Source organism: Hoplias malabaricus, chromosome 8, assembly GCF_029633855.1.
Source record: "Hoplias malabaricus isolate fHopMal1 chromosome 8, fHopMal1.hap1, whole genome shotgun sequence".
Classification (NCBI taxonomy): Eukaryota; Metazoa; Chordata; class Actinopteri; order Characiformes; family Erythrinidae; genus Hoplias; species Hoplias malabaricus.
Genome location: NC_089807.1, coordinates 5,208,060 through 5,280,148, shown reverse-complemented (window position 1 = coordinate 5,280,148; position 72,089 = coordinate 5,208,060). Strand labels below are relative to the sequence as shown.

Sequence of the window (72,089 nt, the reverse complement as noted above, 5' to 3'; positions counted from 1 at the left end):
CTGGCCTAAATACATGTAAAGTAACAGTGAAGTAACTCTCAAAAATGTTATAAACTATATATATATATATATATATATATATATATATATATATATATATATATATATGGGCGGCACGGTGGCGCAGGCTGCTCCAGGGACCTGGAGGTTGTGGGTTTGAGTCCCACTCCGGGTGACTGTCTGTGAGGAGTGTGGTGTGTTCTCCCTCTGTCTGTGTGGGTTTTCTCCGGGTGACTGTCTGTGAGGAGTGTGGTGTGTTCTCCCTGTGTCTGCGTGGGTTTCCTCCGGGTGACTGTCTGTGAGGAGTGTGGTGTGTTCTCCCTGTGTCTGCGTGGGTTTCCTCCGGGTGACTGTCTGTGAGGAGTGTTGTGAGTTCTCCCTGTGTCTGCTTGGGTTTTCTCCGGGTGACTGTCTGTGAGGAGTGTGCTGTGTTCTCCCTGTGTCTGCGTGGGTTTCCTCTGGGTGCTCCAGTTTCCAAAAACACATATTGGTAGGTGGATTGGAGACTCAAATGTGTGGGTGTTGCCCTGTGAAGGACTGGCGCCCCCTCCAGGGTGTATTCCTGCCTTGTGCCCAATGATTCCAGGTAGGCTCTGGACCCCCCACAACCCTGAACTGGATAAGGGTTACAGATAATGAATGAATGAATATATATATTTTTTACTTTAATAACTTTTAGGTATGTGTGTGTGTGTTTGAAATATCTTCTCTGGTATACATATTAATATTTGGTGATTTGTGGATGTTGTATCACTAATGTCACGTAATTCAATTTAAATATATATATATATATATATATATATATATATATATATATATATATATATATATATATATATATATATATATATATATATATATATATATACAGATTTTATTTAAAGCAATTTCAGGCCATTTATATGAGTCTTATAATACTGGCCATATAACACTGACAATTCATCAGTTTCAAATGAGGTTTAAAAGATTTATCCTGACACCAGCAACATGCCCATTTGTTTTCAAAAGCTTTATGTCCTCAAACCTGACAGTAAATTTGTTAAAGGTGGTTAGTGAAGCAAAGCCAAAAAGTTATTTGTTTCTGCCTGATTTAATCCGGGTTTAAAAGCCTGAGCCCCCCAAAAATCTCTTCTCTTTCTGCTTTTGTTCACAGCAGTGTTTGTATTCATTCTGTCTTCTATTCATGACCGTTCACAATTCATTGGCAGCTGCTTTTGCTGCAGCCCTCCTTCTCCCATCGCTTCTGTCTTCAAAAGGATCATCATATTCTGAGTGATTGCACTTGTCTGGGCTTAGGAAGGATTTAGATACGGAGCGAATTACCTCTCTGTGGGTCTCTTTGACAGAAAAAAAAAAAAAAAAAAAAAAAAAAAATATATATATATATATATATATATATATAATTTAAATTATTTTAAGCCTGAATGCATCATTTTCATTGGAGAGTGTCTTTTTTCCATTTGTCTCTCTTCAGATAACACACTTAATCTCTCTGTGACTTTATTCTGTTATTTACGCTACTTTCTTTGGGCAAAGTCAGATAAACAAACATGAATATAAAGATTATAGCTGATTTTTGATAATAGAATGTAAAAAAAAAAAAAAAAATATATATATATATATATATATATATATATATATATATATATATATATATATATATATATATATTTAAATGCTCATATTCTATGAAGATAAAAAGCAAAAACGTATATGTCATTTAACTGATATTGCAACGAAAATAATGAAATTGTGCATCCACGTTTAACACATCCATGCTAGTGAACACTCACACACCATTAGCCGAATTGACCCATAAAATATAAAGATTTACATATTGTGGGACCAAATATTGGGCATTGTGTGTTCTCCTTGTGTCTTCGGCTGCTATTGTTTCAGCCCATATTCCAAACACACGTGTTGGTAGGCAGTCTGGCTATTTGAAGTTGTCCACTGTCTGTGAGTTCCTGCATTGGGCTGGCACCCTGTTCAAGGTGTGTTCCTTCCGTGCACCCAGTAAATCCAGGTAGGCTCTGGGCCCACTATGGCCCTGATCAAGATGAAGTGCTTACAGATGATGACTGAATGGCTGAATTGAATTGAATTGAACAGAATTATCCAAGTTTAGACCATTACTGAGTGGCTACAAAAACAGAAAAATCAGAAAAGATACAAAAATTTTATCCAAATGACGAGGTTGAAATGTGGACAGAGGGAACAGCATTTAACAAATAGAAACTACTTTTTTTCGGCTTTTAAAGCACTATTCTGGTTATTTAAATAATTGTAAAGCTTTCTGAATTGCTTAATTACAAAATTGATCCAATTTCATCAAATACTGGTGGCAGCTCTAGAGAAGTGTTTAGGAAACGGATCAGGCAGAAAAGAGGGACGGAAGCTCTCTCCACTTAAGTGCCTTTCAAGCCCCTTTCTGTGTTGAGTGTGTGTCAATATAAGAGCTATGTTTTCATAAAAACACACCTGCCATAGAGAGAGGGTGTGTGTGTGTTGGAGGGTGGGGGGGTAAAAAGAGCTGCGGAAAAGAGAGAAGGAGAGGTGAGAAGAAAGAAAGAGAGAGAGAGAGAGAAAGAGAGAGAGAGAGAGAGAGAGAGAAGGAAAAGAGAGAGTTATAAAGAAAACTGGTGTAATTGAGTGGAGAATGTGGGCCTTATGTGTGTGGATACAGCAGCAGTGAAGCATTCTAATGTTGGTCAAATGTAGCAGATGGTGACTGCCCAGACATACTTTATCAAAGAACAAATTATTTATTCATTTTATGTTTTTGGAAGAGTCTTTTTTTCTCCTTTTTCATGTCGTGATGTCTTTAAATGTAGTCAATGGTGTTTGTTTGTTTGTTTGTTTGTTTAATACATATATGTTAGTCTTGGTGGTCATGTAGTTACATTTAAATGACCTGAAGTGACAAAACCTTAGAGCAAAACTAATTTTACAAAAAGTTTGTAATCACTTTTGTGATTTAAAGGTTTGTAAATATTTTAAACAAACTTTGCTTCAAATTCATCCAGAAAAGTTTCTAATTTGCCATTGCTGCCTAGTTTGAACATGAATTTCTACTTATTTCACTTAAAGAAAGACCTGTTTCCCTGGATTCAAAAATGTGTATGAAATATATAATACCAATATGTATCTAAGGACTGTATTATTTCAAGCTTTTAATCTTGTAGATGTGTTGTGAGCAAGGATTCTCCTTCATTGTATGGATTTGTTAAATCAAGTATTTAGTAAACAGTAAAAAATTTTGTTCAGAATGTAAGGCTTACTAAAATTGAATACATTTTTTGTGCTGTTTCTAGGAGTGACTCTGTCTCATACACCGCTGAACAGAAAAACAGTCGCTCAGCTCTTCGTCTCTCAGCTCGTAGAACTCCGCCCATCCCCAGGGGACGCTTGAATCCTATTGGAGGAACGAGAGATTCTGGTCCGGCCTATCAGCACCTGCAGGAAACTGATGGATCAGAGAGAGAGGCGGAGCCAGGAAGAGTGTGAGTGATTTATGAAACTTAAAGATGGAAAGAGTTTTGAGTTCAGGAGACTTCACGGGTCAAAAGCATGGTTCACTTCACTGACCTCACCAACACTATGAACACTTTACCTGACATCTTTGCTTTCATCAGGGTTTGAACCGAGAAGCTTCTGACCTTGAAAGAGGTCATTATCCCCATTGAGGAAACCATAAGTTTTTGCTTGCCACCAGAGGGAATTAATGAGCAGTCTCCTGGGGAATCAATAGCAGCTGGCACCAGCGGATCTGAGCTCTATAAAAGCAGACCTGTCCCTTGGTTCAGATCTAGTTTGGAGTCTGTTGTGTCTTTTATTAAGATAGTATCTTGAGTAAATGCCTTTTTGGACCTCAAGGTAAATCTACAATCTTAATGACTCCTGCTGCTATTTAAACAAAAGGAAAATAGTAGAATAAAGTATTCTTTCTTTCCTAGCATTTACTTCTGTGTTAGGATGTTGGGTATACAGTGATCCCTCATTTTTGTTTGCTGGGGATGCGTTCCAAGACCACGGGCAAAAAAACAAATTTTCGCGAAGTAGAGGAAAGATATATTTTAAATGTATTTAATGAGTATTTGGACTTTTAAAACCCTCCCTGTGCTGTTAACAACCCACTCTTTGCATTCAACAGTCATTCTATAATGTTTTTCAGCTGGAACTACATGTGATATCCCACCAGTTTCTTTAATAGAGTAATTCCTAAGCTGTGATTTAGCGTAAGTAAATTTCACTTGGATGTGGACATGAACAATACATGTCCTGTACGTAAGAAATACTTGTAAATGATATATTTTGTCACCTACAGGCCTAGTCTAATACAGGTAAATAATTTAAAAAATTATTTTGGCTATTCATCTTTCACGGTTTTCCTAGATTTTCCCACAATATCCACTATATAGCGACCATAAGCCTCCTTGAATAAAACCGCAAAGTGGCGAATCCGCGAAAGAAGAACCACGAAGTAGCGAGGGATTACTGTATTCATATTTTTGTACTATTTTTTATCAACAAGGTAAAAAAAATCAACCCCTTGATATATATGTTATCACCCTGTAAAGTATTTAGAGCGTAGCTCAGGTGTTTACTTGGACCTACGCCCCTAGCTGGTGGCTTTACCTCATAAATCTTTACCTACCAACCTTGGAAAGCAGGGTTCAGTCCCACTCGAGGTGGTCAATCTATTGGCATGACCTTCAGCTGCTGACTGGTGGATATTATTAGTTTGAGAACTTAGAAAACTTAAAAGTCAAGTCCTTGTAAAACTAGGCTGAGACCTTGCCCTCCAGCTGGAGAGGTCAGCAGCCCCGGATGCTCTCTCATCACTACACTGACCATCCTTCGGCTGTGCCCTTGCTTCACCTCAGTAATGGTAATAGCTTGGGTCCCGGTTGTAAATATGTTTTGGTTTGGTACTTTCTGCTATTTGTGCTTCTTTAAGTCACAGGCAGATTGTTGCTCTCTTGTGTGCCATAAAGCAAAGCTGAAACATCAGGTGTGGGGTATGAGCACCACTTTGATTATGAAAGCTTTACAGTTCTGAACATTTCTGTACATATACTTAGTATACTGAGTTTCTGGGATTGTGGGAACATGTAGTTTTAATAGAGAACTGGACTGAAGCATGATTCATATTAATAGAACTTAACGGATGAAGCACTCCCATAGTCATTAAATGTCACTGATTTATTTTATTGATGTTATATTTAAAAAATAATATGTGGTCCAGCATGCAAGGGTTGTGCATTTCACAATCACCAGGCAGTCCATCCATCCATTCTCACAATAATTAATATGGTATCACTAATTAAGAATGAGACCTGTCCTTCCATCAATGTTTTTACTGAAAGATCTGTTATTTTCACAATCCTACTGTAAATTAATACATTTCTGAGAAAGTCTGTATTAAACACTCCTGCAGAGCCACTTTCAGTTTGCTGAAGGACAGTGTTTAATGGTCAGTTTTTTAGGGAGCCATTCCTGTCAATGACATTTGTCATTGTGAAGAACATTTTATAGATATGAAGACATTAGAGCAAAACAATATTCCATATCTATTATAGGCTAAAACAGTAGATCCTTGAGTTCTCTAGCCCTATACATTTTAGGAAAACTATATGTTTTGTCTGTTTATTTATCCTAATTGCTTGCAGAATGCTGGTTATCCAAAACTAGATTAGCCCCTACAAGTGCCCCTTTGCTGAAGTAACAATTTCTACTCTTCAGATTTGGGCACATTGCAATAAAGATCTGAATATATTCTGCATCATAAATATTGATGAAGTCAAATACTGATATTCAGGGTCCCCAACAGGGAAAGAACTTCCAGTGCTTCTCAGTACCATACCCTCTAGCCAACACCAGATAGTGAACAGGGTTGCTTTAACATCATGTGCCCTGGTTTCAGAACATGTCAACAATGGTAACGATGGCTAAATAAAATAAAGTATGTCTACACACATTTGCTTGTATTCTGTATACTGGAGAGTGATACCTTAGTATCAGGTATATAAAAAATAAAGCTGTGAAATGTTTATTACCTGAAGGAGTGGAATACCTGTCCAACTTCATCCAGCCTAGTGCAGACCTCATTGTTGGGAGGTCATTGTTCTCAGGTTATTGTGTGTGGCTGCTGTGTGTGGCCCCCTGATCACACTGAGGAGAACTACAGGGTTTCGGCACTGACCTATTTCTGTGTTTAGTCCCACAGCCTGCACAAGTGTATCCCTTAGGCTGAGAAAGATCTTGTTGTCATGGAGACAGGCTGGGATTGTGTGTGAGAGAGAGAGAGAGAGGGAGTGGGGATACTGCTGGTAACACTTACAGTGTAATCTATATTTACTAGGTTTAGTAAATACAAACACGTGCATATAATGTTTAGTATATATGGCTGCTGGTGTTGGTGGTGCCAACAGGGGGCACACTCCCTGTGGTCTCTGTGACACCCAGTGCCTGACTGTGTTGACGGGAATACTGTACTTAATAAACACCTTCATAAAACCTGAGGTCCTGACTCTCTGAGCTCATAAAAGGTCTCTGGGCATTTCCTGGAAACTATTTTGCATAAAATGTGAGTGGACTGGGCACTGCATTATTGTTGCTGGTACTTGTAGATAAAGGTGCCTGTCAGACCGGCTTCTCTCCCTTTCTTCAAGTTCAGGGATTTAAAGTACACAGCCATTATTCAAATATGCTAATTCTCTTCTGGTGCCTGAGCCACCCAGTCACGTAAAACGCATTGGAGTGAGCCTTTAATAACATCCATCAGAGTCTCGCACTTGCAGCCGCTCTGCCTTACGAGGTTACCTTTAATTAATCCATGGAACAAGAGGACTCTGTTGGAAAAGAAGGTACTACACCGCCCCTGTGGGAGTACCCTCTTATCGGTATAGGATGGTACCCCCCACATCCATGGGGTGGCACTACTCACATCACTGTGATCGTGCCTCTGATATCACTCGAGCCAATTAATTTGATGCACTGATACCTTGGCATTACTGTAGTCGTATTCCTTACATCACCGGGGTGCTAGCCTCACATCACTAGGGTTGTGTCCCTCTATCACTGGGTTGGTGCACCTTAAAACTAGGGTTGCACCAACACTGGCACTTACACAAAGTATCAGAACTGGCTATAGTGAGCACAGATACTATGAAGCAGGTAGTCCTGTGCATTGTGGCAATCAGAATTAGTTGATATGTGAATGTTCTCATCACACAGTCCATAATACAGACTCTGATATTCCAGAACTAATCCAACTACCTACATACTGGTTTTCAGCCATATACACTCAACCATACTAAAACCAAACACGTCCCACTCTGTTTACCCTTGCATCACACTGCCCCACAGAATCCCAGACACCTTGATGTGTACTTTTCAAATGTTTACAGGTTGTAACAATATATTTTTAGATCAATGTGAGAGAAGTGTAAATAATGACAGGCATGTTTCACACTGTGAGTCAGAGCTCAAACTGTGATGGACCATCCATTAATGTTCAGCCATTCACATCACAACAGTAATGCAACAGCATTAAAAAAAAGTTGCATTGGTGAATCCCTACTTACAAATCTGGGTTGGTATCCCTCACATCACTGATGATTTACCCCTGATATTCACTAGGCTGATACCCTTAATATCACTGTGGGAGGGCCATCCAACCCTACCAGTGTGAGAGAGGCCCATCTTAATCTTTACAACTCTAGTTACAGAAACAGACCCTGGACAGGGCTCCAGTCCCTCAATAGAATAATTAACCATTTTAAACTGTCATCGCAAATCTCATTACTATAAAATATTCAGCATCGGTGTTGTCAGTTATTGCAATTTTTTGCAGACTATGTTGCTGTTCACAGCTTTGTAGGGACAGCAGGGTTTGGGTGGTTGCCAACAGAGTCCCATTACAACACAATAGCATACCAACGAATAAAGCTAACCACCATTAGTTTGGAGCAGAACACAAGCCGAGCTGTTAATCCGTGCTAGCCAAGCTGCTGCCTTCAAAACAAGCATCCCGCTACACCCGTGTCTGCCAATTAACTTGCGGCTGGGTGCCAGCTTCTTGGTGCTTGTCGCATCTATTAAAATACAGATTAGCTCCTATGCTAGGCCGGCTACGCAGCTTAAGATGACTGACTTGCTTCAGTCATTTACAAGCCAGAGTCCTCCTAATTCTTCCCTCTGCAGGAGAGACAGATAGATAGTGTCTGGAGCCACTGCGGAAGAGGAGATTACAGGTAGGGCATCATTAAAAAGAGATAAATCTCCACTCGTCCCCTTCTCTCTGAATGACTTTAATCTCCGATCTGATCAAAAAATGCAGTCCTCTTAATCACAAACCCACAGCTCTCTTCTCCACAACAGCACGCCTGGTCTGAGTCCTGACTGAAGAGACTGTAAATTGACCCTGTGTTTTAATTCACTGCTCTAAAGTGGCGTGGGAGGGTGCTTCCTTCAGCAGTTTCCCGGAATATTTTAGGTGTTGGCAAAATGGGTTTTTGGTCTGAAGAGGTGGACTATGAATGAATCTGTAATTAAGAATTGTTGTAAATGGTCAAAATGGTCAGGCTAAATGAGGGATAGTGTTATCATGACCTATTCCTGGACAGAGAGTTTGAAATACATGGTCTATTCCTATTTGATTTTCATAGAATTTTCAAATAAACTGCACCTAATTCATTAATGAAGCTCTGAGGAATGAGGGACTGGTCACTGGTGGTTGTCTGCTATCAAAAATGGGTCACCCTGAAAACTTTCCTGACAATGAGATATTCATATTTGCAAACAAATGCAGCTACTAATGGCCAATATGCAAAGCAGGCCTGAGGATATGTTGAGAATGAAATAATGTTGGAAAAATATAGGGCTTCTTTGTGTAATCAGACAGAAGTGCACCAGTCATGTCTGTAAAGTTCAATGTAGTTAGCAACTGATTCACCATAATGACCATAACATTTGGCATAATGAGCACAATTTGACATATTTGGAGACACCCCGTGCTGAATGTCCCCTTATGGATTAAATAAATATTACACAGGATCCGAGTAATTTCTTCAGTACATCTATTTGAAAATGCAGTATACAAGCTAAGAAGTGATGTAACCCCTTATAGTAACATGAGGTCATATTGTAATATTGAGGGTTTTTATCCTGGGGCTTGCCCTAGTGTAATTCATATTTTTCAGCACGTACGGAAATCAGTACAGTGTGTGTGGGGGTGGGGGGGGGCTGAATTGCAATGACAGAGAGTCTATTCTCACTATTACAGCTCAGTGAAGCATTGCAATGCAAGGATGGTTCCTAATGATTTAAAGATTTAAAAAAACAATGTTTTGTTAGTTGGAGTGATCTGAATGTTTAACAAAAAAACAAGAGGGATATTTAACTTCTGATCCAAGTCAACAGCTTCCGTTTGGAGCTATGGGCTGTCTGGTTGATCCTATGACCTGGTGTAAGGACCATTTCCGGGCATCCAAAAATGATCATTATACGGCAATGAACTGAGCAGATTCCTCTATAAAAATGGGTCTAATCACCCAAAGGATTAGCCAGATGAACCACTTCTCTGTCCTTCAAACAGATATCTGAACTGATTGTCAAAAATCAACATGGTCTTAAGCCTGTTTGCAGTGATGGGACGTAGAATAAGTTTGTTCTTATAATCCCAAGCACTAAGCACTTTGTTGTTTACTGATTATCAAAGCCCAGCCTTGCTAAAACTTCCTCTTTCTTGGTGTCTTTTTTCTAATGGACAGTGGGGAGATGGTTGGACCCTTCCTTGACAGAGGCTTAACTCTGATTAGGGTATTACAAGTGATTGAGACACTAGGTTAAATATTGACGGAGTGAGTTGTCTCAGATTATGATTTATTACAAAAAGATAAGAAGCAAGAGACACAATCCGGTGCTAGTCTCCTAGCTCTAGACATTAGTGTTGAAGGTCTTTTTGCTTGAACCTCTCCTTCTATTAACCACAGAAGTGTTCTACAGTCAACCCCCACCACCCCAAAGATCCATCTGTGAGCTCTGAGTCACATCTTGTCATCCTTCAGTGAGTGTGAACAAGGGGCTGTCTTCTGGGCACTGAGCAAACGGAATGAATGTCATAATTAATAGCGAGAGTTGCAAAGCAGCCTCTCGTTCTTTCGAAGGCCTCAGCAGTCCTCATTTCATCTGTCCTTGCTTCGGTTTGCAAGATGAATAATGTAGCCTTCAATATGGAGCTTGTGTTTGTTGACACATTGTTGGGGGTACAGTTTCAGACCCTCAGCTGAGCTAATGAGAGGAAGTGTTTCAGATATTGTTTGGTGCCTCTTTTGCTTTTTTTCAATCATCTGGAAGGACAGTAGCCTCAATAGAGGAACATGAGCGGTGACATGAGATCAGTGGACACTCTAATAATGTGTGTTAATAATCTGCAATTATTTGTCATTGTACAACATACAACAAAATTTGTCTTCTGCATTAAACCTATCTGTGGCAGTGACCACACGCACACACACACTAGTGCACTACAGGCTGTGAAAATACACCCAGAGCAGCAGGCAACCATCCCCAGCACCCAGGGAGCATTTTGGGGTTTGGTGCCTTACTCAAGGGCACTGTTTCTGCCGGTACTGGGGATCAAATGGGCAACCTTCCGGTACCAAGTCCGGTCCTCTAACAATTAGGCCAAGGCTGCCTCTAGACCTGATAGTTGTCTTATAATACAGATCACTGGATTAGCAACACCTACCTTGTATCTGCACTCAATGTTCATCTCTACTGATCATAAGGGAGCACTTTGTACTTCTAAGATTACAGACTGTAAATTTAGGTAGTAGATAATTCTCAGCCCTGCAGTGACACTGATGTGGTGGTGGTGTGTTAGTGTGTGTCGTTCTGGCACAAGTGGATCAGACTCAGCAGCACTGCTGGAGTTTTTAAACACTCTGTCCATTCACCATCTGTTAGACACCCCTACCTTTTTGGTTCACCTTGTAGATGTAAACTCTGACACAGTAGCTCAAAGGTACCAGTCACAAGTTTGCTATTTTGGCAGGACCTGTAGTAGGAGGTAGACAGCCTATCATTGCTACTGGCAGAATTCTAGTTACTTACAAAATAGTGTACAGAACAAATGCAACAAATGTTTAAGAAACAAAAGTACATGGCCATGGCCAAGTAATAGCAGGCAGCAAGCTGCTAAGCAGCGCTGAGTAACAAGCTTTGGAAACAAGCTCCCTCAGTCTGCATGTAAAGCAGATAGCAGCAGTGATAGCAGGCAGCTAGCCACCAAGCAGCGGTGAAAACTGGCTCCCTTAGTTGGCCGGCATTGCTAATAGTAGCAGTGATTACAGGCAGCTAGGTGCCGAATAGTGGCAGAGAAGTCCCAGAGTCCACAGACACTGCAGATAGTAGCAGTGATAGCAGGCAGCTAGCCAAAGGGTAGAAACTATTAGTGGTGTTGAAGGCAGGCTCCCTTAGTGGGCATGGTGATTATAGGCAGCTTGCCCTTGAGCAGTGCCAAATGGTGGTTGCTAGTGCTCCCTGCAAGGTTGCTGAAAACTGAAGCTACATGAATAAGCACAAGGGGTGTTCAAGAATTAAAAAAAAAGAATGTGCCATAAATAACCTATTTACACAGAAGGGTACATCATTCTACTGAAATATCTACCTATGTTAGAAAAAGTAAAGAAACAATAAAGCTGCTACCATTTTTCTTGTATTTGACTTTCCATTTCCTCCTTAAATGGCTCGCTTGACAAGATTAATGTTATATTCCTTATCAAATATTACCTCAGTATCATTTTACAAGGCAAATATTTGCCACTTATTCACAATTTTCGTATTCAAACATTAAGCTTCAAACGCATTGTCAATATTTCCTCTTGTTTTCCTTTGACTCTCGTCATGGAGCTTTTTAGAAGGATGCTGAGACTTTTTATGTCCAGTAGAATGTATTGTTATATCTGTTCATTAGGTTGTTTCCATGGCCGAAGCACACTTTTGTTGCAACCCGGGGTATGGAAACATTACAGGGATTGGGCATCACAGGCCAAATCCCCAATAGATTTTTGCTCTGGAATGGACACCCCATTTAGTGTGTTTAGAATGGACACTGGTTGCAGCAGAGCTGTCATAAATGCCAGTGCTTCAAATTAGCTTGTTTCCTTGATGTATGATGATACATCTTGGTCATTTTATGATTTAGTGTAGCTCCACATACCCCCATATGTTTTCTTTGGCAAAGCAGACCATTTTCAAATTTTCTAATTCCTTATTTTTCCCCTCTAAACTGTCTTTCCATCTCCAGCATTTTCCATTGTGCTGATATTTACACATTTTTATTCTCTTCATAAATCACTTTTTAAAAGGTGCTATATCATAAGAAAGCAGACTTACACTTAGAACTGAGGCGATTGACCGACTTGGCTGGTCTGAGACCACCTACAGGACACATTTCCTTATTTGAGATCTTTCTGTTCATGAGCTGCAGGCATCTAGTTAATTGCACTATTATTTATTATTGCTGGTAAACGTTAGATTTAGATGTTTTGACAGTCATGTTCTGCTATTGGTTGCATTAATAATTTCTGTACCAAACTCAGCTCAGTGTCAAACACTGATTGAAGTTAACTTCTTATTCAAACTCTCCTTTCCACATTAAAAGGTACAACACTGACACCGATGGCCTAGAGAACATTCAATTCTAACTTAAAGTTGGCATTCACGATTGTGATCAAGAAACACTCTTTTGTAAAAGTCTGAGGAATTTTCCTCATCATTTGTCAATCTCCAATCTGTGTGTGTGCTCAAAACATGTTTTATGAATTTCTGGTGTCTGTAAATGGATAAAAATAAACTGCCTCTGTCTGAAAACGGCATCTGCGTTTTTCATTTGATTTTTAAAAAACTTAACCACATACAAACAAGAAGTTGTTTTCTTTCTCAAATGCACCATTCCACATTAAAATATATAGAGCTTCTAAATGTTAACAAACCAGAGCAATATTTCCCCACAATCGTAAACATTCCCTTTAAACTATGAATTAAATACCTCAGTGAATTATAAATTATGATAATGTTTTCTTGACTTTGTCTATCTCTCTCGCTGCAGAAACACCATGAAGTCTAATGGCAACCTGCACCAGGATTCCTTCCACAATATGCAAGCCTCCCATTCTTCTTGCTCATGGGGAGGTCAACTGGACCAGGGTTCTTCTGGAAACCTGAGCTCTGGCATCCCAGGAAGGAGTTCCCTAGCTCCGTATCGGCCATGCTCCATTCCCATCATCCCCTCTGTCCACTCGCCCCAAGATGAGGCTTGCATGCAAACGGCCACCACAGGCGGAAGTGGACAGATGTCTGTGTCCTTAGAGAAGCCTGCTGAGAAACAGAAGGAAGCGGCACATCTTCTGGAGGAAGCCCAGGAGACACTCCGAGCGTTGGCTCATGCCAACAGGAAGGAGGACGTCACAGTTCCTGTTCGTCAAGGGGCCAGAGAGACAGTCTGCATTCTTCTTGCCAATGGTGGAGCGAATGGAGGTGTGGCCCCCAGTGGCCCCACAGAGACTCAGTTAGTGGAAGCCAGAGTTACACAGAAAGACTTGAATCAATGAGGGGATCATACAAGGAGCAGTCGCCAAACAAGCCTTGCATCTTCACAGCAAGGCCACAGAATGTTCGGTCCGAACAAATGAGTGAATGAATTGAGAGATGAATGGGGGAATGGATGGAATTCTATGGAACACTTCAAAGGGGATACAAAACTCTCAGTGGGAGTGACAGTCTCGGAAATTCAGAAATCAAAAGATTATTATTTATATGCATTTATTAAATGAGAAGATTCTACTTAGAAAAAAAAAAGAAAAGAAACCAAATAGTCTGTCATCTCTATGGTGTTTTTAATTGTATAAAATATACATAGATCTATATAAATGGCTATAAATATATCTGAATTTAAAAAATGGTGACCAGGGGATGAAAACATTAAAGGAAAAATGGGAATGATACAGAACTTTTTTCATTTTCCAACTGATGTCTTGCAGGCTCGGACCGTTTATTACTTACTCATCTCTTTTGCACCTCCATCTGGGGAAACTAAGATAAGCTCCTACGACAAAGTTTACTGGCACTTGTTATCCACTATCCTTGCCAAGGATCCTGTTTCAATTCTGCCTTGGAATAAAGCACCACTTTCACATACAGACATGGGATATGACAGAACTACAATCTAAACGAAGCAAACAACACAACAAACATTCAATCAGAGAGTGGAGCACTGCCTCAAGACTTCAGGGGGGAATGGACGAATCTGTCGCTCGTCTTTTTTTTTTGGAGTAGTATGCTGTCCAGGTTCTGTTTTTCTTTCATGATTTCTGTTTTTATTTTTTGTATTGGAGTGTGTTTTCTCCTCTGGAGCCATGGACCCTAAGAACCGGGACAAGTCTATCCATCTTGAGCTTGGACTTCTGATGGATGGAAACTGAAGTGGCCAGCCCCCGAAATTAAGGGAGCGCCCTCTATCCCTCAATGGAAGAGGAAGGAAGAGAATGAGCTTATGTGTTTTCTTTTAGTTTCTGGTGAATGATCTGCTGCTTTCCAAGGGGGCTTGGGTTGGGGTGGGTGGGATAACGGGAAGGAACAGTGGCAAACAAACAAAAGAAAAAAAAAAAGAGAGAGAGAAACAACCAGATACAGAAGAATAGTTTGTGTGGTAATTTCCAATTGGGATGAACAGTTTTCATTTGAATTTCCAATTTGAATGTGAGAATTAAAAAAAAGAAAAAAAAAAAAAAAAGATAAAATAACTAAGGAGGAATCTTTTTTGGTGACACTACTTCTCTTCATTTCTTTACTATGGTTCTTGGCCCCAGTTCTTCACAGAAAATTGTGCATGTTGATGAATATTGGTTTATTTATTTATTTATTTTATTTTATTTTTTTGCGAATTCACCCCACGGGGGTCTACACTTCTTGGGTTTTGCTCACAGAGCTCAGAGTCACAAATGGGAATCAAAGCCACATGTCCAGCAGTAGTGTGCAAAAGTTTTGACTCCCATTGGTCAAAGTAGAAGGTGAGATAAGTGAAAATGTCTTATACAAGGTAGTGATTTGTATGGGAAAACATTTGGAACTCAAGAGACTTGGATATCTTCAGTTCCACAATTAAGCTCTAGTTATGAAGGCAAGTAGAGCATGTATACAATCAGCATGACAAGTCTTTTGACCAGGAGTGACAAAACTTTTGTGTACAAATGCAGTGCTTGGCTGACAGAAATACAAAGCAGAGACAAAGATGTTAAAGGACAAAAATGTGTGGTGACAGGATTCAGCACAATAGTAAGGTTACATTGCAGCCCCCATAGCACTCACTGTGTATATCATTTGAGATAACTACCTTTAGTCACAGTGCTAAAGTAAATTAAAAGGTGCTAGAAGCCACTCCAACCATTGATTTGTTTGAAAAACAGCTAACAGACATGCATTTTTTTTCTCTCTCTCTCACTGACAGATGGCAGTGGGAAATGTCAAACAATCCAACAAATGCTGAACTTTCCAAAGTTCAGGGGTTTGTTTTAGTCAGAGAAGGATTTAAACTGCAAGGGTGGACAGTGACTGCATCATAATTTTGTTTGAGTACTTTTTAGTAATATTTGTTTGTTTATTTTAAAATGCAAATCATGTTTATGGTCAATTTAGGGCAGCGAAACAATTGCTGTACTTAAAACTTTCCCACAACAATGGAAAGTGTAGAGTATTAAACTTTTGATTGTTTTGTGGTTCCTTACAGGATACTTACAACCTACAGGTTCTCGATGAAATAAATAAACATCTAAAGTAAATGGCCAATCAGGATGTAGAAGTTGGGAAATTTATTTGGGATTATTTTGGTAAAATCCTAAGGTCAATCATTTCCTTAACCTGATATTAGCAGCAAACTCAAACTCTAAACCATTGTTACTTCACCTCATACATGATGTGTTTTCTTATACATTGTTAGAAAGACATTTCTTCATTCACTAACAATTTCAAAGTAACAGAAATGAGTTTTTAGAAACAACAACATTCAGTGAGTTTTAGAAACAATGTCCCAGACCAAGGAAGATTGAAGAAGAAATATTAATTATGTCCCTTTTTGTTACTGAGCAAAATTTCACAGGTGTTGCATAATGTAGAATGAATACAAAATGCCGGTAATGCAGTGCCCATTCATATATTTGTTTGTGGTTATTTGTTTTATGATTGTCTTATTACACACCAGAAATGGTCGAGATAATATGTTTTACAAAATGCACACTAGTGTTAAAAGTGATAGTGAGTGAGAAAACATATTGTGGTAAGACTTCACACAAACTTCACGGATTGGACAACAGATGGGATGCCACCTTACTGGCCAGGTAGTTTTTCCTCAAACATGACAGGTGCTGTAGTGGGATGCAGATAATTAATGGTTAATACGTAACTTCAGGCAGAGAAGAAAGAACCAGGAAATGCTGCTAAACATTGGTGTCAGAATTCTTTTTCATTTTGATGGGGAACATTCTTACTCAGTCTAAGTCTTGTGAACTGTGTATTCATAACGCTTTAGAAATGAATTCATGGACATGCTTTGTGTGTGTATATTCCACATAGTATACAATACTGTGAATGCCATATGATGTCTGATTAATGCATATAGCTTTGTGAATACATGTTTCATAAGAGGTTTTACCAGAATATTTCATCCTAAATGAAAGTTTGCCCTTTCCCCTTGTGTGGGATAAAGTCTTGCAATTTCAGGGAGTAACAGATTGAGCCTTTAAGGGCAAAGAGGTAAGATTTTGTTATTTGATCTTCTCTGACCTTTCCCTGGCTGAGCTCATCTGAGAGAAGCTGCACAGATGCCCATCAGAGCTAGCTGTCTGCTAGTATTCTGCCATATTCTCTCCTAAAAATCAGTATTTGACGTTGTCAAAAAAATGTTTTTCATTAAAACAGAGTAGGAGAACCTGAAGAACCAGGCCAATGGAGCCAAACGTTGTATTAAATATATATTAACTATGCAGTTACATATTAATACCACATGTAAAAACAAAGTAACAACTGGAGATATATGTTGTTAACCTGTTACACATGGATTACATGAAGTATGCACATTATTACATATGTGACTACTGAAGACAATACATGTGTAAATGCTAAAGATGCATATTGTTGTTATATTATTAATGTGTAACTCCACAGTTGTTAAATACAGCAGGTCCTCCCTGTCCCCTTTTTATTTGGCAGAGTGTACCAAGCTATAAACAATTCTGACCCTTCTTTAAGAAAAGATGCTGCTGATGTAGTTTATTTTTATTTCTATGTTTCAGGTCTTAAAGTTGCTCAACGTTCCCCCATCAACTTCTAAAGGTATACCTTGTATAGACATGGTAATGTGTAATGGAATGGAACCCAGATTATGTCACTTGCATAATTCTCAACACCTGAAAAGGAGGTTCATGACATATGCATATGCATTTAATAACATATCTTTCTGAATTGATATTTTCTATCATCTCATGTAAATGCTCACAATATGACACAAAGTAAAGGGCAGTATGTTGATATAGAAGCATTACAACCAAAATAAATATTTGTCACATTTATAGCACTGTTAATAAATCATTATTACCATGTAATATATTACCCTAAAATATATTAAAGCTCTCATATTTGATTTCCACTATCACTTAAGTTTGTAGGGGGTTTTAACATTAATTAGGCTTTATTACAAGAATATGATGGTTTATAACAATAAATGGACCTTATATGTGACCTTATATATATATAGCCTTATTAAATGCTTACACATATGTAATGAAGTTCCACTGAAGGTAGCTTTCTAACAAAGTGACTTTTTCTTTATGTTGCTTCATTGTTGTGCTTCCTTATTCCACTGAACATCAAAATGTACTAACAATTTGTGAGAAGTACTTCAACCAGTAGAGGGCACTCTCACATTCCAAGAAGAACCAGTTGAATCAATATTACTAGTGCTTTCTTATTAAATCTGAGACTTGTCCTAATTCATACAAGCTTTTATATAGCAATGGCAGTCCTGTCCTACTTTGCTACCACCCAAATTCAAGATTAACTTCTCTTGGTCATAATACAGATTTCCTGTTTGCTTTCTGATTTAATGATCATTTTCCTGTAGACCATCTGGGCTTTGTATGTGAAGGTGGGACAGTTTGATCACGGTGTCTCTAATAAATCAAAGCTGTTAGAGTTTAACTGAAAACCAGATAGTTGCTAAGGTATAAAAAGAGATTTCCTGTATTGCAACCATATGTTTTGCAAAAGCACGTGTCTCAGCAGGTTGTGGAGTTCAATGTTGACTGGCAACACATGTTGCTGTCATTTAAATTAAATGTATGTGACACTATTCCAGACATTTCCTACATGCAACTTGCTTATGAAATCAAAATAAATCATTTCAGAATGACAGTGAAAGTGACAAGGTTCTGTGCCTAAATCCCAAGTGACTCAAACTGAAGCAAAACCTCAGTTCTGGGAAACCTCAGAAATGTATTCCTAGAAATGTTTCATGGCATAATTCAAATTGGAATTCAATAATAAAATGCTCTTTTTTTGTTTTGTTTTGTTTTTGTTTTGTTTTGTTTTGGTTCACTGACATTTCATGAAAATCCCTCCAAATGAAATAGTGGACTTATCCTTACCTTTTATTTTTTAAACTCCTTTGTTTTTTCAATAAAGACGGATCTTCAGTGTTGAACAGCACTCGTCTTGCTTTCTTGATTTAGCTTCATCAAAGAATGACAAGCTGTATATGAAGCTTGTTGTGATTTAATGTGTTAAAATAAGGAGTCCAAGGACAGTATCAGGCATGAGGCAGATCAAAAGTTTAAATAGCAGATGAAGACACTATTTAAAGCATTTTGTAAATATCTATAATAACTTCAGGTACCCATTAATGGCACAAGAAACAATTTGTATTTGATTACAGTAGTTAAGCTTTTTTATTGATGTTTGTCAAATTCCATGTCATTAAATTAAACATTAATGAGAAATGGATGAAAAGAAATGCCTTGAAATTGCTCATAAATAAGTCTTAACATTGACTTATGAGCTTTGATGCTTATGTTATTAAATTCACGCATTCATGAACTTAATAATTTATTGATGAATTGATTAATATTATGTAGTCACTATCAAAATACACTTGTGCTATTACAAAAGTAAATCTGATATTTATACATATATCTAGGACTTGGCTAGAACTAGTTTCCACCATTGACTACACAATGATATGTCATAAGAATATATTACATTATAGTTTTTGTTGTAAATATGTATACAGTTATGAGTGATTTTTCATGTTGAGTATGTCTCTGAAATTGGCCTGTAGATCCACAACCTACAAATTATGTTTCACATCAACATAGGCCATCATCTTTAAGTCCAAAATTATTCTAAACAATCTACAGCCAGGCTGTTTATCTTGGAGAACTCTAGTGACCTTGAAATTCTGACACTGAGGTCAACATTAAAACCATTCACTTGAAACTCTATAGTAGACTTTATAGATCATTCCATTTACGCATGCATATATTTATTACAAAATATAAAACAGGTTCTTGTGTTATTGTAGCAGTAGTTTAGTTTAAGTTAATTAAAGTGTTGTTGAGCAGATGGCAGATACTTTTATGAGGCTCTTCATTTTGAAGGTCAGTGAGTTCACTCTGAATGATGATTGCCTGAGATTTTATGAGGCTCTGAACTACTACTTCTCATTTGTGAATTCTGATCTCCTAAACTTGGAAACATCTGCTAGGCTTCTTACAGTTGAGGTGCAAGCTGAAATGTGCACCACACACAGCAGAGACATTAATTTTCTGTAGTCAGACAGCTTTGATGTAGGACCTCTTTAATTAACAATGATGGTGAAGCTGGAAGCCAATCAAACTTTAGTCCAGAGATATCCTTAAAAATACTGGTCCCTATACATTTCTGGGCTTAGACGTATTTTTCAAACTTTTAATTGGTGTCGAACCTTTTTCATAACGGAGAAGTTCTTGAGATAACTTCATTTCGACATCTCATTTATAGCAATGGCTTTATAAAAGAAAATAAAAAAATGACCCGCCAAAGGTGGGTCTTCTGTGCCAAATGAAGACATCGCAAAACATCCAAATTATTTATTTACTTACAAACATATTTTGTTTAAAATCAATTGCGTAAGTATTATTATAGAATATGCATAAATAAATAATAAACCAGTGAGAAATAATTAATAACGGATTACGACACATTTTGTAGATTTATTAAAAGGACAGTCCTTTTTTTACCAAGAACAACATTCAGCTGGTGCTCTTTCTATAAAATAACCATTGACTATAGAACCTTTATAAACCCCTGTCACTTTTAAAAATGTAAATTCTCTACAGACTGAAGGTGTTTCCATTATATTGTCAAATTTGAATGACTGTTTCTTGAAGCACTAGGCACATTTTAATGGAATATGCCTAATAAATAAACCTCACTGCAAATGGTGTCTTAAGTTCTGAAAGATAAGGCCAAGGTGCAAAAACAAACTCAACACACTGAACTGTAACTCATGATAAAAATCAATAATAATATTCTTCTGCCAGGTCTTCTAATGGCTTTAGAAACCCATCAGCAGTAAGAGCTCAGTGCGCCACACTATCACTTAATCACACGTCCTATGGATTTATCACTCATCCTATGAACATATATATATCTATAGTCTATTGCTTGTTTTTCTTTATTTTCAGTGTATTGCTCACTTGGTTAATCCCAGAGCCCTGGCAGATAGATTTTTTTATTTGTGTCTGATTCCACAAACACAACTTACATATTGTGTATTGGTTTATATACATATCTGTAATTACTATGCAACTAACTACAGAGTATAGACTGTATAGAAAAATCAAACAAGGCAAGGTTGACAAGTCACTAGCTCCCTACGTTGTGTTGGTCTTGAGAAAAAGATGCGATCTTAATTAACCAGAGCTCTGAGACAATCATCAGGAGTTGATGATTTAGAAAGTTTAGATTATCTTTTAAATTTATCTTTAAATCTTAATTTGATTTGAGTAAAGTGGTAATTGGAGCACCAGGGAGAAACCCAAGTAGACACAAGGAGAACACACCAAACTCCTCACAGAATGAGAGCAATGTTGGGGAAGAATCTCAGACGCAAGGCCCTGTGCTGTGTGACACTGGGCCACCATACCACACCATTTTATCTGTTGAGAAACTTTACATTACTGATAATCTCTTAATTTTCCTGGCAGAGATAATTATTTACACTGATTATTTAAAGCCAATTTAAGATTTGAATTGCACTTAAAAGCACATGCTTCAATCAGCAGTTATAATCTTTATAAAATGAAGAATCATGCCTGATTGACGTATCGGGTTTCTGGTGTTGCTGGGAATATCTGGTTTTGTGAGAAATGGTGGGAATGTGTTGTGAATCCTGATTCCTCTTTCCCTATTGTCTTTCAGAATGGTAATCAAGATAAAGGAAGACTCCAGAACTGGAACGAAGGAGCCATTACTGCCCATCAAATATGTTTATAAGCGGATAATTGAGAAAAATGAAGATGGCTGTTGCCTTTTGTGTTGATTTTGAGTGAGCATTGTTGTGTGTGTGTGTGTGTGTGAGAGAGAGAGAGAGAGAGAGAGAGAGAGAGAGTGAGAGTGAGAGAGAGAAAGAGAGAGAGAGTTGCTGATTATTACGTGCACTGTTGTAATTTTTCTTTCTTATTTTGCCTCATGCTGTAGGATCATTATTGCTGGAACATTACTCAGTCAGAGCAGCTGATGGAGGAAGCAGACATCCAGACATTACCCTGACAGTGTTTCAAAACAAGAGCTCCATTTGGAAGAAACATGAACAATCTTCCAAGTGGCGAAGGTGGGAACGTAGTTGAGCATCTGTCAACACTCCGGATCAAGTGATCAAAAAACCTTTCCAGAAAAATGAACTGAGACTGTTTTTATTAAATCTCTCTTTACAATGGAAAAATATGTATTTTAAGCAAATTAAAAGTAAGGAATGAAAATGTGAAACTAGTAAATATGTTTTAAGCTATTGGCAGACAATTAAATTAAAAGAAAAAGTATGTAAATAACTGTTTTAAAAATATGAGTAAATAAAAATGAGCAGAAATGTGTGAGACTAATTTGCTGTATGTAAACATTTAATTTTTTTTTGTGACATCACAATATAAGAGGCAATTTGTCATATGTTTTGACAAGATCTCCAAGCATTAGTGAATATATTACTAAAGGTTTACTCCAGATATTCATGATATGATTATATATGATTATGACATATTACAATTCATGGTATTATACATTCACTAAGTAAGCTGCCGTCCAGTAGAGTCACTGTTTAATTAAATACACTCAAATGTTTGCTATGGAACTGAATCAGAGCTACAGGCTGAATCTTCATGCTGAGTTCCCAGAAATGCAGGTGACCATCCACAAACTTTAATAGTAACAGTTTACAAGTATCAATTTTATTTCATATACATTCTATGAAAATTGTCTAAAATGTGTCATATAGTGAAATATGTACAAATCCACACTGAGCCCAAGATGATTTTGAAACTTTAATGCTTAACCCCACTGTAATTTCAATAAAACGTAACAAAAACGTGATGTAGATATACATCCTATGCTAGTTTGATTATTAATATCTGTTGTCAATATGTGTTTTCTAAGTAATGAATGATAGTTGCATCTTTTTTATTGGACAGTGATGATATGTATCAATTTTTGTGATTTTTTTTTGTTTAATACATCATTTGAATTCAGCAGCTTGGGACATTAGGGATTCACCTCGTCTACCACCACCATGCAGCATCCACCTAGATAAGGCAACAGCAGTCAATCCTCAGCCGTACACTCACAATACACTAGCTATTAGGTACACTGTGAAATATGTACAACTCAAAAATGTGAGTTGCCTTAAAAGCTGCATTAAAATATTAAGTTTAAGAATTAGTAATTATTTTAACTCATGACTTAAGTCAAGTTTGGCTTTGAATTATTTTTTTCAAGTTGATCTGACTTTAAATGGCTTGTTGTTTCAACTTAACTACACATGTTGAAAGTACATATGACCTCATTCTAACGTAAGTATTTAAGTTAAAAGTATTGACATTATGTTTTTAAATTTAATTTGTGATGATCAGTGTCAAGTAGAACTCAGAGAATAAGAACAAGTAACAGGCAGCATTTGGGCGTGGCTTGTAAAGAGCCTCAAACGGAACCTCACCAAAGATGCAGTGTTTCACTCTGAGGAAAGACCTAATAGGTCCAAACACCAATAAACAACCTAAAACAACTTATATATCACTCCCACCCTCACAGCACACAACAATGAAAATTAAACCCCAAAAAAGTGAAAAAGCTGGGCCTGCGGTGCATTCTGGGAGCTCTCTCTGAGCAAACCAAAGCTCTGCCCATAGCCATAACTCACAGTTTCAAGTTCATTCCACTCCTTCAAATTTCCTCTTCATTGAAGTAATTTAAAACTTGAGTTTAAAGGCTGAAAAAGCATAAAATCCAGTTGAAATCCCAAATCTTAATTTGATAAGTTAAGGTAAATCACAAAAATATGTTGTCATGACTTATTGCTTAACAATTATTTTTACAGTGTAGGGAGGGTAGATAATGGGGATGATTGGAGACCATGAATGACCAGTGATGGATGGCCATTTTTATTAATTAATTAATTAATTCATTCATTCACTCACCTTTGTAGACACTTCATTCTGTTCAGGGTTACTCTGGGTCTGGTGCCTACCTGGAGTCATTGGTTAAAAAAAAAAAAAAAAAAGCAGGAACACACATAGCATTCATTATTATCATTTTTTTTCCAACAGGTATATGACCGGGAAAGTTCACCATCCCAAAATGCCTTCTAATGCCTTCTCAGTAAGCGTATTAAATACACAGTAAATACAAAAAATAATAATATAAAACAAATAAGAAATATACGTTTTTTTTTCTATAAAGTAGTAGGTGTGAGTGAGTTTGAAGAACAACATTTTATTCAGATTCTCCTTGATTTGCATACATTTATTAAATCAACAGCACATTATTTTAAATCCTTCTTTATTAACCGTTAAACTAGGTGTTCGATGATAACCTCAAAAACCACGAGGAGAGATTTGGACAAAATTAAACCAATACATTCACACACAGAGTATCACACTGGAATAATGTTATTTGGTTTTATTCCGATGTTGGGCATTATTTGTTGTTTGTTTGTTTTTAGCAAATAAACACTTCTCAGATAGATAGCTTTATAAATCTCAATCTCTGGTGCTTAAAACTTTTGCACAGTACTGTATGTGATTGGTTAATATTTGCACAGATGGCACATTGTTAATGACCAAACCACAACGTCCACAGACTTTGTATGCCTTTTTTTGGGTTTATGGTCACGTTAAGGATTTTTAGCTTTGGGCTTATGCTTCCACTGAGTGAGGAGCTTTATCCTTGCTCCCAAAAGAAATAGAGAGTGGGGTTGATTTTTTTTATTTTGTAATAATAATAATAATAATAATAATAATAATAATAATAATAATATTTAAATAGCTTTTTTTTTTACTTCTTATACAGAGTGCTGTGAGGTTATTCCTTCAATGAGTACATCCACACAATTAAGTTTCTTCATCCACCTCAGAAACACAGTTGCTCAGATTAGAAGTGTTGCCACGGCCAGCTTTGCGTTACATGCTGCAGATACTGCAGAGAGCTTTGTCTGCATCAGGTTTTGAAAACTGTAACCGCACCTGAGACTGCTTTGTACTCTCCATTGCCCTGATTCTCTTTTGCATCATATTTCACATAACTTATTCCTGCACACCTCACTTTGACACTATTTGTCAGCAGATATGACTGGTTGGTTAGACTGGACTCTCGAATGGACACACCATTTTTTTTTTTTTTTCTTTTCATTTAAATATTTAAATAAAAAGAGATATCTAAGTAGGGCGGTACGGTGGCACAGCAGGTAGTGTCGCAATCACACAGCTCCAGGGACCTGGAGGTTGTGGGTTCGATTCCCGCTCCGGGTGACTGTGAGTGTGGTGTGTTCTCCCTGTTTTTGTGTGGGTTTCCTCCGGGTGCTCCGATTTCCTCCCACAGTCCAAAAACACACGTTGGTAGGTGGATTGGTGACTCAAAAATGTCCGTAGGCGTGAGTGTGTGAGTGAATGTGTGTGTGTCTGTGTTGCCCTTTGAAGGACTGGTGCCCCCTCCAGGGTGTATTCCCGCTTTGCGCCCAATGATTCCAGGTAGGCTCTGGACCCACCGCGACCCTGAACTGGATAAGGGTTACAGATAATGAATCTAAGTAAAACTAAGTAACTTAGATAATGATATCTAAGTAAAATGTTTAAGGAACATGGAGTTCTCAAGTTCACACGTTTGTTGGTACAAGTGTTGTAGTTTGTTAAACCCCTTCTACTATGTTATAACTCACAGAACACTTAACAAATAACCCGAGACATTATAAGAACTGTCGTTCTGAAGCAAGCCCCACAATTCAAAATGCACTTTAAAGTCTCTATTAACTGACATGAGTTTACATAGAGAACATGCACGTTCTAGCGGAAAAAAAAAAAAAAAAACCTGTGAAAACACTGGGGGCTGAACTTAACAAGCTCTGATTAGACTGGCTGATAAACAATTGATGTATAGCTCGTTTTAATCTGCTTTTAGCCAATGCAAAATGTGACTGATGGCCAATACCAATTTTTCAGTGGCAGATGCAAAAGACGACAGGTTCCACCCCAAGAACCTGCCCCCATTTTAGGCTCCGATCTGCAGCATTCGCCTTCTCTTAAAACCAGCTGCACTGGTCAGTACTGTGGTCTGTACTTCACACTTTTGTTCCTCAACTGAAATTTCTGTTGTAATCCTCATGTTGTGTAACAACAGTAATAGCCTCAAAGAGTAAAAAGCAAGGACTGTCATTAAATTCCAGTTTGAGCCTAACGCAGACATTATAAATTCCAATAAATGCTCCTAAGCTCAAGTGACTGATAAGCAGCAGCTTTAAACACAATTATGCAAATGCTTTTTGACATCTTAAAATGAAGTGGCGATGAAGGGAACGTGCTAAAAATGGACCAACCACCAGCCCAGGGAGTGTGGGGACAGGCTTGGTCTTCCTCCTGAACACATGCTAGTGAATTAATAGTTTAAATGGGGATATAATCTGTAACTATTTCACAAGCGAATATGAAAAATCTGTGACATGCTTTGGTCAGAATACCACAAAGATCACCACAAAATACTCGGAAGCATTGTCCCTAATCATAACTACGGTGCTCAGAATGAGCAGTTTCAGAGCATATTCATTCAACCAATGAGCCACTCGCTGTTCACCCCGACTCCAAGCACACAGCAGTGAGGAGCAAAGAGCAAAAGCTCTGGTTTTTACTCATTTTCTCTCGGTTCTCTTTCTTATCCATTCTCATTTTCTCAGTTTTTTACTCAATGTTCCTTTCCACTTGCTGGGTTTGTTGTGCTCTGTTTAACGTTGTCTTTGGGCTCTCGCATAAAAGACTGTTTCAGCCTTATGATTGGAGAAACCCGGACCAGGAGGCGTGATCATTTTAAAGTGCCTACACTCTATAACAGAAGCAGCAAAAAATCAGAACAGCTTGTTTTATCGATGTTTTATGACAAACAAAACAAAACAAAACAAAAAAACAGTGGTCTTGTTTCACAGGGTGTGGGCTGGAAGACTCCAGATCCTAAAATGAATGGGCACATGCACTGAAAATGTTCACTGTAAAAAAAAAAAAAAAAAATCCGTAAAATTTACGGTAAAAAAACTGGCAGCTGTGGTTGCCAGAATTTCACCGTAAAATTTACAATCACATTTTTGGCAAACATACATTTTTGTTTACAGTACGTTTGTGTTAAAAACACAGATATACACTGCAAAAAGGCATAGTATTTACATAAAAATAACAAAGAAACATTGTTTTTCATGTAAATTGTGTGACAAATGAGAGAATGGAGACTGAGATATAGCCAAACTGCATCCTAAATTCAGCCCTTTTGCTGCAAAGACCAAATAAATGTGTGGTATCTGGGTGCCACACTCCAGCACTCGGAACACAGGCTAATGGTGAACTTGACCAGCACACATCTCGTCATAACATGCACAGAAATACACACACACACACACACACACACACACACACAAATACACAAAATAGCCACCCCAATGCAACACAAAATCAAAAAGTCTCAAAGACAGAAAAAAATTAAGAAACTCTGAAAATCAAAGAAAATATGGAGAAGCAAGGCATGCTGGGAGCTTCCTAAGGAGTCTCAGCTCCTCCCAGTACTTGGACACTTGTACTGCCCCTAATGGTTTGTGCTTTTAACCGTGAAATAATGTATTTTTTACAGTACAGAGATGTAAAAAATTGTATTTTGGCTGATAAAAGTATTTATGATATTTCACTTTTACAGAAACTGTGTTCAACCTTTTTAGAGTTTACAGTCATTTACTGTCATGGTTTTACAGTTTTCCACCATAAAATTCACAGACATATTTATGCAGTGTTCCTTCTAATAATAACGATTTCATGTATTACTCTTGTTAAACATATTAACCTGAAAATGTAGTAAATGACCAAGTGTTATCCTGTTGTATTCTAACCATCTGAGTTCAGGAAGTGTGAATCGGTGAGAACAGAGCAGATCAGTGTCCATGCTGTGCTCTCATCCCAAACGGCTGGTTTCATCAACTCTCTGTTTCTCGTCTCCTAGCAACCTAGAGATATTGGCTCGCCAGCCTTGTTAAAGTGCTGCCCCAACAGACGAGGAGACGAGTGGAGGAAGCTCCAGTGTCCTTCAGATCTCTCCTCTAGTGTGTGTGTGTGTGTGTGTGGAGTTGGGGGGGTGGTAGGAGGGAAGAGGGGTGGTGAAGGGTAGTTCAGCTTGTCCTTTATGGAGGAGAATTACATCACCGAGTGACACCTACGTATGTTGTTACCACACGAGAACCTCAGTCCTTTCTTGAGTATTCCTCCAAACTTTCCACTGAAATGTAGATAATAATAGGATGTCTGTCCCATTTTTGTTGCAGTTAAAGCCTCTATTCTTCTGGAAAGGCTTTAGAATAGAGATTGGAACATAGCTGTGAAGATTTGATGGCATTCAACCATAAAAGCATTAGTGAAGTCAGGTACTGATATTAGATCATACACACTATATTCATCCCAAGAGCACTGTTGCAAAGCCCAGTGCTGGGAGATTGCACCCTTCTTGCCAAAAGAGCTAGATGTTCTTAGGCCCATGTGCAGCTGCTCCAGAGTGGCTCATTTCAAGTCATACTTATCTATGGAATGCTATAACTTAACATTTGTGTTAACGGGTGGGCGTTTGTGTAGATATAATCACTCATTATCAGAGTAACCTTTGGACACAGTATGTATGAGCACAAACTGAGCTGAATCTATATCAAAGGAAGTGTTTTCCCAGCTGTACACTCCTCTTCATCTCTTCTCTCATTTTGCTACTGAACTTTAACCTCAATTCAGATAGCCATAAGTCTGACTGAAGCTCTTGTCAATCAGCCAAACAGCAGCATTAGCCTTCAGCAGCGGGGGTCCTTCTGCATGTACTCACTGGGGTGGGCGTTTCGGAAATATAAATCAGGCCTACGCTCTCTCAGAACGCTGCTATTTGTGTGATGCAAATGAGCTTGTTGATTCATAAGCTGCAGAGTTTACCGTAAATATCAAAGCGGCAAAACAAATCCACGGAATTCAATTGCGGACATATCATCATCCACTGTGGGCTTGCCTGTGTCAAGCTGTGAGCAATTTGATTTTGAATAGGAGCCTGTATCATGGATTATTTTAAAGCAGGAGCTCCACTGGAACATATCACAGTTGCATATGCAGTCAAGGATACTCTTCATATTCCTTATGGGATTTTCTTTTCTTTTTTAAATGAAGACAGAGAAACAAAAACATCCACCAATCAGCACCTTATCTCCATTTGTTTGGATTATTAACCTTTAGAAGTCATTAATGTCATGCTGATGACTTATTGCAATATAATTTCTGTTACAGGATTATTACATATTGGTTACATAATGTAACTCGGTTACATATTGGTTACATAAGGAATTACTTTCACAAGCTAAAGTGAACTCAAGCTTAATAGAACAGTTTGTGAATGTAATTCCTTATGTAACCAATATGTAATAATCCTTTGGAATTTACAATTTCATTAATCATTCATGTTTAATGTGATTATCCAATTTTCATCATTAATTCCTGGCAAACAGCTCAAGTAAATAATTCAGAATCAACACAATTTCAGATGCTATCTGAGGTCTTTGTGTGTGCTGAAAAAGCAGATGAAACCACCTTGTAAATAAAACCTGAAATATGTCTTGTGTTTTTTTTGTTGTTGTTGTTGTTTTTCCAGTGAATCATCACAGTGAATGCTGATATGTTTCAACACGTCTACACAGCCCTTCCAGCTGTTATTGTTTTACTGCAGATTTTCCTGTTTTTGATTGTCTCAGTGATGCTAATATCCCATTGTCCTTTACGTGTTAAAACTTCCCAAAGACAATGCTGCACTTTCTTCCTGATTTCCAAATTTCTTTTGATAGGTTTATCTGACCCAGTTAACTGAGTTTGAAAAACATACCTATTCAAAATAATTACACTTATGTGACACTGGCAAAGGAGTTACATCCCCTCTGGCTAAAACACAGCTAGAAACAGAAATGTAAGAAATGATACCTAGAAAGGGAGAGGGAGACAAACACTTGGCACCATTATCTCCAAGAATAACAATATATATCACTAAACACAACACTCCAGAGACTACTAACATTTGTATGTTTTGATTCATTATAATTCCTAGTTATTTTACGTTCACAGTTAATGTAAGTTTCAAAGCTGATTTTTTCACACTGGGTTCCCAGTAATATTTGTATGAACCTCCTGGAATATACACATTGTAAGAATCTCTGGAATAATCTTTTAGTACAATATGTACAAACTCACCTTGAAGCCAAGCTGAAATAGGACATAGCATTATTTCAGGACCATAGCCAGCTCTGAAATCTACAACCACTAAACAGATTTAAGACTGACATAAAAGAAGTACAGAAATGTTAGAAAACAGTTAATGTAATCATATGGGTCTTCATTTTACGTAGAGAGTGTTTTTTTTTAATCCCACTCCCGCTAGAGATCAGCAGCATTTGTCCCACAGAATCAAAGAGCATGGCGTCATGATCTTGATGCTGACTGTCCACATGAAAATAGCTGTGGGAGTCGGGTCTCCCGTTAATCTTTGTTAAAAAAGGGAACATATGTGATGAACCCAAGCGAGTGGCTGATAAAGCCCAATTATTTTTGGGACGCTTTCATCTTTTAATCCTCATTATTTTTAACTTGCTCCAGTATGTAGTGGAAGTTCGAAGAATATGGGAAATGAGGGATAAGCCTGGAGGGGACCAGGAGTTTCTTGGAGTTAAATATATCTCAGTACATCACAATACCACAAGTTCTCCAGGAGGCAGAGTGAAGTGGGTGGAGTCAGTGATGCTATAAAGTTTGTCTTTATGCAAATTAAGATAAAAGAAATGTGGCTTTAAGCAATTTATTCTTCTGGGTTGGCATAGGCAATGCATCAATACGAACCCTACAGCATAGCCCATGTCCTAGCCTGACGAGCACGGACACAGAACGCAATGACTGTGACTGCTCAGTGGTCGGACGGACATTGTTTAAGTTGAACCGAAGAAGCCGACTGCGCCCCCTCTAGGGCGTGTTCCTGCCTTGTGCCCAGTGATTCTGGGTAGGCTCCTTGTCCACTGTGACCTTGAACTGGAAAACAGTTACAGACAATGAATGAGTAATACTACTACACCACTACATTGTGTACTACATAGTGAGAACTCTTCAATTGTTCCATCTGGAGATATCGCAAACCTGACTCAGTCATGCAGTACAACATCTGGCGGATCCGACCCTTTGTTTCTCAGGAGGCTGCCCCGGTGTCCAGTCTCTAGTCATTTCAAGGCTTGACTACTGCAACCCTTGACGGGTCTTCCTCTGCAGGCCATCAGGCCCCTTCAGCTGATCCAGAATGCAGCTGCACAGCTTGTCTTCAATCTTCCAAAATTCACCCAAGTCACTCAGACTTAAGATCCATCTCTTTGTCACCCACTTAGGTGAGCACCGTAACAGACTGTTTTTGCTATTCTACTGCATCCAACTCCTTTAATTCTAGATATGAGCACTGACTAGTTTCTCCTTCTATGTTTGAGCACTGGTGAGATAGTAAGTGCAACACACAATACAATGTTTTTTTGTTTTTTTTTCTGTATCAGCACTGGCCCTTGTTCTGACAAGTGTCTGAGCTCAAAGGGAATTTGGACCCTAACCTATTTGTTTTAGCTAGGATACAAATTCTGTTTGTGAGTCGTTCTGCTTAAAAGTGTCTGCTAAATGCTGTATATGTAAATAATGTAGAGGAAGATGTTTGATATTCAGCCCTAGTGGTGTGGTGGTGTAACTGCAGAGTGACCAGGCTCCAATGCAAAAATAAAAATGCTCACAGCAGCGTACAGCTTTTGTGTAGCCTACGGTGAAGGCTCTGCATCGAGTCAACACAGAAGTATCAATCAGCCCCTGCCATAGAGAAACAGTGCAACAGAGTTACAAGTGCAGTTGCCTTCTGATTGCACCGACTGTGATGTCTACATATGGATTGACTTTATAGACAAGGGATTTCCATTCAAAACTTTTATCTTCAAAGAGAAGACATCTGGCTGGGAATCTGGAATCATTGTGGAAACTGAACTCAATGAAGCTGGAATAATGACGACTCATGATTTTATTCTATAGGAACTCTGTAGCATCTAGAGCCAGTAATGTATGGTGATTTGTGTATTTGTTTTTTTTTTACATGAGTGAAGCCATGGCACCTCAGTCACCACAAGCTTAGAAACACCCACAAATGACAAAAAGAAGTGGAAAAAAAAAATCACTGCTAGCATAAATGTAGAGTGAGCTCTTGTACACTGTTGGTGCCATCTCACTAATATCCACAACAACAGAAAATCGTTTCTACATTTTTGAAGCTTAGAATTAGGTTTAGTGTTAGGATTACAATGAATGCTGATATCCCATGCTGGTTAAGTGTCAGAAATTCACCTTTTGCACCATATTATTTATCTATTGCTTATGAACAATGTCTTAAAATGCTGTTTCTTTAATTAATAATTATTAACAACCATTTTAAACCACACATATTTTTATAAGACAACATTTTTTGACTGGTATGTATATTGACATGTGAAATTCACATGGTCAAATTGGTCATTCTAATTATGGGTGTCTGACATTTCTAATAATAAGAACCTCCGCATACATTCTCAAAATTGAAGGTTCACAACATGAAGGCATATAAGTTTCTTCCAAGAACCTTTAACAAAGCAATAAAAGGTTGCAGAAGTCACCTTTAAGGGCTCTGTTTATGTGGCCATTTTTACAGCCCCTAAAGGATATTTTAGATACTATTTGCTTTTAGTGTGACCCAACTTTCTTAAAAAGGCACCTTGTATTGATAGTTATTTACAGATCCAAAACTGCTGTTATTTTGCAGATAACCTTTTGTGGCTCTTCATTTTGGCCTCCAATCTCTATAAATAGCTTTTCACTGGAGATTTAAAGAAGCCACAATGTTATTTTTCTTAGTCCAAGTGGTCACTCAAAAGTATCAAAGTCCCCACCTAATAACGCTGAATTTGGGGTTTAAGTACTTATCTAACTGGGACCATTTCACTAGGAGCGGCAGATTGCCGTAAGGGTGGCAGGACAGCACTTTTGCCAGGCGGCTGATGGATTTGGCAGAAACATATTTCTCCCTCTGAGGATTATCGATTTCTTTGCTAACTTCCCTTTGCTTCAGTATTGATTGAGCGGTTTAGCTTGAGGGCATCTCAATAGGAACTTTATGGCCCAGCCTTTCTCCAGAGAATGCCTTATTTAGACATAGTCTCAAACAATACACATAAATGCAGCCTAAGAGCCTTGATGGCTTTTCTAATGCACCCAGGAGATCAATATCTGAAATTATTTGGGAAGAGATGATACTCGTTTTCCAGGCACCCATAGAAACAGAACTATGAAGCATCATAACTTGGTGTTACGACTTAGATGCTGTCATAAAGTCAACGTGGAGAATCTAGAGAACTTTTTTTTTACCACTTTCTATGACTTACTAGGCAATGCAATTGTGTGGGTTTGAGATTCATTGCATTTCTTTGGGTTTTAATAAGCCATATTTCTTCTCAAGCACTCTAAAACGTTCTTGGGACTTAAAATGTCTCTGATGTATGGCTTACACATCACTTTACACTCAGGTTTTATTTGTTTTTTGAAGTAGAAGAGCCATCTTTTTTGGGGTAAAATTGAGAAACAGGAACAGAGGGGGGAGGAAAAGGGCAGTAGCCCTTTTTTTTTTTTTTTTTTTTTAATATAATATAGTGTCGCTTTCCCATAAAAAATATGCATCTCAATTTTTGTACATTTTTAGATTACTACATCATTTGAAAACAGCAGCTGTCGTTTACATCATGCCAAAATGTCATGATAAATGAACCGATAGAAATTATCCAAAATGTCTTGGAATTAAATCTTTTTACTTTCACTTCCACTGAAATTACAAAGCAAATATACTCTGTGGACATCTTAGAAGAGTTGAGGGATGGCTACCTAAAGGCTATGGCCTGAATGTGGAGTCCAGAAAACCCAGTACAGTATGGTCACTCTGAATGTGCTGAAAATATCCTCCAGGGGAAAAAAAAAACCTGACTTGGCTGTTTTGAGGCACCCTTTGACAGCACCTGTGCTTCCCCCCGATGGTGAGACTAAGCCCCTGCTAGAAAACCTTATGCTGCGCAGAGCGGTGACATGATGCTGTGTGACAGCGTGTGTGGTCCAGCCTGAACTCAGGTCACCACATAGGTGTGGATGCATCTGTGGATCACCTGATAGCTGGTTTATTTATTTATTGCTAGATTGATTGATTGTTGCTTAGATTTGTTCCGTAACAGCTCAGCGATACATGCCTTAGAAATTCAGTCAGCTCCATTAACTTTGGGTACCCTTGGGTAAGAGGGGGATATGGCTTGGACTCATAAAACAAATGTGAGATTGTTGTAATAGGTTAAGTCTTGCAATCAGTCCTTTGTGAATATATATTTTTAATAGATCCACATCAATATGGTTTAATGTCTGTGATATATATCACACAAATTAGCTATTAATGATATTTAAAACAATATAAAATAATTATGAGAAACATTTTACTATGATAATACCATATTATTTGTCATTTGTTGCCAGTTCTTAAAATGCCATGTTTTTGGCCATTGTGCCCTATGTAGAATATCTCATACACAGTCATGTTACTCAGGCATGTTAAGCCTTCCTACGATTGATATGGGTACTGGTGCCAATGCTGCCCCCTGGCAGCATTCTTGTTCAGTCTGTACGTGACTAAACCTTTGAGTCCTTGAAGTTCTTGGGAGAAAGCAAAAGAGTACAAGGAGCTTGTGCCATAGGCGACTCTTCGGTTATTAGAATGCAAGACCAATGAGGAAAGTGTCATAAGGATTTCACCCTGCCTTAATCCTCACACTGATCCTCCACGAGGCTGAGGCACACCTGGAGTTTACTTCATTCTACTGTGTTAATGTTTAAATACACCCAGCTGCCTGTAGCTCCCTCAGGCTGAGAGAGAATCAAGAGGCCTAATGAGAAGTGAGAGCAGCTCTCTTTGATTTCAGCTTGTCTGATTCCCTGCTGTGTGACGCCTCTCTCCAGACTTCACTTTGTCTTTTTCTTCTTCTTCTTCTTCTTCTTCCCCACTCCGTCCCACTGTCTGCTGACTGTCAGACCTGCTGCTATCACTTTCCTGAGATAGTTCTTAGTGGTGGTGGTGCAGAGTAGTGCAGTGACATTTTTATCAAGTGTAAAACACATGGACTTCTAAGAGTATTAAGAGTGTTTACCTTGCATCTACAGTGGATAGCACCTTCATACTCTAGCTGCACTGTTGCTGCAAAGTTTAAAACATCTGTCTTATCCTTCAATGAAAAATGAACACTAAACACACTCAGATATTAAATCATACTGGTATCATACATTTCAGGTCACACGGGTGTAACTCCTGAGGGTCATTAAAGTGGCATATTCAATTGCAACTCTTAAGTTATACTGACTGCATATGCACCTCACTTTGACTTGGCTTTTTTAGGAACAGCCACAGATCTTAATTCATACATTTGTCCATTTGAAAAACAGACTGCACTGTAATCTCTAGAGCAGGGGTTGCTAAAAAGCAGACTGCAGCCTGGGTCCGGACACTGTCCTATGCTGACCCAGACCTATAAATAAGAAAATATTGAGAACAATTTAATTTTCGAGTGTTATAACTTTTCAAGGCATTACGTAGGACATAGGTTTGGCTGTTCAGGAAACTCACAAACCAATCGTGTGTGTTAAACATGTGATGCTACTCATCCAAACAGATCTATGCATTATGGTGAGTGCTGTGACTCAATTGAATGGCACACACTGGGCAGGGCTCCAGACACATCTGTCCTGGGGCCAAAAAATATTGCTCATGGGAGGAGAAAAGTTTGGGAACACGTTTGGGACAACAGAATTGTGTGAAGTAAAACCAGCAGCGTTATAAATAAATAAGCAGACTGATCTCCCATTGGAAAACGAATGGCAGTTTTCATAAAACTGAACATGGAATCTATTAATGGATAAAGACCCACCCTTCAGTAAAGTGGCCCACTAGCTTTCTGGTTACAAATGGAGTTCTTCCTCTTAGCAATCAGAGCCAATTCCCAGCTACATTTGGCCACAGCTGTAAAAAGATTGCACTTGTAGTTCACACTGGATAATGTTTGGTAAATGCTACAAATATCAGTGAGTTCATGATCTGGATTTACAGATTTACACTTATGTAGCAATCTAGAGCTATCCCTACAGGACCTACTACAAGATCACAAAATTGAGTACATATGCCACTAAGTAGAGCACTCCAGATATATTTCTGTCTTATGATGTGTTGTGATTCATATTTATTTATTTATTTATTTTTTTTTTACCATGACCTAGTGAGCTCCTGAACTGGCGCCCTGCCAATGGTGTGTTTGGGTAAGGTGTAAGAAAATCGTAACCTAAATAAGTATGACATAGTTATAGAAGAGTAATGAATGAATGTATAATTGCAAACTGTGCAAATGGTCTTATAGTGAAACTACTATGTAATCCTCTCCTGTGAGACCTCAGTGTAAGAATTTGTCTATAAAGTTTCTCCATTTTTCTTTATCTATCTCTTATTTCCATCATTTCACAGTCCCACACAATTTAACCCTTTAATTCATCACCATTTGTTTAAAAAGCCTTAGTTTCCGCTTGCAGAGAGAAGCCATCAATACACAGATTTTATCTTCCTTTCCCAAACCATGTGGAGCTGTTGTGTGCTTTATAAATGTCACCGGATGTGGACATTGATGGAGTGAAACTATCGCACAGTCATCCATCACCAGCCTCCTGTTACCAAATCACCAGAGGGCCCCCATCTTCATGCAGCAGCATTTCTATTCAGACATGACTTTATGACTGCTGAGTACAGCTGCATTCAGACGGGACTGTGTAAAGGGTCCCCCGATGTCCTGCAGAGGAACTATTCATTTGTTTCTTGAAGTTTTATTTCCTGAATTATATCAACATGCATGACACATTGTTTGGTACAGATGCACACTAAAGCAATAATTCAATCATTTTTACCATTAAAAAAAACATGCCTTGCAGGAGTAGCCAAGTCTGTTTGGAGTTTATTTTTTGATGGGGTTTCAATACGTGTTTGTGACTGTGTGCGTGTATGTGTGTATATTGGGATTGATCTGGACATAGGGTTTTCCTCCAGCATCTAGGCTTGGGTGCATGGGTGGTTAATTCCTTAGTGTGATTGGGAGGCTATTTTTCTAATTCTACACCAGTGTTAACCAAGCTTTGCCAGACTGCACCACCAATGAACTGCAGATCAGTGATCATATATAATGTCTGGAGCTCCTATTGCCACTTACAAACGGTAGGCATGTTTCAAATCAGTTTAGATCAGAATCTCGCATCCAAGCAGGAAAATGTTATAACATGAGTTCACTGGGGGAAATAAAGGCTCCTGACTGAAGGCTCCTTCAGTCTCAAAATGAGAGATGATGTTGCTTGCAGTGTCTAGACACCTGCTCGTCAAGTGTTTTCTGAGATGAAGGGGATTAATACAAAGTTTGCCCCCTTTTTGCTGCAGTGTCAAATTCTGGGAAGAGTTTACATTGGAATCATGTCTTTGGCAGTTTGATGGTATCAGACATATCAATATTTGTGAGGTTTTAGTGCTGATTAGGTTTGCATCTCACACACCAAAATTAATAGGGCTGCCCATTACTCCAGAAAGCACAGTCCCACTGTTCTACACTTTAAAGCTGGTGCTTAAGTAGCATTCGTTAATTTATTTATTCATTGTATGTCACCACGTATCCTATTAAAGGGGCTGTGGTGGGTCCAGAGCCTAGCCAGAACCACTGGGCGCAATGGAGAACACACAATCAATGGGGTGCCAGATTATCACAGGGCATCCCACACTCATCCAGTCACTCACACACTCAGCTATAGACACTTAAATGTGTATTTCACAATTGTAATCCAAACACACCTTTTATAATAATCAGAATATCGTTCCTCATCTTTTTCTAGCTCTCCTGTCTCTTTGCATGCTCTAAACTGGTCGAATGTGTTTACAAAGCCCTGGTGTAAATGGTTCGGTCTGGTATACTAGTCTTTCTCAGAGGCACCTGGAGCTATTTTAGACAACCGAGAGAACTTCAAACGGTGAAAAGCATGAAACAAAATTAGGATATTGATCTGATGGGAGTAATATTGACTTATTTTTGCTGTTTCAGACCACTTAAGGTGGAAATGTCTCCAAACTCGGGAGACGGATAATTGTATTACCGAAAGTGCTACAAAACTAAACAACTCAAGTTCCAAATGAGTTTCTGTGGTAATTCAAAACATGAATAAAGTCTTACAGACAAGTTCAATTTTGGCCATGTAAAAACAACAGTCATTATTTCTGTCAAACATATTTTTCCACCTTAAAAGACACTGATCTCAGAGCTACGTTTCGCCACAATTGTAGATGTTCCCTTTAATTATGGAATTGGAAAGTATAAATTTAAGCTGATGTGCTGCTGCTCTAGATCATCCCATTCTTAATTTGATGTGTTTCTATGAAGATTAGAAAAGCTGTGTCAATGAAGGTGTCCAGAAATTTTTATTAACCTATATAGCTATTTTGCTATTCCATTTTTTTTCAGTGCCTCTTTCAGTTGCATTTTAACAGTAATTATGTGACATAGCCATATCCAATATGTTGTTTTATTTTCTAAAAACCCTTTGCTACTCAAATATGTAATCACTTTTTAAATAGGTCATGTTTTGACCAAAATTTTACCCAGCGTCTGCTTTTTTTATATATATTTCTCAATGTACAGCCTTGAAATCATATTCCCACATTGGATATCTTCACACAGATTGTTAGTGTGAGGTGTCTGTTGGTTGAAAACATAAGCATTTTTGATGCTAATTTATTACATGTCATATTACTGTGATAAAATTAATTTGTAGCATCAGACGGACATATTTATCTTGATATTCTAAGCTCTGGGATGTATGACTGATAAAGTTCTGACAGTCACAGCAGGCCCAGACTTTCAGGAATTTAGTTCAAGGCAAATATGGACAATATCTCAACAAATCAAAAATATTTTGGTACTTTGGCAGTTTTCTCAGCTGCTGATCATATTTACAATTATTATTATTATAATCTTTAAAAAATTGTATGAAATAATACTTGTTAATTTAGCATACACACAATAAAGAATTATTTAAGCTTTTTAGTTCATATTTTTTGATCTAATGCAATAATATTTGATGTGAAACCTACAAAAACTTTGAAAAACTATAAATCAATAATAGGAATATGTTTTTGCTGATGACTCAGAGACAGCATGGGTTGACGTTGTGAGTCAAAACGAAACTGAAAGTAAACACCGTCTTTCTTGTCCCTTTGCAGAGTCTTCATTTATGATTATAGTGTAATATGATTAGAATCTTTCATGACAAGAACATAACACAAAGATTTTGAAGGAGTGCCTTGAATTTTAGGTGGTTTTTCACACTGGATTACTCCCAGAGGCTTCACAGCACCGCGTTTTAGAAACGGTAGGATCTGCGCTTTCTAACGGTATACGGAAGCTCAAAGACGCATTCATACATTCAAGACTTACAAAGCTGATTATATAAGTTGTGTTTTTAACCCTGCAGAATGCGGAGTTCGGGTTAATGATTTTTAAAAAGGACGTATTCCAAAAGTAGAGGAGACTTTCTATTGTTTGTGATGTCCTGAAATTTTTATACAATGTAAGGACAGATGGTCTCTTCAAAAGGTCTCAATCAAGCAATCAAATATATAAATAAGTAGCTTTGCTCCAACAATGACTTTGTTTCTTTTTATCTTACCCCATCTACATGTGGAATTTATATTTTACTCTTTAAACACAACTTTGTTAAAAGGTGATCGTTCAAAGTCAATGAAACAGGAAATATACCAAGGAATTGTTGAAAATAAACTATGTACCTAGCTAAATATGTTATTATATATGTTATAAAATATGTTATGTACTGTCCCTTCTTTCCCCCCTTGCTCTACCAGTTTATAAGAATGTTTTCCTCATACTAGACTTCTGACTGCTGCCCAGTGTGATGTGTTAGATCGTGTAATAGCATGGATGGAAGTTCTCCAATTCATCAGATCCTGAATATTTATTTTTAATCAGTTTTCATTTTCTCCAGACATCTGAGGCCTGACCAAAGGGAGATGTATGTTACTCGGATCTTAGTACTCCTGTTTGCTGTCACATGTAAAGGTAAGCACAAGGTTATTATGGCTTACTACCCACAGCAGCTTTACAATATTTCAGTCATATCAGCTTACACATTTGTGAATATTACTGTTATTATTTATATCATGGAAATACGTATTTTTGCTTGTTTGGACTTGGCACAGATTGTCTTTGCTACAAGGCACTCTTCATAAAGTGTCCTGTGGTGGTGCTAAAGGTGATGATAAATGTTCGACGCACTGCCTTTCTGTGTCCCAACCTTGACAATGTAGCTTCTGAACATCATCTCATTCTCTTCTACATCCTCCTTTCTAAATCAAAAATATTTCCACATAATGGAGGATGTTTGCTTTTTTTGTTGTGATAATGTTTATTTAATTAATTTTCCACACTCACTTTCCTCAAAGCATTTGTGATCACTCTATCAGTCAAGAAGATGTCTGTGATTGGCTGCTTTTTACTGTAAACGCAGTGCATGAATGCACTATTCCTTTTGTGTTCATACCTAGTGTATATAAATAAGTATTTGAAATAGACTTAAAATCATACATATGTGTAGCTAAACAGTCATAAATGAGTTAAGGTCTGTTCATACATACATAAACCTATGATTTTAACTTTTGGTAAACTGAGTTGTATACCAGAAGATTTGGATTCATTGTATACTTGCAGGCTAAACTGACCTTGCTTGACCTTTCTAGCCTTGCTGTGTCAAAACTTGGTCCACTTGTTTCCACAGTTCTTGCAGAGCACCTTGTGGTCAAAGGGGCTAACCATGCTGTCACTGCCTCTGTGGGTGGGGAAGTGATCCTGAATTGTTCTGTAGACTCCCAAAAATTTTCTGCCCCAAATGAACTTGAAGAAGTGTCTTGGAAAAAGACAGGCCACAATGGAGACATCCCTGTTTTACTCTTTCAAGATAATGAAGTCTTTGTAGATTTTTCACATGAAATCTACGAAGGAAGAGTTGAGTTATTTGTCACTGAAATCCCCAAAGGCAACTTCTCTCTGAAGCTGAAGGACATAAAGATGGTGGATAAAGGAGAATTTGTGTGCGAGGTCCACACTAGAAACTCAACAGGGAGTGCCCTTGTGATTCTGCAAAATCTAGGTAATTTTAACTATTTTAGAAAAAAAAAAATTGAATGTTGTAATTTTAGAAAATCTGTACATTCTATGTTCAGTTTGTAGTAATAGAGCATTCTACCCATTATTATAGGTTATCAATTTCTTTTTAGAAATACTTAGGTATTTCAAACCTCTTTAGATTAATAAGGAATAAGAATTTTTTTTGTTTATTGTAAAAAAAGAGTTTCAGAGTTTCTGATTCTAAGAATGTTTTTTTTAAATGAATTCAGAACATAGTAAGCACAATCCCACATTTTGCGTGTTAAAAACCCACTTTGTCTTCTCAAATGTATAACTTGCCTGAACTCATACCATTTCTAATAATAGCAGTCTCATATTGGTGTGGTGAAGCCTCTGGGAGTTATGCAGTGTGAAAGAAACACCTAAAAAATAGTCTCTCCTTCAAAATGCATGTTTATCCTGCTATTATTATTACATATTTTTAAATTTACTTTATTTTTTTTTCTTTTTACTCAAACACATGGACTGTGTTTACTTTCAAAAAGCTGATGAACATGCTATTTCCTGGGCTGAAAAACAACAGGTTTCTGTAACAATTCTGTAAATTTTGAGTACTATAGTGCTACCATTTATTTCTAGTGTTTCTAAAATATCTGTATGAAGTTTTACATCAAATAATATTGGATTAGATCACCATATATATACGCTTAAATTATTTTTCATTGTGTGCATTCTAAATAAGCAAGTATTTATTTAATCATATTTTGGAAAGTTTCTTATAATAATAATAATCATAATCATAATACTGGTTACTATTATAAGCAGCTGAGTAAATATCCAGTGCAGAGAATATCCAGTGTAGAGAAAATGAAGAAAAAAGACCACTATGTAAGCCTAGTTTTGCTAGACGGCCATTAGCCTTATAGCCATTGTCACATAGGTTTTTCTGGCATTTCAAAAACAGGAAAGCCCAAAGTACATGTGGTTTTTATTATGTGATTGTGTTGTACAGAAAATATGAGGGGGCAGGACTAATAAATGCAGAAATGAAAAAAGGAGCACAAAGTTTGTTCATAATATACAACACCAGCATCAGTGTTTTTCTTGTTCATTTTATTTAAAGATAAATACTAGATGATCTACCACCAAAGAACAAAGAAGACCAATAATATTTTGTTGATTTTAAGAATCACAATTACTTCAGTGTAACTGGTTAGAGTAAAACACGTGAAGTTTAAAGAGGCTGTGCACAACTATATGGAGTTTTGTAAACACACTAAAAACCACAACCACTAACACCACAAAAAGTCACCCCACCACTTCCCTTTAAAATACACACTCACATGATATAAGACAAATTCAGCTGTCCTCCTTCCTCTGTGAGATATAACACTTGCATAAATGTTACAAAGTTCAGAGTTTTCCTGTTGAGCTTGTGAATGGCAAAGAAACATAACCAATGCAGAGCCAAGTCTCTGACTAACGAGCATGGTGTTGCATCAAACACAGCCCCAGTAATATGCCATCTAATAAATTATCATCAAAAATGCTTGTTTTCAACTTACTGGAACCCTAATCTAATAATTTCTCTAAATATATCTTGTGAGAATGGTTTCAAGGTCGTACATCCAAAAATACAAAATCAATAGGCACTTGGTAAAATGTTGTTCAAAACATGGCCAAATTCAAGAAAATATCAAATATCAGTTAGCATTTAAACCTCAAGTGATTACACAGTAGCCAAGTGAAACTCCGGAACATTCCTCACTCTGTTCTCACATTCACTCACTAAGAATCTACCCAGAGTCTTTCCTAGAGCGCTACCAAAACAAAGTCCAGGTAATGTCCGAGGCGAATGTTGCAGATAGTTGAATTCACACATACAGCTCTCCTCCAGGTAAACACTGGATTACCATTAGTGCTGGGCGATATGAGCGGAAATCAATATCATGATTGATTATACATTTTACTATTATTACGATTAAAGAACAATTATTTAGTTTTTGTATTTTTGACCCTAATAGCTCAGTGATGAGGCTTGTGCTGTAAATATGCCTCAGTATTCAAGCTGGGTTATTTTTTATAATGTTGCTGGGAGCTTTTTCTACTCTTTTTCTGAGCACTTTATATATTTGGTCTGTGACTGTGCTTTGGTCGCCAAAACCGCTTTTTCTCAGTGTTTACAATTGACTTCTTTTTGTTCAGTGTCATCTGAATTATAGTCAAAACACAGCAAGTCCAAACCACAGATGCTGTGTTTTTCTTTGATACGAGCTGCTCGAGTCACTGGGTCAGCCTTGGTTCTCCACCATGTTGCAGATAGGGGCAGAATCACATGACTACAGCATGGTAGTGAGGTTTTAAAAGGAGAGTACATGAACACACAAAGGGGACATTAAAATAAAAAAAATAGATATACACAAGATTGTCGATTCGATGTCCTGAATGTTGATTTTGATTAATTGCCAGTCCTAATTACTGTGCATGTGTGAAAAAGGCATTGGAATTGAAATATGATTTGTACTTGATTTCTTTATGTGTTGTTTTCGTTCCTACAGGTTTCTCCATGTCCCTTATACTGACCCTGGTGTTGTGCTTTTTTGCTCTGCTGTTTTCAGTGGGACTTTTCATTCCTATATTTATCCTGTTGAGAAAGAAAGGTATTTCAGTAGAAACTGTGGGTACAGTAAATTTTGTATTCCTCATTGCATAAACATTAAGCTTGTTCTCTCCTTTTCAGTTACTAATGGAAAGGTAATGATGATGATGCACATTTCTTTGATCATTTGTCCAAATATCTGTTTGGGTGTCGCTTTCATTTTATGGTCAACAGAAGGTAAATTCATCATCATTTATTATTTTAATTATCATGAACAAAAGATATGTTACCTTCTCATGTTATCTGTTTATCTCCAAGACTGGATATAGGTTTACTATGTTTTTACAGGGACCCTGACTGAGGTAGTGACCTGTTCAACAATCAGTATCATTCGGCCCCTCTTGCTAATGAAGACATTTCCTCTTCTTGACAGATTTCCACGTCTGTATCTGCTAAATGTTTTCAAGAATGCCTTCAAATAATACACTTTCTATACAGTTTTAACCCCATTGGTCACTTCCAGATCAAAGAGAAAATCATAGCTGGGCTGCCACAAATCACTCTACTGTGCAAAAATCTTCAAATATTAATTCATATGCACAATAAAACGGACAAACCCAGATATAACACAAAGAGAAATTATAAGCTTCAGGGTTAGCTTTATATATAGATATTTATAGATATTTATAGGGTTTGGGTTAGGATTAAGTGTGACTTTTCATGCTGGATATGCATGAAAATAACTTGTTTTATTTCTACTGTAACATACATCTTTATTTCATCCACATTGTACAAATCCTGGGAATCTATGACCAGGCTGATGCTCTGTAATTATATATCAAAATAGATTGAAAAATACTTTTTGGTACATCACTATAGAATTTGTAGGCACTAAAAATATACTATAGATTTGTAGGGCTCTCAAACAGTATTTCTGGTTTAATCAGCTTTGAATATTCACTGATTTTAAACCCATTTATTCTTTATATTTTTTTTCCATCCCAGTAAACAAAGAACATCCCTGGACGTTCAAAATAGGTCTAAAAGTACTCTGTCCATCAATGACATATTTTAAACGTCAATGGACGTCCAAAATCCATCTCAATAAGTTAGTTAAGTGGTGACCAATCGATAACATCAGTGGACGTCCAAAATGTGTTTTATACAAGTAATTTATTTCGGGACCAATTAATAACGTCAATGGACGTCCAAAATCCATCTTAATAAGTTAGTTAAGTGGTGACCAATCGATAACATCAGTGGACATCCAAATTGCATTTTATACAAGTAATTTCGGGACCAATTAATAACGTCAATAGACGTCCAAAATCCATCTTAATAAGTTAGTTAAGTGGTGACCAATTGATAACGTCAGTCGACATCCAAAATGCGTTTTATACAAGTAATTTATTTCGGGACCAATTAATAACGTAAATCTTTTCAACTTTCATATTTAACCTTAAGAGAACATTGATTAGATGGCAGTCATTACGTTATTTCAACGTTGAATCAATGGCTAAATGTTTACTGGGATAAATAAAAAAAAAAAAAAATAAAAAAAAAAAAAAAGGATATTTTAAAATGACTTCATTACTACTGCAATAAATGTGATACAGCTGTCACACTGTATGTTTTAGATCATACTGGTTTTATCATGGAAAACATCACAAAGTCTGCTTTAATAACAAACAGACATAGCTTAGTACATGATACTCAAAATTATTGCTTTTCTTATTTGCTACAGTTCAAAAATGTGATAGCCAATGTGAGCAGGGAGCCCAGATTTGATTGTGACAGCTCACTATTGTTTTGTTTAATTTTTTCTTCACAGAGCGCTTTACAAAAGCAGTGAAGACTTTGGCTGTTCCAGTTTACCACTCAATTTTAGTGATCACTGCATGTTCAAGTAAGCAATACAAACAAGTAATTTATTTGTGAATGTATCAGGAATTACAGCTGGGAAAGAATTTATTTAAAGATTAGTTATAGTTTTGACTTGGTTGTTGTTCACCCTCAGTGGCATTTTTTTTTCTGTCCAGCTGACAAAGTGAATAAAAAACAATCCCACTGAGAATAGTTGTCTCACTTATGAGCTTTCTAACAGTTATATGGTAAAACGTGTAAAAGTTTAGCATTAAAATGGGAATAATAGCTATATGAAACTCGGCTCCATTGGTTTTTGCCTCATTCAGGATGACCTCACATGAGCCAGTGAAGTCTTTCATTTCACTTCGAGGTCATCACTGTTATTCAAACTGAACAATTCTGCAGAATATCTTGCCATACTACAGTGCCTGTAAATGGCACCTATAAGAGAATTCTTTATTTCAGTACATGCACATTGTTATGAGAAAAAATATAAGAGTAAGTTCCAAACATTTTCTTAGACCTTCGTAAATGTTGTTTGGCCTTACACATTTAGTGTTCCAGTCTGTGTTTGTTTGGGGTGGTAAAATAAATGACATATAATTAATAAAGCCCCATTCATGTACAAAAATTAGCTAGTGCATACGCTATAACTCAATGTTCTCTCTTTTTCTTTATTACTTGTATCCTTCATTTAGTTTATTCTGGAAACATTGGCCTAGCCCAAAAAGGACGTGATTTCATTGTGTGGGTAATGGTGACCATGGAAGTCATGTGTTTTGCTGGTGCTGCAATTTTAGGTGAGATAATTTGCATATTGTTCTTTATTTTATATCTTATATCAGAGAAATCTTAGGTCATAAAGATTAATTGTTTTCATGACTAATAAGATGTTTTACCTCTTGCTCACACAGCTGGCTTTTCTTTCCGAATGCACTCAATTGTGGTTCTACAAATATGCAACGGAGCTTTTCTGGGATATATTTTGATCAATCAGAGTACACAATATTTTGATTGTAAGTATTGTAAGGCAAACCTCATGTTTCCTTCATATTAGAAGAAGGATGTAAATAGAATTAGAATCACTTTATTGGCCACTGCGCTTGCACACAGAGGAATTTGTTCTCCACTTTTAACCCAATCCGTGCAGTGAAACATACATTTACACACACACACACACACACACTAGTGAACACACATGTCCCGAGCAGTGGGCAGCCCTAGCCATTTGGGGAGCAGTTGGGGGTTAGTTGCCTTGCTCAAGGGCATTTCAGTCATGACCTGCCGGCTCTGGGGATCAAAGAGGCAACCTTCTGGTTACACGCCCCTATCATGATAAAATGCTGGAATTCACTGAGCTCCTGAGAGTGACCCATTTTTTCACAAATGTTTGTAGAAGCAGTCTGCATGCCTAGGTGCTTGGTTTTATACACCTGTGGCTATGGAAGTGAGTGGAACACCTAAATGTAATGATTTAATACCTCAATATGTACCTATCTGTGTGTCTAGTTAAGTTCTGCAGATGGTGATATATGAGAATGTACATTATTGATACACTATATTGCCAAATTATTCACTTACCCATTTAAATCACGCTTCTCTATCTGGCAATTTGATGGATGACTCTGGATTTTCCAGTGATAGGAGCTCTTAATGCTTCAGCATGCCAAGAGATTTTGGACAATTTCATGCTCCCAACCATTAGAGGGAACAATTTAGGGATGGCCACATCTTGTTCCGACATGGCTGTGCACCAGTGCACAAAGCAAGGTCTGTAAAGACATGGATGAGCAAGTTTAGCATGTAAGAACATGACTGGCCTGCACAGAGCCCAGACCTCCTGCTGACAGAAAACCTTTGGAATGAATTAGAGCAGAGGCCTCATCCAACATCAGTGTCTGACCTCACAAATGCACTTCTGGGAGAATGATCAAAATTCCCATAAACACACTCCTAAACTTTGTGGAAAGCCTTCCCTAAAGAGTTGAAGCTATTACTGCTGCAAAGGATGGGTCAATATAATTTTAAACCCTGTGGATTAAGAATGGGATGTCAGTCAACTTCATATGGGTGCAGTCCAATAGCCACAGTATTAAAGAGAAAGGAAAAGACAGCAGGTAATTAGTGTGTGTTGTGTTAATACTAGATCAGACACAGCAGTGCTGCTGGAGTTTTAGACACTGCCCACTCTATTAGACACACCTACCTTATTGATACACTCTGTTGACTCAAAATCATAGTCTTACTTCAATGGTAATAAGATGCTCATGTTCGGTGCTACACCATGGTCCTGGAGGGATGCTTCCCTGCGTGAACACAAAGGCCGCAGGGTAGTTTTATTTCTGTTTGGTGGACTAATTGTAAAACTACAAAAATGCACCTATGTAGTCAGTGGAGCTGATAAAATAAACAATAAGCATAGAAACACGGGTCTTAACAGGGACATGTTATGGCTGATCAGTGTATGTTTCTGGATATTTTAGCCAGTTTCCAAATACCTTCAATACTGTGTCCTATTATCATTGGGACTCTGATTGTCCTCTCTCTGCAAAAGCACTACTTTCAAGGAAAACCCTTTAGATGTAAGTATGAGAACTGTTATTGTATGTTCATATATCATAAATATAATATCTGCCAGCTGTTTATGTTTTAATAACTAGTTAATAAAATATCAATAATATAAAATATAAAAGTATCAATAATATATGTTAATATATGTATAATCACATAATACAATATAAGTTACGTTTGGATTTTATTAATTTATTTCCCTTTTTTTTTTTTCCTCTGATAGGTGCCCATATTGTTCTATCATCTGTGATTCTGACAACATTTGGTTTGGCACAGATTGTTGTTTATATCCTTATTGGTGTTTCTACAAGTGATTTTACTAGCAGTAAGCATCTTAAATTTAATTTCATAAGTGTTCACGGTCATATCATTTAGAGTAAACACCTATTTGCTAGCATTTTGGTGTCAAATGTTTGATTGTAGAGAAAACATTTTTTATTTACAGTGGTGGTGATAGAAACCGGTTTACACCATGTTCACAACACTAACAGAGAACGTAATTTACTTTCCACCACCATGAGTGAAGTTAACTTTGTCCTAAGAGAAACTGGGCTGTCTCATAATTGGAAACAGCTTGGAGATGCCACTTTCTGTGACGTGCTTTGGAAGGCAAATCCTGGGGAAGCTTGGGCCCCCTGCTGGTGGTCAGTGGCACCGCAGGGGTCCTTACATTAGCCAGTACACTGCATTCATAACAGCTGTTTGGACACCCGTTTCCTATAATAAATTAGACCTGGTACATTTCACATTAAACAAGCCTCAATAGCAGACTGTGATTAAATTATGTAGAATTTTAATACATACATTTCTGTCGTATTTATGATTATGCTACAGTTGAATTCTGTTGTTGTTGTTGTTTTTTTTCAGGTTGGATTCTCCCATTTGAGGCTGTTATTCACATTGTTATTTGGCTATCATTGATTTTTCTGATACGTTGTCATGGAAGCCATAAATATAGATGTTGCTTTCTACTGAGAGGAACTGGATGTAAGTATGTAGTCCTTATGGAATGTATCTCCCAACAAAAATGTTCTTTAGCCCCCAAAATGGACAAGCACCCTGTCAAGGTTCTGCCACTGTTTTATTATTATTTTTTATTTATCCTAATGATTCCAGGTTTTCTCCAAACCTGCCATGACACTGACCAGGATAGTGTTTACAAGAGAGGAATGAACGAAGAGTCATGTTAAATCTGCATCTACTACTATGATGACATTTTTAAAATAGTTAGAGTTAGGGATCAATTCCCTTGGGGGTGGGGGTACACTAAGGCCCCTTCAAGTAAAGCTTGGCCTTCCTAATCATAAATCACTGGTGATGCCACAGATGGAAACCATTGGCAGCTTTCACATAGTGTGAAAATCATCAATAGAATTAGACCATTCCAAATTATAGAATACGTATTTCCAGCATTAACACACAAAACAGTGTGAAAGCCTCTATAACCCTTGGTTGTATTCATGCACTAATATATAATGTTTCTCTTCACAGATCTGTGTTGCACTGTCATTGTTGTCTTTCTATTCACTGCATTTGGCGCACTGAATGTTTATTATGTAAAGACACACATGAAAAACACTAAAGGTAAAACTTCCAAATGATTTGCATAATTACCATTTATCAGTCACTGAGAATACAAGAGATAAGTAAATGGAATATTGTTTTTTAGGACAATTTAAACCTGTCAAACTTTACATTGGTTTTCAGTGGCAGAGTATAAGCAAATTAATTACTATTAGGTGCCATTTACAGACATCCCAAGTTGCAAAAAATGAAGGTGGTACCCCCAGGGCCTTCTCTGCTTGGAAGGCCCTGCCTCCGCCATGATGCTCCTTCTCTCACTCACTTAATGCATGCTGTCCAGGAGAGAAGAAACATTTAAATAAATAAATAATAAAAAATACCACCCCCCACTAAAAAGTGACTAACAGACTTTGCAGAGAACAGGCCAGCCAGAACCCTCCCTATTTTGTATGTGCTTCATGAATATGCAAACGAGGGGAGCACGCTCCCACAAGGTAGGCTACCACAGCAAGTACAGCCTTTCTCTCCGTCTCTTTCCCATGCAAGATCAGGAAAAACGTCTGCATCGCATGCATGCACGATTGTTTTCTAGATTCCGGGAGATTTTATCTGACTTGTGGGAATCAGGGAGCAACTATGTATATCATAAAATATGTGGGAGACTCCTAGAACCTACAAGAGACTTGGGATGTCGGCATGTATCTGCTTTGATGTTTAACTACAGCATTTTTATAATTTTTTTTTTTTTACCAGAACTGCAGCATATGCATTTGGTTAAATTCAAAGTCTTGCTTTTTAAAATTAATAAGCAATATTCACTTTTAACATATCTGAAATGTGCTGATTGCAGATTATGATGGAAACATCGCGTTATGTGCATTCCTCAATGTCATTACATTGATTTCCCTCTTCAAACATCCCAAACATTTATCTGGTTAGTCTCACCTGATTTTAATTTTTAATGTTAATGTTTTAATGTGTTACTTATAGTATAAGGAACATCTGTCACGTGATCAGTTTTCAACAAAACAGCCCCAAATGTCATTAATTTATTGTGAATTTCAGAAATTCCTCACACTGTGGTCCATCTGTTTGGAGCTGTCGTACTGACTGTGGTCAGTTCTGTCACTCTCATCATAGAACTCAACCTCAAAGCAGGTAAACGTTATACTGTACAAACAAACTGCCTTTTAAATAAGAGAGAGAAAGGAGAGAAGAAAAAAGTACTTAAAAAATTTTCAAATATTTGATCAAAATGAAGATAGACCCTAACAACCTAGTGTAATCAGTCAGGTTGTCCCTATCTGATAAAATAAAAAGCTGGGCAAATCTGGAACAGTATGGTAACTCATAGCACTTACCTCCTCAGAATTGTTTCCCCTGTTCCCACAGAAATCTGGAAGGATAACCACAATATTTGTACAATGCTGGAAATATATTTCTCAAATGTATTTGCTGTCTTACACAGACAGAAAAATCTAAATAACATAAAACTTAGTCTCTTGAATGAATTTTTTTTTTTTTGTTTTCCATCATTCCCTAACGGCTTCCGTAGTTTGTTGTTACAATAAAAGAAAAAATAAGGCTAATTCAAGATGAACTGCACCTTGCGTTGTTGGTCAATGAGAGTAGCCAGCTGCATTTGGGAGGGAAAGGTAGAAAAGCCGTCAAAACTGATAGTTGAAATTTGCTCTGGCAGACATCATGGCATTTCATGACAAGAACTAAATCATATTTTAATAATTTAGCCAATGAGAGACAGCCTGATGACGACAGAGCTTAAGATTCATTGGCTAGAAGCTCCATTGAAACCTATGACATTCGTTATATATATATATATATATAACAAAATATATAAATATATAACGAAAATATATAAATCATGCATCTTTATATTTTCTCGATTTTAATTTGCGACACATTTGAAATCAACAGTTGTCCTTCACGTCGTGTGGAAATTTTATGATGAATGAACAGAAACGAAATAAGATCATTTTACATTCACTTCCATTAAGAGTTGAGGTTATTTCCTTCTCCTGTAAGTTACTATTTTGGGAGATTGATGTTTTAAATTGCACAGTAATGATATTTCACTCATACTTTGTTACAAATTACATTTTAGGGCATGTTCAGAAGCGCCCTGGGGCCCGCTGTTTTTTAATGAAATATTAAATGGTTGCGTTTAAATGCTTCTATTACACTGTTAAAAATAAAAAACTCTATTTTCCAGCACTAATCCAACTACCTGTACACATTGTTTACACGTGGAGAACACCATCCTTTAAAACTGGGTCTTTAAAAACATGTAACTTTAGATTATGTCTTTAAAATTTACTCAAAGCTTAAAGAGTTTACTTGTTACGTTCCTTTGTTACTTTGGACCAGTGAGAGGGGTTCTGCGCTTTTTCCTCAGGGATTCGCGTACAGCTCTTAGCAGTCGGGTCAGAAGTGAGTGACTCCTCTATATACCAATAGCGGGGACTCAGACGAAGACAAGGAAAGGCGATAGGCAGAGAACACTCACTCACTCTACTCTATAAGTAAATGTGTCTGCGTGGGTTTCCTTCGGGTGACTGTCTGTGAGGAGTGTGTTGTGTTCTCCCTGTGTCTGCGTGGGTTTCCTCCGGGTGACTGTCTGTGAGGAGTGTGATGTGTTTTCCCTGTGTCTGTGTGGGTTTCCTCCGGGTGACTGTCTGTGAGGAGTGTGATGTGTTCTCCCTGTTTCCGCCGGGTGCTCCGGTTTCCTCCCATAGTCCAAAAACACACATTGGTAGGTGGATTGGTGACTCAAAAGTGTCCGTAGGTGTGAATGTATGAAGGACTGGCGCCCCCTCCAGGGTGTATTCCTGCCTTGTGCCCAATGATTCCAGGTAGGCTCTGGATCCACCGTGACCCTGAACTGGAGGGATTACAGATAATGAATGTATTAATGGGTATTTTGATTGGGAATGGAATAAATGAAAAAAAATATCACAGTACTATTCACTGGATTTCTTTCCAAATTATAAATTTAATTTGGTTGATTTCCAGGTACAGCAGAGCGGCAGAATGTAGAAGATCTACGCATTATTGTGCTGCCGTGGGAAACAGTCTTTATCGCTGGATGGATTGCTTTGCAAATCTATGAATTCTGTGAGTACATTAAGTAGAAAAAAACTGTCACAATAACAGTGCTAGACGTTTTCCCAGTGACTTTCACACACATGTACACACACACACGCACATGCACACACACACACACACCACATTCTCATGTCAGCATCACTGCTATGCTGAGAATGATCCACCACCAATAAAATCTGGGCACCCACCCAGCGCACCAATAAAATCTGGACAAACGCCCACCACACTAATAAATCTGGGCAGACGCCCACAACACCAATAAAATCTGGACAAATGCCCAGCACACTAATAAAATCTGGACAGAATGTGAAATGTTTGTACCATAGAAAATTATATATCCAACCAGTGCTGACGGCTGGAGTGTAATGGGTAATCATGCTGCCTCCTACATAGTACACTGGGTTTGATTGCTTGCTCGAGTGACCTTGCCAAGCTACACCAATAAGACTCCTTGGGAAAGATTCCTAACACTAAACTTGAGTGCATGGTCAAAACTATGTTTTTCAGCATGTGAGCATCTGTTAAATTATGCAAATATGTAAATGTTTATCCAAAACTATAACACAAGTACTTTGTATATAGATACACAAGTATAAGTGTATATAGATTAAATATGCTCTGGTAGGACAGGAAATAGATTTGCATACTTAAACTTACTTAAATATTTCTGTTATAAGAAATATTATGTAATTAACAAAGTCTTTCATTTATGAAACAGGGATGAGAATGGGACAAAGGTAAGCTCAGTTACACTTTATAGAACAAATGCTTTGCTGTGTTTTTTGTTCATTAGATGTAGGTTTATTGCTTATTAATATTCGTTTCTGACCTTGAGTACAGTTAAAAATCATGGCTCCATACGTTATGAAAATTTCATCTGAACATAAAGTTTTTTTTTGTTTTTTTACCTGATAATATAATGTGATGATTATGACATTATTTTACATTATGATTCATAACAGAATAAGACAGAACTTTGAAGATCCGAGAAAAACAGAAACTCAGGTATGAAGAAAATACACAAATTATACTTATTTATGAATATTTTACACCACCATTCATGTTGTGCACATTTTCAAGAAACATTTACATAAACAAAATTCCAAAGCTGTGCTCTAAATGTATAGCTTTTTCTTTATAAATGTCATAAATATGCTTACATTTAACATACATATACAGCAATGTGTGCATCAGCCTTAACATTAAAACAACCTTGTTGATTCTACCCTCATGGTCCTTTTAAACATCCTCACTGATCATGCACTTTGTAGTTCTACAACTACAGACTTACACCATCCTCAGTGGTCAGGACCCCGAGAAGACCAACACAAAGCAGATATTATTTCAGTGTTAGATCATTTTTTGTGCTGCCATGATCCTGACATGGTGGCGGTATGTTGGTGTGTGTTGAGTTGGTACGAGTGGATCAGACACAGCAGAGCTGCTGGAGTTTTTAAACCCAACTGAGAATAGTCCACCAACCTAAAACATCCTGCCGACAAGGTCCTGGAACCACTGGTGAAGGACTAGAGAAGGACGGTGTTGCTGAAAAAAGTATGCAGGGCAACAGATGCATATTGCTGCATATTGCATCCTTAGAGTCAGCTGAGCTGAAACATGAACAGTGAGTGTAGAAGCAAGGGGTCCTATTAATGTTATGGCTCATAGCTTTATGTATGTAGACTTGCATTAAGTGTTAGGGAGCATATTTTTATAACAAGAAAAACAAATTCACTCGACACTGCTTATTGATATGACAAGCCAGACCTTAAGAAATTTAGCAATGTACAAGAATGTCATAATAATGCATCTATCTATCTATCTATCTATCTATCTATCTATCTATCTATCTATCTATTTATGTGTTTACACAGGGCTTTCCAGAGATGGAAACACTGACATCTGGGCTAAAACCTGAGACTTCTGAGGTGATCCCATAATTATGTGCAGCAGACATTTTACTCTGATTTGATTTTTTTTTTTTTTTCAATAAAAATTATTAAATTATTTTACATTTTAAGACATCACATATTGCCTACACTCTCATTAAAAGAAAAAAAAGCAGTGTAACAAAAATTAGATCGTTCTCCTTTTCAAAATATTTTTAGATATAAAAAAAAATCAAAATGTGCATCTGTACCCAGGGACAGTGTCAGTAGTATAGGACTGTCATGATGATAGCATTTTTTTATTTTATTTTTATTTTTTTTATTTTTTGGTACTGGGGTAATGTGAATATGCAAGGACCAAATTCAGTTTGGTTTGATTAGACTAGCTTGGATGGCTAATTATCCAAGCTGCATAGGCAAGAAGAGCAGAGAAAGCAAGTCTAAGTCCAATCAAACCCTGATGCTAATACCGCAAATATAGATATCTACCTGTTACCAGAGTGAGGAAAAAGAACAAGTCAGAAGTAGCTACACACACACACACACACAGTAATATGTTTGCATCTGTCTTTATCTTTAAACCAGTTAGACTGAAATAATGGCAACAAACCATGACACGTTGTTATGCAACACTAGGCTAGTTAGCAAAGGAATGATAGGGGAGTTTCAATGGCTATTAGTGGGTCTGCTTCATCTGCTTATACATACATACATTCATAGAGGGCCAGTTAAATGTTTGGACAACCAAACTCAAGGAGGGTTTCCTTTGTTTTGGGCCATTTTGAATGTACATTACCAGTCAAAAGTTTGGAAATCTCATTCAATGGTTTTTCTTTGTTTGTTTTTTTTATTATTTTCTACATTGTAAATTCATTTGGAAGACATTAACACTATGAAGGAACACACAGGGAATTATGTAGTAAACAAAAGGGTGTTAAACAAACCAGAATAGGTTGTATACTTTAGATTCTTCAAAGTAGCCACCTGTTGCTTTGATGACAGCGTTGCACTCTCACAATTCTCTCAATCAGCTTCATGAGGTCGTCATCTATAAATTGTTTTCCGTGAACAGCTGTGGCCTCGTCAAGAGCTCACTTACCATCTCACAATTACAGACAAGAAGAATATTTCATTCATCTTTAATCGAAATCAGAGAAATTCCTTAGAAAGTCATGATAAAACATTATCCTCCACGAATCGTTTCTCCTCTTAAAACACAGGGTCAACATGATCAAATTAATTGCTCTGTAAACAGGTGAAAAGGATAAGATGACAGAATATGTGGCTTGGTCTTATAGTTTCAGTTTCTTACACACTGAAATAAACACATGTGAAATAATACAGTTCCTGAAGCATACAGCCTGTTAATAATTCACACAGACACATGAGCAGAAATATGCATTTGGGGTTAAAGAGATAACAGTTTTTCCATAAATACTGACAAAAATGACTAATTGTGGTAAAAGAGCATAACAGCTTATATATATCACATTATAGCTGTGCTATGAAACCAGATAAAACAATTGTTTTTGAAAATGTAACTGAAACATAAGGATAACTGGAATGCTGTTTGTTCAGAGCAATTAAAAGTTTTAGCCATAGGGGCTACATTTTTATTGTTATAGATCAACATTGTTTTGTTGTAGACACACATTTGCAACATCTTGTACGTTTTAAAAAACAGTGTTTGAGATACTGAGCTTGTGTAATGTATTCCACAGAATATCCCACCATTATAAATGGGCACTGGCCTTGACCTTGTGAAAAACCAGAAGCAACAGATATCCACCATCTTAAGAACCTGGAGAAAACCTGGGGAAAAGTCAAGTCCAAACTTACTATCAAATTATTTTAAAAGACATCTTACACTTGTAGTAGATTGAATGCCCCTGGCTGACCTCCTACAAATATTCAGTTACTTTAGTTATTCATATACTGAGTTATGTTTCTGGCCTTTCCAATTGAAATTGTATGTTGTCATCAGGCATATGCCTCAAAGTAGGGAATAGGCAACTTCAGGTGACTTTCCTGGTAATACTCTAAAAGTGAAGTCATGTAACTAGAAAGAGTTCTGTCTTACCGTTCATTGTAAAAGGTCTGGGGTGAGAACCATTAGAGTAGTGTTTGCTAAATGAGTTAGCGGCTAAATGTGGTCCTGGATGTTATGCCGTGAAAGGAACTTGCCGATTTATTAACAGTGTTGTCTGTCACTGCAAGCAGTGATATTGGAATGGACCTAGCGTTCTTGGTTAATGTAGGTAATGCTCTTTGAGCATACCACCAGAAAAAAGATTATTGTCCTCAGCAAATGTATGGGAGGAATGTAGTAACATGCTGATCAAATTAATATAAAGGTAAACTATTCAGCCAAGTTTGATTTTTTAATGGATGGACCCCTTGTTACTCCTGATAATGCTCCATCTCTGTGTCATTTCCCTGATTGGTGGCTGGTTCCATTGGCTCAACAACACATAAGAAATTCAGCATTAATGCCTTGCCTTGGTAATCATAAGCTCAGGTGATTTCCCCTTCACCCAAAGACATGGAAAGCATTGGAGGAGCAAAACCTCACAATCCTGACCATGGATCTAGCTTTGTCCAGGTGTAGTGCTGGCTTTATGGAGCCTTTAGGTCATAGTATGATCCAAACTTTAGTTTGTGTACTGTCAAACTATAAGCAGTCCTAGTGGACTGTGGACAGGAGTAAAGACCAGTTCATTGAAGGTCTTCATTATGTGTTCATTAAGTGTGTTCATTAAGTCATTGAGAGTTCTATGTCATCCTGTCTTTAGCAGTGGAAGAGTTTAGGATGTCTGCTGGAGCTAAGACACCTTCTTCAGTCTGAGCATTTGAGAAAATATGTTCCTCTGTGAGTTTTGTGGTGCAAGCCTTCAAAATCTTTGGAAACTCATGTTGGGCTTCCTACATGTTGATGGTAATTAGGATAAAGCTGGTATTATTGTGTCATTGTATGCTATGAGTCAGTTTTAAGAATAAATAATACATATTTAATCACTCAATGTGTTGTGAACTGTTCATTTATTCATATTCATTTATTCATCAAAATGATCTGAAAGAGTAGATACATAGTACATAGGGAAATGTGTCAGAAGTGCTAAAAAGTCAAGTAAAAACAAAACAAGTAGCAATGTGCTGTAAACCTTGTAGCAAGTTTGAAATTGGACCCAATTTTTATTTGGTCTTGCATGTGCTTGTCTTCCGTGAACAATGATGGAATGATGTGTGGGATTTGAAATCATAACTTATGTATTACCAAAACCTTACTATGTAACACTGACATATACCTATAATAAATATATCGTGGCAGGGGTCATGTGCTGTCTTGAGTTGTCAAAGCTGAGTATGTTAAAGTGTAATTACTGATAACTATTTTGAAATAGTTGATGCTATAGTTCATCACAGGGTACCATTCAGTCAATCACACAGTCAAGGATTAGCTGCCAAGTTGCCAAAATGTTTGCCACAACAATTTCTAATGATGGTAATTGTGGCATAATCTATGATTACATATGATTACATGTTTTTGTTAGTTTGCCTTGTGTAATCACAGTCTCATATCAAGGCATATCTAATTTACTTGTTGATGCAAAATCATGTTGAACACAAAGAAATCACTAAGAAATTCCCCAATCAAACTAATACTTTTGGGATAAATTAGATTTTTTTAGTGTTGTAGAATGTATTCAAAACTTTTAGTTTGTCACCTTGACCTCTCTGAAATATTTATTCTTATTTTTTGGAATGGAATGTAGTTTTACTAGACTTATACACCATGGAGACAGTTGTGGCACAACTATAAACTCTGTTCTAGTGCCACTGTGTAAATGACTAATTTATTTATTTATTTATTATTTTGCTTGTTTGATTTTTTCCCCACAATAAGTGTACTAAATATATTTATGTAGTTGTATGTCACCATTTTGCCTCCTTTAATTTGTCTATAGAAATAAAAGTAAGTCTTCAATTTTTACAAGTAAACTGGAAAATAGGTTTCCAAGAAGTCTATGGTTTTAGGGCCATCTTAACTTTAATAAAATGATCAAAGTGGATTACACAGCTTTACACAGATAAATGTTCTAGTCTTTCTTTGTTCAAACACTGCATTATTAATCTTCAACACAAAATATTACATAAAACAAATATTAAAATAGATACTGTAGAAAGTGTAACACGTGAATGTTATAACAGAAGCTATAACAATTAATGTGATTATCATACATTTTGTGATGTGTATGAAATTGAAAACTGCCTTAAAACATGATTTTATTGATTCAATTACAAAAACGGACATGGTGCATTAGTTCTCAAACTGTAAACATACAGTGCATTTTTATTTATTTTTATTTAACCTTTAATTTAACCAGGCAAGTCATTAAGAACATATTCTTATTTACAATAACAGCCTGGCAAGTAGCAGAAGCTGCTTGAGGGAAAGGGAGTGCATCAATAACAACAAGAACAAACACAGACACACAGAAATAAAAAGGAGAGGAAATCAGCTAGCAGCAAAGTAGATACATTGGAATAAAGACCTCTAATTTTAAAGTCTTCTGAAGCGCATTCCATTCTTTAGCAGGAGGTGACTGAAAAGACGTGGTGTTTGTGAATCTTCAGTTGAATGTAGTGGGGGACCTGGTGTTGTATTTAATGGATACTGGCTGTAACAGGTTTTGTAAGTAAGTAAGGTGGTGATTGACCAAGCAATGTTTTGTAGATTAGTGAACCAGTGTATATTGTGATGCGAGTGTAATGACGGTCAGTTAACCAGAGTGTTAAGGAAACAGAGAGCATTTGTAGCAAAGCTGAGAGTAGAACGGTACATTCAGTGCATTCAATGTTGAATATTAAAGTTCTTAATGGACTACATGTTTTAGCCCTTAATTTTACTGTGTAAAATTTTACTTCAGATTTTGCATTTACCATGCCTGTATTTGGTATCTTTATTTCTTAACCTCCTCTCTCCATTGCTGTATTATCTCTCTCTCTCTCTCTCTCTCTCTCTCTCTCTCTCCCCGAACTCCATAGATTATTTTTAATTAAATTACATTTTAGATCTCTAATCCTGCTTTGGCCCCTTCCAGGGTACTGTGGTGCTACCTTTTGCTGTAACTGTGGTGGCACACTCAAGGGTGCATATTTATTACCTTTAGTTAAGGAACATAATTGTACCATAATATTTGTAGATTTTATGTTGTGTTGATTTCATATGCCCCATTTCATCTCCAGAACTTACATGTCCTGTTATATTACACAGTCCTATAATGTGTAAAAAAAAAAATTCACCTCTATTTCTGGAGAAGAGAGTATAATGTACCTTTAGAGAACAGGCCTTTCAAAGCACTGCTGTATCTTTAAAGGTATTTACACTATTTGTACCTTTAGTGAAAAATAAGTTGATTATACATACACACATGTATATTTTTCATTCATTCATTGCCTATGAGCACTTATCAAGTTCAGGGTCACAGTGGGTCCAAAATCATTGGGCGCAAGGCAGGAAAACACCCTGGAGGTGGCGCCAGTCCTTCACAGGGTGTCACACACTCACACATTTATAAACATTTCTGAGTCGCCAATCCACTTACCAACAAGTGTTTTTGGACAGTGAAAGGAAACCGGAGCACCCGGAGGAAACCCACGCAGACACAGGGAGAACACACCACACTCCTTACAGACAGTCATCCAGAGCGGGACTCGAACCCCCAACCCCAGATCACTTGAGGTTTGTGACAGCGATGATGCTGCGCCATTGTGCTGCCCTATTTTCATATCGTTGATTATTTGCATTATTACCTTTTTTTTTTCAGCTTAGATTCTTCCCCTTGTGGCTGCACAGCATGTGGTTGTGTGGTTATCAGTGCTTTATCTGTTGCATTGTGGAAGTTTTAAACAAGGATTTTGCTTTTATTGTGGAAGCATTGGATGTAAGAATAATTTTTTTACCCTGACACTGGCTCTGTGCATTCATAACATTCCTTTAGAAATAACAGGACATTTGTCACTTATTCTTATATGTTTGATTCTTTAAATATTTTATAGTCACATTTGCAAGAGATTATTGTACAGAATACAAAGTAAATTGAATAAAGGGATCTAATAACATAGTTTTCAATTGTAGAAAGGTTACCTCCATTTAGCCTCAATAAAGTGTTGGCTATGCTAATTATATACGAGAGCACATGGAAAATAATAAAGTTATGGTATCATCACAAATCGTTGGATGCCACAGAGCCGGTTCTCACAAACATAAACAAATATATTTAACCAGGCCTAAACATGATTAAGACATGATAAAAACATGACACATTAAATTTTCCCATCACTTTTATTCTTTATTATATATATATATATATATATATATATATATATATATATATATATATATATATATATATATATATAGTATATACCACTTATCCAGTTCAGGGTTGCAGGGGGTCAGAAGCCTATCCAGAATCACTGAGCGCAAGGCAGGAAAACACCCTAGTGGATGGTCTAGTCCATCACAGGGCAACACACACTCACACATTCACCCACACACTAACACTTATGAACACTTTTGAGTCACCAGTCCACCTATCAACATGTGTTTTTGGATCATGTCACCTGGAGTGGGGCTCAAACCCACAACCCCAGGAGCCTGGAGCTGTGTGACAGCGACACTACTTGTGGTGTCACCACGCCCTGCCCACCATTATTAAAATTACACTTACATAGTGACTTTCTACACACCCAAGGACACATACACCCTAGTTTACTAGTGTGAGTGTGTTCATTACCATGAATGGATTCCACACAGAGGCATATCTATGTTGAACAATGGCAATAATACACTTTATGTTAAGTGTTTTAGATGTCCTTGAGCAGGTCACCTATCACTCAACTGTTCCTCAGGCACCTGGATGGCTGTCAGCCCATGTGTGAATGTATGTTTGTGCTTACTGCCCCTACAGCCCATAGTGTGTGTGTGTGTGTGTTTATGTGTGTGTGTGTGTGTGTGTGTGTGTGTGTTTATGTGCTTGATCATAGAAATACATCAAAAAGTTCATTTGGAATAGTAAACTTCACCAATTGTTAACATAGTAATCAAGTTTTAAACTGGCATAGCATAAATCATTTTCCTTTACTTCACAAGTTTTTTTTTATCAATCTATAAATAAATAAATAATTCACAGACCTTGAACTAAAACCTAAAGAGTATTACACGTTTTCTAAAATGTTTCTTACAAACCTTTAGAGAAATATTAAAGAATAATTTTGGCAAATGGAACCAAACACTTAATTATAGAACGATGCCCTAGAATTAACACAAGAAACAGAAATATCTGTTCACCCATTTTCTTTAGGAATGTAAAAATGGTGCAGAGGTCTAAGCATTGACCTTACCATCTTGAGATAACTGTATTCATCCACAGTAATGAATCTGAGGCCAAGAGTCCAAGTAAACACAATTGGCCTCACTATCCCTGAGCGGGTAGAATGGCCCCTCCCTTGCCCTTCATCACAAACACAATGAAAGCCAGCACTAGTATCTGTTAGCATTATGCTCCAAGCATGTTGCCTACCTGGAATCATTGGGTGCAAGGTGGGAATACACCCTGGAGGGGGCGCCAGTCCTTCACTCCAAGCATGTTGAGATTTGTTATTAGTAGCTTGAACATAAGGAAGTACTCACTTGCACTCATCCTCCCAGGGCGGTGGCATTGGGTTTGACCAGGAGACTCCTAAATTGATTAGGAGTAAATGTGGGTAAACATATGGGTAAAACATAACAGTCATTTTAAAGATTAACTCCTGAGCCTCCTAAGTGGCACAGTCAAAATGTTGGCTAAAATTAATGGACATTTATGAATCAAACATTTCTCAAAAGTGTCATAATCACTGTAAAAGGACTGGACGGTTAGTATTCTCATCCAAGTGTGTTGAGCTGTTCATTGACAATGTTAGTATTCTTTAAAAAAATACATGATAGTGTTTCACGTATTGTGCAGAAGATTGTGGGACCAGCTTGACAACATTTTAGGATAGGAGAGACCTGGACATTCATTGAAAACTGTCAACAGTAAATTGGGATAAAATACATATCCCAAACATTTGGATTCTATACTTGTTCTGGCAAAATTCTGTTAATGTATATCAACAACTTACAGAACCTTTGGAAACTTGCTAGTTAACATTCCATCTAAGTAGGCCAGAGAAAGCTTGACAACAGTAGAGCATTCTGTAGCCACATGCTTGCAGTTTCCAAACAAGTTCAAACAAGAACTTAACTTTTGAGAATGGAGTTCCATATGAATTTTGAAGGCAGTTTTTTTTTTTCACGTCTTGGTCTCTCAATGCAAAGACAGTGGCAAACATGAATTCCATTCACAGTTGATCATTCATTAATTTTCTTTAAATGGAGTTATGAAATAGCTTAAGTTTGGTAGAAGGACCACGCCCAGACCCATTACGCACCCTATATATGAAAAAAAAACAAACAACACTCTCCTCACCTTCTCGTGGTGAAATTTGCACAGACGAAGCTGTCACCCGTTCAGCTGCATTTTCTCTTCCGCCATGGACTTTCTTCATCACCGCTTCGGACACCGAGTTCTTCTCAGATAGCCAACCCATTCCTCCTCCTGTTCTCCCTCCTTCTACTCCGCCTCTGTGATCAGTCATCTCTGTCCCTGCTACACCTGTTGGTACCACCTCGTCAGGATCGTCTCCCCAGCACGGCCGCTCCCGTTTCCCTCACTCTGGTTCTCAGTGCTCCCACCGATCTTCACTTGCCTCCCTGGCGGGAAGAACGCCTGAGACGTTCTTCCCGCTTGCTCGACAGCACCTCGCCTGCTTCCTCTCTGCCTCCCAAGCCTCCTGCTTCCTTCTCCAAATCTCGCTCCCCTTGCATTATGGACTGGACCGTTGCTAAACTACAAAAGGTTCTGAGGGAACACTGTGTTCCCTTCGCTTGCACAGCCCTCAAGGTCTGTGGTAGGTACAAGGTGCCAAGTACAAGGAAAAAAGGTCAGTTTTTCCTTGTACCTGGCGTCCCACGGAGGTAAACAACTGGTGAGTGCCACAGTTACAGTCACACAACCCAATGATGCTTCTCTCCACGCCTCTAATATTCTCAGTCATCCCAAGCTCCCTTCCCTCAATCATCCCTTGACCCCTTCCCTCAATCATCCCAACCCCTTCCCTCTGTCTCTCTTCCAGGTCCCCACGCTGCCATGCCTCCTGCTCTACCCCTGCTCCTTCGGCCGTGCCACCCAGTAACGGCCGCATATTCAACCCATGTCTCGTCTCACCTTCATTACGGCAACGCATTATCCAAGGTGCAAATGTTGCTCTCCCCTCCTTGTTGCTCCCTTCCTCCACCCCTTCCACTCCCTGCACCATAGATGCCGGTGATGTGTACTTCACTTTATGGCCCTCTGAACCATGAGCTTCCAAATCCCTCACAGTCCCAGAATTTGCACGTGCCTTCTCCATCTATCGCGGCATCTTGTGCTTCGTCTTCCCTTCTCGTCGCCAGGAGTTGGATGATTACCTGGCCATAATTCTGGATCTGGCTGTTTGCTTCGGTGGAACTGGGTTTTACGACGACCTCAATGTTTTCTCTGCTCGGGCCGCTGCACGGCTCCAACAATGGAAACTTCCCACCTGCTGGGGTGCCTTGGACCTGGAACCCTATTGTCACGTTTTCACAGGTTGCACTGCACTCTCGAGTGACATGTGTGGCTGCCCTTCCCATCCTGCCTCTTCCTGCTCGCTTATTGACAAACACTCCTCTTCATACAGGCCCCCCCACTCCATTCGTACGTCCCACCCATTCTGCTATTCATTTATCTTCCAACAGCGCTCAACACAGCCGTGGAAGACCCATGTATTTCCTGGATGGTCAAATGGTCTGCAATAACTTTAATTCCACCAGGTGTTTTGCTTCTACCTGCAAGCTACTCCATGTGTGCTCTTACTGTGGCCAAGCACATTCCTGCTCCTCCTGCCCCCAGCGGCCTCCTAAATTTGGCAGCAGCTGACTTCTTCGGTTTCTCTCTACCCGAAGAGTTAATGTGCCTGCTTTAGCCTCTGATCTAGCCAGGCATGCCGATTCCACTTTTGTCTGTTACCTCCTGGATGGTCTACTTTTAGTTTTTCTCCAGGCCTCGTAACACTGCCTACTTTCTCCTTCATCTGCCAAAACCTTCTCTCTACTATGTCCGAACCTGATGTCATTTCATCTCTTCAGGCTAAAGAAGTCTCTGACGGTTTCATGATCGGGCCTTTCTCTTCTCCTCCCTTCTCAATGTACAAGATCAACCCCATCGGCATCACTACCCGCAAATATTCAGAAAATAAGTGGATCATCATTGACCTTTCCGCTCCACGTGGCACCTCTGAACCTTCCATAAACTGTCTCATTCCCATTTCCTAGTTCTTGCTCCACTATGCGACCGTGGACCATGCCATCACCTTAATAAAACTTGCTGGTCGTTGTGCCTGGCTCATTAAGGCTGATATTGTTTCTGCCTTCAAGATTCTGCCTCTCCACCCAGATTTCTGGCACCTTTTCATGGTTTGCTGGAACAAAACTACTTTGTCGCAGTCTCACATTTGGCTGTAAAAGCAGTCCAAAAAATATTCGATACCATTGCAGAAGCCCTCTGTCGGATTCTGCTAAATGTACAAAAACTGCCTTTCATTCTCCACCTTTTTGATTATTTTCTCAATATTGATCCCCCTTCACCTCCAGCTTGTGGCTTCACTGCTTTATCCAGCACCTTTCACCGTCTCGGGATTCCTCGCTCCAGGGAAAAGACCCACCTTCAAACTTTCGAGTTTCTTGGCATCACGTTAAACTCTCTTTCCAGCCTTCCCTTCCCCAAGATAAACTCGAGCATATCACCCATTCTCTCTCCGCATTTATCGACTCACCTATTAAGGTCTTGTTGCAGCTGGACCACATTTCAGTTAAGCCAATGCAGGTCTTCAGAAAAAAAGGGAATGGGTGACGGAGACAACGCATCTTACAAGCACAGGCATGGTTTGTGTAAATTTATTCAAGATCATTATTGGAGTCAATGTAAGGATTTTGTACATCACACATTATTTAGTCCTAATGGAATCAATTGTCTTTCCCGTATACTAAAAACGTAAAATAAAAATAATGCATAACAAGTTTGACCTGTGGTTTGTTTACAACACAGCCAGAGCAGCAACAGTGCAGCACATCCCAGAGAAAGAGCAGGAGCAGATGCAGCAGCACAGCCCAGAGACCAGTGAAGCAGCACAGACCAGAGCCATAGCAGTAGCACAACTCAGAGACCAGTGCAGCAACAGCACAACTCAGAGACCAGTACAGCAGCAGCACAGCCCAGAGACCAGTACAGCAGCAGCACAGCCCAGAGCCATAGCAGCAGCACAGCCCAGAGCCATAGCAGCAGCACAGCCCAGAGACCAGTGTAGCAGCACAGCCCAGAGACCAGTGTAGCAGCACAGCCCAGAGACCAGTGCAGCAGCAGCACAGCCCAGAGACCAGTGTAGCAGCAGCACAGCCCAGAGATCAGAGCAGCAGCAGTAGTACAGCTCAGAGCAAGACTTCACAGTACAAATTTCGTAGTTTTTTAATGTGAGTCACTTTTTGTGCCTAAATCATTTCATAGTCATTGATTCAGCTGTTTACTTTGAATACGTAATGCTCTTGTTGAAATGGATTTGAAGTGTCCATTCTTGGAATTAATCTGATGTTTAGATGCATAAACAAAGCTCTTTATATTTTCAAAGGGACTCAGATAAGGTGAACTTGCCAGGACTTGATGAAAATTTTCTAAAGAAATTTTCACAGCCACATGTTCGCCTAATTTTTGTCCCTTTAAAAATGGAGCTTCAGTAACAGGCACATTTGTGGCCCCAGATGTCCATTTTTCCAAGGATAAAATGTATGATATAATTTCAACATCAATAAATATTCTACATTCAGAGATTCCGAATCTAAGTAAATGATGAATCAGAGACTAATCAGTTATATCAAATCATAGTAATCACTTCAGTATATAAGCACTGTAATATTTCTAAGCAGCAAACATCCACTTTTCTGAGTTGTCATTGATAATCTTAGTGTAAGTTTGGTTTCACATCAGTGTTGTGTGTTTGTATTTGTGTTCAGGCTGCTGCTATTGGTGAAGTGGAGAAAGACACCGAGTGAAGAGTCATGGGGATTTACACGATTCAAAGTAATGGTAGTGAAGATGATGCTGAGCCACAGGACTTTGCCATTATTATAGAGGACATTTAGGTGCTCAACATTTTTGCATTCATAATGGTTTTTTAACTCATTTATTTCCTTGATCTCTGTGTTCCTGACAATTTGGATATACATTTCACTTGGTCCTAGAAATCCTGATTAATTTGAATGCATGCAATGAACACAAATTTGGCACATGTTAGAGTTTAGTCTTTATGCTCATGTTGTTTTTGGAAATGATAATTGTGTACATGTTGATATTTGAAATAGTATTTTGGCTTTGAAATAGTATTTGAGTTTTTCCAGTTTTAAGTGTTGACTGGGGTCAGGGAAGGAGGAGATATTAGTATTACGATGATAAAACCAATTACATGATGGGTATATAGTTATATTGCCTAATTTTCTTGTCATGAATGTCTGAGAACCTGTTGTTTTGGATTTTAGTTAATTAGTCTACAGTTGTTTATATTTAAAACCTGAACAGTTCTTGACAGCATTTGTGCATAAACTGTTAACTCTAAACCAATGATGTTAGAGAATTAACAAAATGTATTTTCTTTCATTTGAATTAGTACATAATACTTTATCTGCTTAATTTAGTGTTGATTTGAGTCGATTTATAATTTCTGATCAACACATTAGAAATCGATTTGTGTTCATCTGCTGAGTTAGGATGAATGTGAAGGTAACAATAATATATGAATGTTTTCTGGGTGTTGCTGTACATTAACAGTATTTCTCTGTAGACCTTGCAGCATTATAATTTTATTGAAAGAGTTTAATCACAATAATTCAGGAAAAATCTGTAAAATAGTGGCATGTCTCTGTATAACTTGTAATGCCGTCACTTTATTCAACGTGCTGAATTGTAATAATTCAGGAAAAATCTGTTAAATAAAGGTATTTCTCTGTAAAACATTTAGTGTTGTCACTTAATTGAAAGTGCATTATCATAATAATTCAGGAAAAATCCATAAAATAAAGGTATTTCTTTGTAGAACTTTTAGTGCCATCACTATATTGAAAGTGTTTTATCGTAATAATTCAGGAAAAATCTCTAAAATAATGGTATTTCTCTATATAAATTTTATTGACATTCATTCATTCATTATCTGTAACCCTTATCCAGTTCAGGGTCATGGTGGGTCCAGAGCCTACCTGGAATCATTGGGCGCAAGGCAGGAATACACCCTGGAGGGGGCAATTTTATTGGCATTTTCTGTGAATTTGTTGTTTTCCACTGAATTTAAATTAGGAAATTTGACTTTAATTTTATGGTTTTTGTTTGGCAGACATTGCTGCCAGTCATTTGACCGTGTTTTCATGATTTTTTTTTTTTTACAGTGCAGATTACCCTTCTCTTCAAAGGAATCCGAAAAGCAGAACCTCATCTTCCATCTCAGAGATTACCAATCACTTCCGACATTTTATTATGCTGCCTGACCACGCTCCGCTCAGGATGCTACTCCCCTACTATTGCCCCTACACTCAAAGCCATGTTTCTCCTAGCTTTTTTTTGGCTTTCTCAGAATTTCAGAATTCATGACTGTCTCAGTCACATTCAATTCATGTATTCACCCCCTCATATCTGATCTCACCGTTCTCGATTCTAATACATTAATTACTAACATCAAACGCAGCAAAACCGATCAACTCAGCTCGACCCACCTATATATTTTTTTATTAAATTCTCCACTCAGTCCCTATGAACCCCTCATATGGTACATCAACCTCATAAATTCCCAGAATGCCCAACCATCAGACCGACTCTTCATCACAAAATCCATGTCTGTCGTATCAAGACACTGGTTCCATACTCACCTCCGTTACATTCTCTTCCTTAGTGGTTAACCTCCAGGCTATTTCCCAGGCCATAAATCCTGTACATAAATCCTGCAATCCTGTACCAACCTGTTACCTAGGCCATAAATCAGGGGTCATAAATCATTCACAAACGTGTTTGACAGAAAGTGTAGGATATATATATATATATATATATATATATATATATATATATATATATATATATATTGATGTGGTCCTCACTTGGAGCAAAATGGAGCTATGAAATAACGTAAGTTTGGGAGAAGGACCGCGCCCAGACTCCTCCTCTTCATTACGCACCCTATAAAAAAAAACACTCCTCTCTCCTCACCTTCTCATAAAGCAATTCGTACACCACCCCAACCTCTACTCTTCCTCTTTCACTAATGAACTTGCCAGGCAAGGGGATTCTGGCTTGACTCTCCACCAGCAGAAGCCACCCAAAACTCCAGCCCAAGTCCTTCTGAGTTCCCCTTCCTTGCCCTGCTTACATCAGGCGTGGTCCTTACTTCGCAAACCACTTTACCATGTTTAGTGTTGCCATGGGTCTGGGGCCCACCAAGAATCATTGGGCGCAAGGCACGAACACACCCTGTAGGTCAGCTACTATGATCAGCCTTTTCTCATTACCCACTATCACCCACTTTGCTTCATGTCAGTTATCAGCAAGGGCAGCCAGCGATAACATTTCCATGAGGAATATACATTTGAATCTCCCTTGAAAATATAATAACCACCAAACCTACATGCGTTAAGATGCTCTGTGTGGTATTTATTAGAGTTGGTGTTTTTATAGTTGACAGTGAAGCTTTTAGCTCTATTATGATCAGACCATTCCATTTGCAGAGCTGGTTGCCATTAACTCTAAAAACTACAGTCATGCTAAAAAACAAAAAAATATAATAACTCACAGCCACCAAACCAAGGCAATACAGTTATTCATTAATTTACTTATATTCTCTAACAGTTTCATCTTGATTACATCAAACAACTCACAGACTACTACTTAAGACTGGAACTCAGGACAGAGTGGTGGTGACAATGTCTCTACTGCCAGCATTCTGCCCCATGTGCCAACGGCAGTTGTAATGAACTGCTGTAATGAAGGCTATGATGACTTGTTCAATGGGAAAAGAAGTGCTAACTGTGTAGACAACTGGCACAGTGTACAAAGTAATCATGAAACTAACCACACATAGCTTATTTTGCATTGCTGCTGGGTTTAACACACAGCTGTGCACAGAGAACTTTAACATCTTTTGAGATGATACAGATTTATGGTTTATCAGCTGAGGGATGTCTCACTGGTCAACTGTCTATCGAAATCCATTCTTTAGTATTTGTTCAAACTTTTAGAACCCATACTGTTCCTGAACCTGTGCAGAAGCTGTCCGTGTTTGGCACCTTGGACACTGGAACATTCAAAAGATGTATTTTTAAGTCCTTGATCATCCAATCATCATCCCAGGTATTTTAAGCTATGTTATACTTCATACACTGTAACTGGCATGAGGGTGTGCTGGCCAAAATGATACAGTCGCAGTGTCTGAGTCTCAGGCATTTACTCTGTTTCTGGTTGTGTACCTCCAATGTTTTATAACATGCTTCATATGAAACAAAAACATTTAAAAAAACTCTTGCAAATTAGAAAACATCCACATATATTTATCCCTCTGTGAAAAACTACAGAGGGAGTCAAATGGGCCAAAACTCAAATAAGGAGCTCGTATCAAGAATAAACACCTTTAGCTTCAGTGCAGCTTCCTTTGCCTTTAGCAGAATTGTGCAGGACAAACCGCAGTGAATGTACAGTGCAAATTTCTTATGACCCTAAAATGATCATTATTTAAAATAATATATCTTCTAAATAACAGTGGTGCTTGTATACAATTATATACTATTAATTATGTATTATGTAATATAATTAAAAATACAAAATAGCATATCATTTTCTAAAAATATGTGTTGTGAGCGAGAGTGAAGAAAAAAAGGTTGTGTCCAGATGTTCCTCCTGATTATATAAATATGTGAAATCAACAGCACACTTTATTTAGCATCTTGAAGTATGGAAACCTCAAGTTAAACTGCACTACCACAAGGAGAGATGTTAAAGGTAAAACCAGTACATTAACACAGTACAGAATATCACTAATAATGTTGTTTTTGTTTTTGTTTTTGTTTTAATTTGAGCACATAATGTCTTACTGCTTACTGCTTAAATCTCATTTTCTTAGGTGTCTAAAAACTTTTTCACAGTACTATGTAAGACGCCATAATCCGTCTAATGCCTGGTTATACTTTCCCATAAATGAGCAAATAATGTACATAGAACAAAACTAATAAGTGCAGATTTGAATGCACTCCAATAAACTTGATTTTCACTCAGAACATTTGTTTTCTTTAACTTTTCTGTGGAGATTTTAAGGCTTTAGCTGCAGTTCCTCAGTCCCAGCGCTTCCTTATAAGGGGGTCACATTTGAAATTCATGGGTGGGGATTATGGTAATGGCATGTAAATTGCAAAGATACGTGCATGCCCACCCAATTTGCGAACATTTGGTATTCACTAACATACTAAATTTGTACTAAAAATCTGGTGTTCACGCAGCGCTCGTGAATCAGGCGGAAAGTTTACGGGAATGTCCATTTCCTCGTAAATTACACAGTTTGCTTATGAAAGAGCCCCATTGTGAGGCTCTCATGCATTATTTACGTTTATGGTGCTAGCTCTCTAGTTTGACTTCTTCTTTGCAGATCTTATGTAAAACTTGCGGGTGTATTTTTTCAGAGGTTTTTTTCATACATTTTCATGCTTACGTGCAAAGGTATGATAATTTAGAGATGTCAGATTATATGAACCTGAAAATACTATCAAAATTTGTAATCATTGGTTTCATTAGGGAGGGTTATAAATTAGTCCCCAAACATTTGAAGCAGGACACAACCAGAATATCCCTTATCAGTTCAGCTGAATCTGAGCCCTCAATTAACTCAAGCAGGGGTGACACAAAATTGGCAGGATAATTAAAAAATAATAAAACATCATCTGCATATAGGGATATATGATGATTAGTCTCTTAGTCTTTGATAGACAGATCATGGAATAGCTGGTGTATGGACACAGCAAGGGGTTCTAAATACAAAGTAAATAACAACAATGAAAGCAAACAACCCTGATGGGTGCCACTCTCTAACGGGAATGGTCAGGAACAACTATGACCCAGCAACACTACACTACTGCCGAGGAATTTGCATACCTTTATCATATCAA

The 72,089-nt window shown here is 37.8% G+C and overlaps 2 protein-coding genes and 1 long non-coding RNA gene across 4 annotated transcripts in view; all 3 read left to right on the top strand.

Annotated features, from left to right (window-relative positions):
• LOC136705530 (pro-neuregulin-3, membrane-bound isoform) overlaps positions 1–13,744 on the top strand; it is a gene marked incomplete at its 5' end in the record, with an annotated part of 467,573 nt that extends 453,829 nt beyond the window's left edge. The window contains 2 exon segments of the mRNA XM_066679152.1: positions 3,315–3,503; positions 13,121–13,744. Coding sequence (XP_066535249.1) covers positions 3,315–3,503; positions 13,121–13,622 — 691 coding nt within the window.
• A 29,985-nt stretch (positions 13,745–43,729) lies between these two features.
• On the top strand, positions 43,730–44,213 carry LOC136705192 (uncharacterized). The gene is made up of 3 exons (XR_010804037.1): positions 43,730–43,833; positions 43,914–44,009; positions 44,121–44,213. It is a non-coding gene; the product is annotated as an uncharacterized lncRNA (long non-coding RNA).
• Positions 44,214–49,081: 4,868 nt separating this feature from the next.
• LOC136705945 (uncharacterized) lies at positions 49,082–57,807 on the top strand. 2 transcript variants are annotated; one of them, XM_066679799.1, is made up of 9 exons: positions 49,082–49,196; positions 49,701–49,793; positions 50,584–50,667; positions 50,799–50,891; positions 52,764–52,865; positions 53,575–53,593; positions 53,819–53,861; positions 54,731–54,784; positions 56,467–57,807. In XM_066679799.1, the coding sequence occupies exons 2-9, from the start codon at positions 49,778–49,780 to the stop codon at positions 56,482–56,484; spliced, it is 429 nt and encodes a 142-aa protein (XP_066535896.1). In that variant the 5' UTR covers positions 49,082–49,196; positions 49,701–49,777; the 3' UTR covers positions 56,485–57,807. The 2 variants fall into 2 exon arrangements, with proteins under 2 accessions (XP_066535896.1, XP_066535895.1); XM_066679798.1 differs by lacking the exon at positions 49,082–49,196 and having other exon boundaries at positions 49,319–49,793.
• The last annotated feature ends 14,282 nt before the right edge of the window (positions 57,808–72,089 follow it).

Bases quoted from the DNA above. Each gene is read 5' to 3' on its own strand.
- LOC136705945 (XM_066679798.1), top strand. From the start codon at position 49,685: ATGTTTCTCTTCACAGATCTGTGTTGCACTGTCATTGTTGTCTTTCTA. The intron at 50,668-50,798 runs GTTAGTCTCACC...TGTGAATTTCAG, and splicing joins ACATCCCAAACATTTATCTG to AAATTCCTCACACTGTGGTC. The intron at 50,892-52,763 runs GTAAACGTTATA...GTTGATTTCCAG, and splicing joins AGAACTCAACCTCAAAGCAG to GTACAGCAGAGCGGCAGAAT.